The following is a 71,707-nucleotide window of genomic DNA, read 5'->3' as shown; positions in this document are numbered from 1 at the left end:
AAAAGTTCGGGAGTGTGTGCAGAATAAAGCTGAGCTAAGAGATGGACCTGACATTGGGGTTTAGAAGCCAGCAGACAAATGAAGTCCCCGACCTCTTTCAGGTGCTTCGTATGGGTTGTCCTACAGCACCTTTTCCATCCTCGGAACTTTTCAGAAGTCTCTGGCTTCTTCTCAGCACTCAGACCTCAGCCCACATCTTACTTGGCCCCAGACGCGGTCACTGGCATGGATAACCCTATCTAAAGGCACCTCTTCTTCACTGTGATCACATCATCCTGGAATTCTATCCTCAGCGCAGCGGTCAGCCCTAAAATGGTGTGTGCATGCACGCTACAGACATTTTATCTTCTGTGCTCCCAACTAGAATTCAAGCTCCAAAAGACCTGGACTGCCTCCTTCCTGTTCATCTTTGTGTACCAATACCCCCAATACCTCTCATGTCCTAGTAACTGGATAAATACATGTCAAATGAAAAAAAGAATGAACTGATGGATGAACTGAGGATCACACCAGGATCACACCCTGAGCCTGCAGGGAGAAAAAGGAGAAAGCCCTGCCAGAACAGGGCACAGGAGTGCAGCACTCTGCCAGGGAGTAAATTAGGAGCGATCTGGGCGGTGGCCTATCAAGTGGGGGAGGGGCTGAGAGGGGTCTCTATGGGGGAATATGTTATCACCGATGGGGGTTAGCTTTGCCAATATAGGCTAGTGATAAAAACCAGACCTACTTTTACTTGCTTTCACTATTTTTTTAATTTAAATTCAATTAATTTACATTTAGTGCATTATTAATTTCAGAGGTAGAGCTCAGTGGTTCATCAGTTGTATACAATACCCAGTGCTCATTACGTCACATGCCCTCCTTCATGCCCATCCCCCAGTCACCCCATCCCCCACCCCTCTCCCCTCCAGCAACCCTCAGTTTGTTCCCTGGAGTTAAGAGTCTCTTAGGGTTTGTCTCCCTCTCTCATTATGTCTTGTTTTATTTTCCTCTCCCTTCCTCTATGCTCCACTCTTTTGTTTCTTAAATTCCACATTAGTGAGATCATAGGATAATTGCTTTTCTTTGATTCTTACCTCACTCAGCATAATACTTTCTAGTGCCATCCATGTCGTTGCAAATGGCAAGATTTCATCCTTTCTGATGTCTGAGTAGTATTCCATCATATATATATAAACCACATCTTCTTTATCCATTCATCTGTCGATGGACATCTGGGCTCTTTCACTATTGTTTTTAAACTCTGTACAGACAATGTGCCCATCAGTGACGGCACCCAGGGCAGATGGCTCCCTCTGCCCTGTCCTTGGCACCACTGGATTCCAAAGCAAATCCTCTTCCAGATGTGGAGAAAGAAATATTAAATGTTGGCAGGTAGAGGAACACCATTATTTAGCCACTCTCTATTAGCTATTCAGATATTCTTTCAATAAACATGTGTTGATCCACCTGCTATGAGGTCAGTGTCATGTGAGGTAAAAGAAAAACAAGGTGACACAGGCAGAGTGCTGGGTTTTGCCTGGTTGGGGACTCTGGCCAAAAGTGACCAGGACATGGAATGGAATGGTAAGACTCAGGCTCACACTTAAAATCTACTTGGGAGATGTGACGATGCTATCTTTCTATTTATGAAGTTAAATCCACAAGGTGTATCTCAGCTGGACTCTGAAAGTCACATAGATCACTGCAGCAAGAAGAGGAAAATATTTCTAGTAAAAATGAATAGAGATGTGAAAACTTATGGTCTGTTGGGATTCCCAGATAGTGTGTCTGGCACTCTTGTGGCTTGAAATGTGGCTAAGTTACATGGAGGTGTAGAGAAAAGACAGGAGAGTAAAGTCAGGCCAAACTTGCAAAAGGCCTTGAATGCTGCATTCAGAAACAAACAAACAAACAAACAACAACAACAAAAAACAAAATGCAAACTTCCTTTCCATCAATGGTCAGCCAGCAAGGTATGCAAGCAGGGAGTGGATCCCCTGTGAAGATCACAGCCAGCACAGGTAAGGTGAACACCATGCAAATGGCAGCCAGCCATGGAATTGGAGCTCCTGACACATTCAACTGTTTTCTGCTTTCTGCTTTCTGCTATCTGTTCCCATCCCTTCTTTACTGACATTTATGTAAACCTCAAAAACCTACTCATGGGGGCTCCTGGGTGGCTCAGTCAGTTGAGTGTCCTGCTCTTGGTTTCAGCTCAGATCATGATCTCAGGGTCCTGGGATCCAGCCCCACATCAGGTCTGGCTCTGTGCTGAGCACAGAGTCTGCTTGAAGATTTTTTCCCTCTGTCTCTTCCCCTCACTCTTACTAGCGCACACACTCTCTCTCTCTCTCTCTCTCTCTCTCTCTCAAATAAATAAATAAATCTTTTTAAAAAGTTCATGTTTATTAATGACAGCCTAGAGTACATCACAGAAGTGTAGCATTTAAAAACTAGAGGTTGTTTGAGTGATGAGATTGCCAAGGAAAAACAAATTCCTCCACATTTGAAACCCTCTCAATTCTACTAGCTCCATGGCTTTGAAACAAGAACTCAAGGGTTTTCAACTCCAAGTATTTCTCATAGGAAGAGGACCTAAGCTTGAGGTATTCCAAATATTAACTTTTGCTTCGTATGCCATGAATATGTTAGGGTCTTTGGCAGGAAAGGTCCCTTGCCTCTAGTGTAGTGACAGTGAAATACATAATGTGCTATGATTATGCATATATTAAAATGATGCACATGCAGGCGCAGGGAGCGGAGCAGAGTAAAATGGAGGACAGGTTCAGTGTTGTGTGATAGGGAGAATTTGCTGTCGTGGGAGGTGGCCCTGGGATCAAACCCCAGCTTCAATTTCCTCACCTCCAAGGAGTCAAAGTAAAGATTCAGAGACAAAATACACCATAGACATGTACTCTGTGTCCAAGCAAGATGATATTTATGTTTTGTTCATCAAACCCTATAGCTTGATTGCACGACTCAGCTCCTCTCACCAACATCTTCCAATTCTCTCTTCCACCCCCAACAGGAGCCTATCACCTGCTCACAGTGAACAGCCCACCGTCACTGCCTTGTGGGTTGTCTGTCTGCTTAAACTCAGGTTGTATCATACAACCTAAGGTTTCTACAATAGCAGCGCCCCTGAATCTCAAAGGTTACTTTGGAAGCAAAAATTTGTTTCTAGCTCACACAAAATCCTCAGAGCACCCAGGGGCTTCAGCACTGCAGTCTCCATGCCACTTGTCCCTGCTGTCGATATGGCAAGGGAAAATAGGGACTGGAAGATGCACCGGGAGCTATATTTTGCTGGGCCCCAAAGAAGCCCTGATCTTCCCCCAATCCCACAGAATCTCTCATGAAACCAGTTCCTTGGGCTGCTGTTCTCCATGTCTCCTTTCCTGCATGAAAATCTCTGAAAACAGACTTTCAAGCACCATCTCCTTTTCCCCAGTGATACAGTGTAGTTTGCACACAGCTTACATCCATACCCTCTTGCTGGTCCTGGCCGGGCTCCCCTGGAGACCAAGACAAAGAGGACTTAGCCTCTCCCACTGCAGAATGACTGATCAAGGTCCCGTGTGAAGTGAAAAATGGCTTGCATCTCAAATCACTGCTGAACGCCCCCACTTAAAGCTCCTGGATGGCAGGAGTGACTTTTTGAGAACAAGATTTGTGTATAGATGGCTCTCAGGACAGAGGGAGCGGCTGCGAAGGCATCCTCCAGTTTCCTCGTCGAAGAACATCACAACATGGTCACAGCTTCTCAGAGATCATTTCTCTGGCTCCTACCCAGGATGATTAAAAAAAAAAAAAAAATCTAAGGTACTAATTTCAGCTAAAGCAGCCTGTTAACTTAGAATCTTGGCACATGACAGAAAGAAGAAAAAAGAAAGAAAGAAAAAAGAGGGAGAAAGGAACAGGAAGGGAGGAAGGGAGCGAAAGAAGAATAGACAGGAGAGGGAACAGACCAAACTCCCCTCTTGTTCTCACTTGAGAGAGGTCACAGTGTTCTAGAACACGCCAAGATCTTAAAGGACTCTAGCTGTATGACCTTTTTCAGAGAAGGAAATCTGAGCCTCAGAGAGGTGGAGGTATTTGTCTCAAATCACAGAGCCAATGAATAGATGAACTAAAACTTGGTGCTGCACTCTGAAATCCAGCAGAGTCTCAGCCAACTGGACACAGCCCTGTGTTGTCTAGAGAAACACCAGCTCGGATGAGTATCTCTCCTGGATTTGCACCAGAGATTCTGCCGCCGTCTGTGCAAAGGTACCTGGTCTCTGTGCTGAGAGAACAGTGTTTGTTGGAGCCCCTGGCTGCCCGCCAGAGAAGCAGGTTCTGGAAAGGGTTCAGGGGACCGCAGGCAAAGAGAGGGAGCCTCCCAGCTGGGAGGAGTCTTGGCTCTCCGCTGAGGAGCACGGAGGAATCCTTCACAGGGAACTATTGAGAAATCCCTCCAGGATGGTAAACAACTCCAAGTGCATAATTGCTGGCCAAGGATGAAATACTGATGTGAACAAAAAGTCAATTAAATGCCCCACTTGGTTACTTTCTTTTTTCTTCCTCCTTCGCTCCTGATCTCTCCCTTCCCTCTCCCCCTCCTCCCCCTCCTCCCCCCTCCCCCTCCTCCCCCCTCTTCCCATTTTTCTTCTCCTTCCTCTCCTCTTTCTTTCATAAATCCTGAAATGACTTATCTCTTCAGGTATCTAAGCCCTAACTGTTTAGAAATCCCGGCATCTATCAATTTTGCATGGAGGATATGGGCAGTGCTCACAGCACAGAGACTTTGCCTATGACTGAGGTCTTTGTCAGCCCTTCACTATTTCACTATTTCTTCCACTCACCAATCAGTATACCTGTGCTCCTCAAATTTTTTTTTTAAGTGAGGTTGGGGAGGAACAAAGGGAGAGGAAGAGAAAGAATCTTAAAAAAAAAAAAAAAATTATTGGAGCTCAATTTGCCAACCTATAGCATAACACCCAGTGCTCATCCCGCCAAGTGCCCCCCTCAGTGCCCATCACCTAGTCACCCCAGCCCCCCTTCCACCTCCCCTCCCAAGACCCCTTGTTCATTTCCCAGAGTTAGGTGTCTCTCATGTTTTGTCACCCTCACTGATAAGAGAAAGAATCTTAAGCTGGCTCCTCGCCTAGCTCAAAGCCCGACATGAGGCTTGATTTCACAGCTCTGAGATCATGACTTGGCCTAAAATGAAGAGTCGGATGCTTAACTGACTAAGTCATCCAGGCACCCCAAGTGTATGCCATTCCGAACAGGTGCGAGAGCTAAAGCATGGAGCTGGTGGTCAAATAGACCTGGATTAGAATTCCAACTCTGTCTCCGTCTATGTGTCCTTGGGGAAGTTATTGGCTGTCTCTCAGTCTCACTTTCTATAGCTGACCACAAGGACAATGCACAGATTGCAGGGAATAATGAGGGTGAAACATGAGATGCTCCCCATTGCCCAAGTTGTCTGTCTTTTGCTGATCTTCAAAGTTTGCCTTCCTGTTCTCTCTGGTGTCAGTTTCTATATGACAGATGATTCATTTATTCATTCGTTAAATAGAGATAGCATAAACCATGCACTGTGGTAGGCCTGGAAGATTCAGGAATGAACAGGAAACACACAATTTTGGACACAGAGATTCGAACCCAGCACCCTGACTCACACTGTGATTCCACCATCATGGAGCACTGCCTCAACTCCATCAAGCAAAGAGACACTCTCAGGTATCCCTCCTCTGATCCAAATCACAGAATGACCATTGAATCACTCTGTGTATATCAGAATAACTGTGGCTCTTTAAAAAAGAGAGAGAGAGAAATCAGATTCCCAAAGCTCAGGCCCCTCAGTGTGACGCAGAATCTGTTGGAAGTGGAATCTTCTTAGTTAAGTTTTTCTGTTTTTTGAAGATTTTATTTATTGATTTGAGACAGAGATAGTGAGAGAGAGCATGAGCAGGGAGGAGAGGGATGAGTAGACTTCCCACTGAGCAGGGAGCCCAATATGGGGCTCAATCCCAGGATCCTGAGATCATAACCTGAACCCAAGGCAGATGCTTAACTGACAGAGTGACCAAGGTGCCCACTTAGTTCAACTTTTTAAAAAGCTCTCTGGTGCCTTGTATGTATAAGTCATCATTAAGACACTGATGGAGGAGCAGAGATGGAATTTAAGACAACCTTCAGGAATCTACTGAAGAATGGGGGCTGTGCCCACTGGTGGCATGGAGGCAAACCCAGGACCATCTGTCAAGTCTTGGATCAAATATCCCCTGTCCTGTGATACCTTCCCCAAGCCAGATGACTATCACGCCCCCTTTGGACCCTGTCCTCTGTCCACCACTCCAGCAGGGCTTACAAGTGAACTGTGGTCTTCCTCTCATCTCTGTCTCCTCCTCTGGGGTGTGGGCTCCTTCAGGACAGAGACTGTCTGAGCCATTTGTCTCCATTTTTTGTACGTCAGAAGCCTCATGCAATGGGTTGAAAGAATGTCCAGATGAAGGACATACAGCAGGATTTCAGGGTACAGACAGAAAGATCCAAACTGAAAAGAGAAGACAGGATGGGATGGTCTGGCAAGGAAAGAAACTGAGCGAACTGAACACTAGCCTGACTTTATCAGCTCCCATCTCTCAACCTGCCCCAAGGCTGAGAATCAGAAAGAAACCCCAAGCTGGAAGAACTCCTTCAAACCATGAATTCTATCCTCACCTCTCCATTTATAAAACAGTTGCATTCTCTTCCACAGGTCCCTGGGTATGGCTACCCATCACTCTTGAAGAGTTCCTTGATCTCCTTTTATCTTGTGTTCTAGACTTTAGACCCTTCAGAGATCAAGTGACTGCATCCTGGGGGCACATCAGAGCTCTGTCTAAAGCCCTGTAGGAAGCTGAATAATGGCCCCTGAAGATGTCCACACCCTAATCCCCCAGAACCTGTGAATATGGCATCTTACATGGCACAGGGAGTTGGCTGATGGGATCAAGGTAAGAATTTTGAGGTAAAGAGATTATTCTGGGTTATCTGGGTGAGCCCAATGTAATCATAAAGGCCCTTATAAGAGGGAAGCAGGTGTCTGAAGAAGAGCAGTGATGGGGAGCCACTGGCCAAGGAATGAGAACAGCCTCCAGAAGCTATAAAAGACATTAGAAAAGATTGTCCCCTAGAATTTCCACAAGGGACAACTCCTTCCCCATACTTGGACTTTAGCTCACTGAGATGGACTTTGGACTCTTTCATGTTCCAGAAATGCTAGATAATAAATGTGCATTGTCTTAGGTCATTAGTTAAGATTGTGGTAATTTGTTAGTGTCAATAGGAAATGGGTACAAACAAATGCTTGCTGGATCTTCTGGGTTAACGGAAGCCCACTTGTCAGCAAGGCAGACATTCTGGGACCTTATTGTTATAAAAAATGGCCCAAAGATAGCCTATGTGCTTTGGCATCTAGAATGTTTACATCTTCATGGCAGGCTGAGACTCATTAGCTCAAAAGCCCGCTGACCCCTAACTCAAATTTTTACACATCCAGTTATTTTTAACATAACCCAAACAAGCAGATTTTTAGCCAACTGGACACTGCCTGCTTTGTGTGCCCCAGAAAGCCTCACCCAGCAACTGTTAGCCCTTGATAAGAGACAGACTTGTAATTACAAGCCCCCAGATAGCTGTTGCCCTTCAGAGTTCTCTGACTCAGAGACTCCTGGCCATGCTGCTGCGTGACATCTTTTAGACTTCTAAGTCCCGTTCAGACCCCCCTCTCCCCCAAAGTTCTCTGCCCTCCTCCTCTTCTGAATGATAATCCCCTTGCTTGTGTTGTGTGGACTCCCCCCAAGCAACCCTGTCCAAGTGCCACTCAATAAACAATCATTTTCCTCAACCAGCCCCAAATCCCTTGAACAATTTATACCTAGAAACCCTTCTTAGGAGAAATGCTCCCCTGCTTGGGGCTTCTTTTAAATTACTGAACTGTTATAGAAATCAAACTGTAAACTCTAATGTGTCAAATTCTCTATCAGACTATGCATATCTGCACAATTAACTCTCTATGAAGTTAAATGTAGAGCAGTCTTATTTCTAGTTCTATAACTTTTTCCCCACTCAATATCTAGGAAGTTGGTATATGAGAAATAATGATACCCACTCAATCACTTTGCCCATATGACTGATGGACAAATACAAAATAAAACAAACAAACAAAAAACCTAGTATTTCAATGTGCCTCCCACCCTTAATTTGTTCTTTCAGTTACTTTTTTTCTTCTTTTTTCAGTTACTTTTAATAGAGGTTAAGCATATTATCTGCCTTTGTTTATCAAGAACCTCATCTTTTTAGCATTTATTTCAAACAATTTGGTTAGCTAACCTCAACCTGCGATGGTGAATTTGTATCAAACAGAACTGACAAGGCCATGGGTTAATTTTCACCCTGGAAAGATTAGACTGATGCTAAACACTTCCCAGTAGCTTGGGAACAGCATCATCTGGACAGTCAATAGTGTCCTTCTTAGGATGGGAGAACTTGAAAACTGTGTACAGTAGCTCAGATGATGACTATGAATGATTTGTTTGGTTTGAAACTAAGCCAGAAGTTAGACACATGAAAAGTGGGTGTAATTAGGTCTGCTTCATATTAAGTATAATGTTTATTTCCCATCTATAAACTGTCAAATAATGCAGTGATTGGAAACTTGAATTGTCATGCAATGATGACGCATAGAGTTAGCACTTTTATAGAAGTCCTTCTGCATATACTGCCAATGAATCAATAACATAGTTGGGTTGCTTGCAATTAAATGCAGCCTAAGATTGGATTTTTATTCTCCTTTTATGGTATATATATATATTCACAGGTTCTGGGGGATTAGGGTGTGGACATCTTCAGGGGCCATTATTCAGCTTCCCACAGGGCTTTAGACAGAGCTCTGATGTGCCCCCAAGATGCAATCACTTGATCTCTGAAGGGTCTAAAGTCTAGAACACAAGATAAAAGGAGGATCAAGGAACTCTTTTCAAGGATGACGGGTAGCCACACCCAGGGACCTGTGGAAGAGAATGCAACTGTTCTGTAAATGCATCTGTTATATATAGAGAAGAAAGAAACAAAGAGTGTTCAAACTTTTCTTCTTCATTATTTGAATATTTCAGGAGAAGAACAGACCTTTATTATCTGGTAATTGTCTCAAACATTGTGTATATTTGCCTGTGGCTTGGATTTATATGATTGTTTATAGAAAACCTCACTGCCTTCAGATGTGTCGGTTTTGGTGTTCACGTTGGAAGGTAATAGCTGAAGGACGATTTTATTACCAGCAGTTAGTTCTATTCACGGATCCGTTGGACAGGCCCACAAAGGGTGAATTAAAAGAACAATAGATGCACATGTATCAGATGCCTACTCTGTCCCTAGATGTGCTCATAGGCTTTAAAATGTACAGTAATTCCTGGGACCCCTGGGTGGCTCAGTGGTTTAGCACCGCCTTCAGCCCAGGGCCTGATCCTGGAGACCCGGGATTGCGGGATTGAGTCCCACATTGGGCTCCCTGCATGGAGCCTGCGTCTCCCTCTGCCTGTGTCTCTGCCTCTCTCTCTCTCCCTCTCTATGTGACTATTATAAATAAATTTAAAAAAAAATTAAAATATATATATATATATATAAAAGATGTACAGTAATTCCTTAAATAAAATCCTATTCCCATTTAATATACTAGCAAACTGACCCTCTGCAATGGTTAATCACATTTGTCCAGAGTCACCCCCATTACATGTGATTACAGCAAGATTTAGAAACCCAGTATTCTTACTGGGAAGCAGATAAACAGACAAATAGAGGGGAAAAAAATGTAAATCACAGCTGAATTGGATACTTGAAGTGCAAATCAGAACTAGGTACAGTCTTTAATTGTGTGGAAAATGCAAATTGCTGCTAAAGATAGAACTTCCAAATTAAGAAAAGTGGAAATGGAGTCTACCATGCATTCTTTTTTAAATACTGTGTACAGCTTTTAACATGCAATGTTAAATGTCTCAGCAACATTCTCTCATGTGTGACAAATTATCTAAGAGGTCCTCAAGGTCTGCCAGGGTTTGTACACACAAAAGACAAAATTTTCCACACTGACCCCAGTTTACTGTTTGTTCTGAGCAGATCTTTTTTCCTTAGATGGTTTGGTTGGGCTATGTCAAAAAAAGAGTGAAAGCAAAACAGTGTGCATGTCGGCATCCTACTTATGGAATGAATGATTTATGCAAAATCACTTAATCGCCATCACATATGATCAAAAGATTGGGCTGAAAATAGTCAAATGCCTTAGGTCAAAATAGTTGAAATTATATAGCAGGCCCAAGGACTTACAATAATGACACCTTACATTAGTATAATGGACTCTAAGGTTCACGAAAGCTCATACCTATATTAATCTCCCTTTTAAGTATGACCAGAGATCCATTAGGTAGGTGTTCTGTCCATTTCATTGTCAAGGAACAACCAAGTATGGTAACTAGTCTCCAAAGAGGGGCCCCCAACAACCACACCCCCTATTATTCAGCTCCTTATGTATTCCTTTATCATACTGAATCTGGGCTGGCCCTATTGAAACAATAGAATGTGGAAGTAGTTTGATATGTTACCCTTGCAACTTTGGCTTTGGTCTTTTGGAACACCTACTCTTGGGACAGCCGGTTGCCATGCAAGAAGTCCCACCAATGACCCTAAGTCTGCTATGCTGCAAGGAAGTCCAAGGTGGCCACATGGAGAAAGAGAAACAGTGGTACCCAGGCAGCCTCATGTGTTGCAGTCATTCCAATTGAGACATCAGACATGCAGTGAAAGAAGCCTTTGGATGTACAGCCCAGGCCAACTTCAGACAATGTCAGTCCTAGCTACTACCTGACTCTAGCTGAGCACCTGAGCAAGACCTGCCCAACTGTTCCCAGAATACCCCCAGAACCTGGAGAGATAATCAATTGTTGCATCAAACCACTACATTTTGGAGTGATTTTTTGCACATCTGTAGGTGACTGGAACTCCAGGTCTGCTTAGCTTTTATTGCTTTTCCCACCCCAACAAACACATGACTAAATGAGGAATGTAACTTCCCTGGACCACTATCAACTAGATATCTGCTTTATGCAAATGATCCTGTGAGGCACTATCTTCCACTTAGGGTGCAAACTGTCAGGTGGGGAGTTAGATAAGCAATTGAACGGTACCAGGAAGTTGTTCTGAGTGACTATCTGGTTTCTGCTATTAACTATGTGAGTGTGACCACTGACTACTTCTCCATACCCTCACATTTTTCATCCATAAAACAGGAAGATTGGCTTAACTGACTTCTAAGATCACTTTGAGCTGCATCAACAGATATCAATTGGTTTTCTTTTTTCCTCCAGTTTTTGGGTGAATTATCAAAAAGACATAACTTAATTTTAATATACGTACACAGATACATACTCATGAGCTGGAAAAATGTGGAGCCATTACAACATACCAAAATATTGATAATGATGATTTCTGAATAGTCTTACTTGAAGGATCTGGTTGTCATACAATAGACACGCATTCCTTGGGTAACAACCTTGCGTTGTGTTTGTTTTCAAGAGAAATCATAGAAAAAGTGAGCTTCTAGGGCTGCCATAACAAAGTACCACAAACTAGGTGGCTTAAAACAATAAAAATACATTTCTGCTGTTCATACACAGTTCCAAAATTTGTAGGGACTGGCCATGTTCTGTCTGGAGCCTACTGAGGAATCCCTCTTGCTTCTCCATGACTATAAGAAATTTGAGGACAATTTTGGGGGTTTCCTTTTTGCAGCCCTTTTCCTTCCTTGTCTCCATCTGACTGTCATGTTACAAGCACAGGAATCAATGGAATTAGGAGGCCAGCGCACCCCCTTCATCACTGCATCTTTGCTAACTACATCTGCAGCACCCCTTTTCCATATAAGGTCATATTCCTAAGTCCTGAGGTCTGCAAATAATATATCTAAAAATCAATATATATATCTGGGAAATGTCACTAATAAGTGGAATGCAACTCTACAATGAAATTATTTCTCAATTATAAAATTGGAAGATATTAAGTTTGATTTTATTCACTGAAATGGTCTCCTGAAATAGGAAAGCTCATACTTTGTTGGTGAGAGTATAAATTGGTAATCAATTTTGGAACCATAAATTTTAACTTCTTATCAAATATTAAATATATATATATATATATATATATGATTTGCATCAGCATTACAAATTTTTGAAATCAATTCTAATGACAATTATGTAGCTAATATACTCCAAGATAAATATACAGGCGTATCTACTGAAGAAATGTTACAATAACAAATAATTGAAACCAACATGAATATTTCCTTGTGGAAAAGTTGTGAAATTATTGTAAATTATCCTATGGAATAATGATGAACTATGAATCAAAATGAGAGACATCCTAATGCTTGTCAAAATCACTGATTGTGTGTGTAAGGAGCAATAGAACTACAGAAAAAAAACAAAATTATGTTATGTAATTTAAAAAAAAAAGAAAAAGTGAGCTTAAGCCATGACTAGTGGCATCATGACTTGCTTTTGCATTAGTTATGTACACATAACAAATAGCTACAAACTTAGCAGGGTAAACCAACATACACTTAGCACCTCGGTTTCCATGGGGCAGGAGTTTGAACAAGTTGTAGCTCGCTTTGCTTCCTTCTCACCAGGCAGCTCTTAAATGCTTCAGCCAGGCTGCTTTGTCATCTGGAGCTTGGGGCCCTCCTCCAAGCTCACAGGTTGTTGGAATATGAAGTTCTTTGCAAAGGTGAGGCTAAGGGCTTTGGTTTTTTGTTTGTTTGTTTGTTTTTTCTGTTGTTGTTGTTTTGTTTTGTTTTGTTTTTTTGGTTCAATGTTGGTTGGAGGGGCAGGTGGATGGGATGGTAGAGCGCTCTCAGCATTACTGGCCCTACAGTCCCTTGGCACATCAGTGTCACCCCCACCCCCTTCTATGCCTCTCACAACATGGTATAGGTGACTTCTTCAAAGCCAGTGGGAGACTTTCTCATTACTGGCTCTACAGTCCTTTGGCACATCAGTGTCTCCCCACCCTCTTCTATGCCTCTCACAACATGGTATAGGTGACTTCTTCAAAGCCAGTGGGAGACTTTCTCTCCAGTCCACTAAGTTAGTCTCATATATCATATACAGTCACACCCCATTGTCTTTGCCATATGAAGTAACCTAATTAAGAGAATAGATATCCCAACTTATTTGCAAGTCCTGTGAATTTTCAAGGGGTGAGGACCACATAGAATATGTTTAATAAGGGCCAGGAGCACAGACAGCCATTCGTGAATTCCACCTACTATGTTCTGCTGGTATTTGTCTTAGGTTCCTGATCTCTAGTTTTGCCTTCTTCATGCTCTAGCTCTTTCAATGAGCAGATATTTTGGAGAAAGTCTCATTTGCATTAAAAGAGAAAGTAGTCCAGAGGTGAAATATGCTAGCTATGAAGATAGACTACTCAAGGAAAAAAATCTGGCTCTACCATTTACTAGCCGTGTGACATTTAATATCTCTGTGCCTCAGACTGCCCAGCCATAAAAAGTTAATAGTAGTCCCCAGCTCATAGGCTGATGTGAAGATTAAATGAGATAATACCTACCTAGCTTTTGGAAACACTCACCTATTATCCCATTACCCTCTACAGGGGATGATACCAATCTTGAGATCTGAGTTACTTTTCAATATTAGAAGAGTATTTATAGAATTAGGATCTCTTTTATTTTCACATTGTCCACTAGCTGTGTAATACTCATAGAATCTCTACAAAGAAGGCATCATTTATCCTATTTTACAAATAAGTACCTGGAATTCAGAGAAGTTAAGGAAAACACCCAATATCACATAGTTATGGAAAAGGCTGAGCCAAACCCCTAAGTTCAGGTCTTTAGAATCTAAGGCCAGTGCTCTTTCTTTCCAGTGTGCCAACACGAGAAATTGGTATGAGGCTTGTTCTTCATGACACCCTGTTGTAGACCTTGTATCCATGGGAGGAAGCTAAGGAAGAGAAGTTTAGGTACAGGAAGTGTGAATTTTAATAGCCCAGTTTGGAGATGTAACGGGCTGTCTTGGAGAATACTAGATTCTCTATTAGTGTAATATTCAGGATGCATTGGGCACTATGGCATAGCGGAAGAGCCTGGGCACCTCCATGAGTCATTTAGTCCGTAAACATTTGCAGTGCCCTATTTGCTGGGGATCTGGTCAGCAAAAGCATGGAGTTTGGATTGATTATTTGCTGAGAGATTTGTAAGGATTAAATGAGGCAGTATATTGTGAAGTGCTAGAGAAGGTATTCCCAGGAGGCCAGCCAGACCACAAAACTGGGACATGGTAGTGGGTGTTTTCACATCAGATTGACTCCTGGACTGGAGTTAGGATTCCATCCACAAACATTTCTTACCTACTCCATGCCAGGCACTGTGTTAGGTGCCAAGGTGTTGCAATCAAGAGGAAGAACTATCTATACAAAAGATCCACATAAACTATTCGATGAACAGTAGAGATACAATCCCCTATAATATAAATAAGATGGAACAGTGCCTTCATATTTATGAGAACAAGGAAGTCTTTAGGAAGGTGGAATTTGTTTGATATTGATGCATTAACACTATTTTGATAGTCTGATAAGCCAAAAAAGAGACTATTACTTGGTAACAATTGTATCGACTATTATATTCAGCATTTTTTGTGTATCAGCCAATAACACAGTTTCAGTCCCTCTTGTCTCTTATTTAACTGAAATAATTATAATTATCTGGTGGGTTGGTCATATCATCCACATGAAGTACAGAGACTAAAACATTTCTGCAAGTTATCTTAGATTGGATGTCCTAGAAGCAAAGCCTGGGATGAGGCTCCCTATCTTCCTGGGCAAGTCATCTACTGAGAACGGGATTATGAAAGAAATGGGTAAGGTGATGAAGGACACAGGACAAAGTAGGGAAAGAAGCTAAGCAAAGTGTGGTTTCAGGAGAAGTCTGGCATTGGCCTGATACCGCTTGGTGTTCTGGAGCATGAATTGCACAGAGGTCATTCCACCCCAGGACCAGCAGGCTAGAATGCTACCCTCAACCCTATTTGACAAGCCTTCCCATGTGCATTAATCATAGTCACAGGCAACCCCCAAGAAAGCAGGAAAACTGAGTGAGCTCAAGTCCCCAAGCACCTCTAGGTAAGGCAGCTCCTTCAACTCAGGGGAATCCTCCAGAAGCCCTGAGCACCAACTCTTTTGGCAGCTGGAGGTGGGACACTTACTAGGAATGGGATCTGGATGGGGTACTAACAAGAGTAGGTACAGCCCCATAGCTGGAAGTGGACAGGAAGACAAAGGCAGTGGGTGTTTGTAGACTGGTTCAAAACCAGTTTTGGTCTGTTTCCTAAAATCCGAAATGCTTTTAACCACTAACCCATATCCCCATAGAGTTTAGAGGGTTTTTTACCTATTTTATCTCATTGAATTCCCCCCAAAACAGAATCAGCCCACTTATATTGAGAAAGATGTTGAGGTTCTGAGAATTTGAACCCAAGACCACATGCCCAGTAATTGGCAAAGGTGGGATACACACCCAGGACTCCTGGCTCTAAATGCTTTTTCTCTCAGGTGACCTAACGGGAATTTGGAGGAAAGGGAGTAAATATCTTGATATGAGCATGAACTGTAGAACTAAGGACATTTTCCTACATCTAGATATTTCAGCCAAGCAGCTCGAAGTTCTGCTGAGTGTTTGTAGCTGTGGTCCTCACTCCTTGTTTACCATTTGGAGAGCTCCACCCTGCTGTCCTTTGTGAGTCCAAGTACAGGCTTCTTAAATAAATGTCTGCCAGGAAGGAGCCTGCTTCATCATGCGCCTATAACAGGCACATGATCAAGTCCCCAGCCACTCCTGCTTGAAGACCTTCTGGTATAACCTATCTGTGCCCTGGCACATCCTGGGTGTCCATCATTTCTCTTACATGCTCTGCGCTGAGTAATAGACAGATGTTTATGCGTTGCTTCTCCCTCCCCTCAGCCAAGATTGCACGGATCATAAAGTGGCAGAGCAAGGATATCGGAGACTAAGTTCCAGTTGTAACAGATCATCGGCTCTGGCATCCTGGGCAAGCCCTTTGTGGTCTGAGTTTGAGTTTCTTCCTCTGTAAAATCAATATCATGGCATTTCCTACTTCTCATAATTGTCCTGTGGATTAGAGGCAACGTATTTAAAACACTAAGCAAATAGCGGGGTGTGCAATAAATGATAGTTATTTTTCTGTGAAGAGATGCCTGTGCAAGAGACAGAGATACACGGGTGCTTGCTAAGAAAATTTCCACCACTTGGAAAGCAGATGTCAAGGCCACAAAGTGAGTTCCCAATGTGTTTAAAGTCTGTTGCCCGCATCCCCTTCCTCCTTCCCCCAACTCCGTCATCACCACTGTCTTGATTCCTCAGGGCCCTTGTCCGGAATGCCCTTGCTCTGGTTACATCCTTTTCCTTCCATTCCCCAGCATCATGGCAATTCCTCCAAGAAGCTTCCCTGTGGCCCGGGTGTTAATGACCATGCCCTTTGGGAAGATCCTTCTTCTCTTCCTACTCCTGAGTAGTGACATTTCGAGAGATGCCTCTGCCATCTTTCACCTTCTGTTTAGGACTCTCAATGCCACATTCCCCATCTCAGGAACAACTACCACCCTGGAGCGAGTGATATCCCTCTTATTTCTCCAGCAATGAGGGTAGGTCCATTTCTTACATCTGCTTCCTTCTCTCTGTGCTGGGGCTAGCTGACTCTTCCCAGCGACGTTCCCAAATGACACGAGAAAGTACAGAACATATGTCTGGCCAGTCCAAGGACAGTTAGCGTCATTCCCTTGCCTTCCTACCCCCTCCAAGCATCTTATTTAAATCCAGAAGAATTAGTGACTCTTAGTGCCTACTATGTTTTGTTTTTCACTCCTGAGGGCTTAACACCATGCTAAGCACACAGTAGGGCTCAAAGAAAAAAAGACATAGAGTGAACACTTGAACTCTCGGTGGTGATCTTGGATCCCACCTCTTTGAGTAGCAGTCACCCTACCCTGCGCATTGGACTCCTCTGCCCTACATCTCCCTTCAGTTGAGTAATAGTCTCCAGGATTGAAAGAACAAGCCCCCCTGTGCTCAGAGGCACATGGTCATTTTTGCTAAATGAGCACATTTTTAGGTTGTGAGCTGATAACTAAATAGTGGCAATGGGATTTCAGCGCTACCTGATTACTGGACGGAGGGGGCAGGGAGGGGCTGTCCCAACTCGGAAGCATCAAATCCAATAGCGGAGGCTTTGCTCTCAGCTGCTCCCAGCTGCCTCTCTGGAACACCCCGCCTGGAGGCTCCCAGGCTGCCCCTGGACCTGGGCGGATCGGAGCAGGAACTTCACTCCCTGTAGCTGGCATCTCTCTGTTAATAGAATTGATTCGGCATTTGGAGAGGGATCAGGAGCCCATCTGGCTCCAGAGTCACTGCATTTGTGCCCCTAGGAAGGCAAGCCCAGGTCCAAGGCGGGGCCTTCTCTGAATTTGGAAGTGCTCAGATGAGATCGAAATGCCTGGGCTACTGGAGTACAAGTCCTTGTATCTTCTGAAAGACTGGCTGGACTTTTGCCATAAAGGGAGTAACAGAGAACCACTAGGACTCCTGACCTCTTCGTCCATGTAGAACTCCATGAACACATCCTCAGTCAAGATCCCGCACCCCAAATCTACAATTATTGACTTTATACCCACTTTATCATTTTTTACACTGGACCACCCCTACCAGGAACTGTGCTAGCCCGAGCCACTAGATCATGTCCCCAGTGCTGGGTCCTTCCTTCCTCCATGCCTGCCCGGCATCTCTGATGCCCTCACTGCATGCTTCAAGCATAGCATCCCCACTGGGGCACAGACCCCCATAGGTATTTTGCAAAAAAAGATGCTTTGGAAACTCTGAAAACTCACATTGGAGTCTCCACACCAAATTCCTGGGCAATCTTGGAAACTCACTTTAAGCTCTTCATGGGTGTGATAAAGCAAGATCCAACAGTGCACTGTGGAGGGAAGCATTCTCCAGATTACAAAGTGCCATGTCAATGGGAAGCCTGCTAGAAATATTGTGGCCACACCCCCTGGGGGGATCTGGTTGGGTAAGGACAACCTTACAGATTTCAGAGGAGGGAGGCGTTCTTCCTGCTCTCTTTGCATGGCCAGGGGTGGGGCCTGGGCCACAGCAAGGTCAGGTCAGGCTGCAGCTGCTGCCTCTAAGGTGACTCACTTCCCTGATCGCACCGCTGAGAAAAGCGCAGGCTCTTTCTTGCCCCTCTCCTTGGGCTCAGTCACACCTCTTGAGGTGGGAGACGTTTGGCACCAGGGAAGGAATGTCAGGTTAAGTCAGGAAGAATTGTCTCTGAGTCTGGGCCTTTCCTTTTGAGTTCAGAAAGAGTAGGGTAGGATAAAACCAAAACACCACAAATCTGTACTTTGGCTCTGAGTGGACTCCGAGCCTTGGCTTGGAGTCAGTGTGACCCTGGCAAGCTCCTTATCCTCTCCATGCCTATTTCTTCCTCCTTGAACTCGCTATAATAATTCCTACTTCCCAGGATTGTTTGGGGGCATTTTCAATGAGTTGTATATAATGTCCATTTCACTCCTCTGCCTTAAAGATAAACTCTTGTTAGGAAACGGGTTTCTTTGGCTATTTTGTATTTGTTTTGTTTTACATAATGATTATGTTTTGCTTTCATAATATGAAAAAAAAAAAATCCAGTGTATTTAATTCTGTAAAGGCCAACTGAGTAAGAACCTACGAGAAAACCACGACTCAGGGGGCTTGTGGGACCACCTCCAACAAAGTGGTCAGCTGTTCAGGTGCAGAAATGAAACTGAAATCAGGCCTCTCTCCCCTCGGTGCAGGTACAAGGGCTTCCTTAGGCGCTACCTCCACTTTGTGCTTTTCTCTTTGCAGTTTTGACCCTTGGGAGTTTAAATTTCCTTTCCATTTCCGGACTACAAATTCAGAGTTGATTTTAAAACACACACATATTTATGTCTCAGTGCATATGGAATATGTGTCTATAAATGGATATCGATCTTTCAGGAAATAGATGAACAAACTCCCAACCTAAGCAAAAGTCTACACCATGAGTCGGCTTTCCACAGAACCTGCAAGATGGGGACACACCCAGTTTGCAATTTCTCTTTTCTAAGTGGGTTTCCAGAGACCCGCTGCCACCTGGGGCAAAGTACACAGCCCCAAGACCGTTCTGAAGGCCAGTGCTTCAATCCCCTTTATTTTAGATTTTGCCCATTGCTGAGATCGGAAATGTACGCAAGCACTCTTTGAGGCAAAGACGTGCGACAAGGGAGCTTCTTGTTAGTATTGACTATTTCTCCAGTCTTAATATTGCTCGGTCCACTCTGAGTTTACAGGGGGTTAAAAAAAATCCATGCTCAGGGACCCGCTGAAGTCGGGAATGGGTGAACCTGCCACCTCTACAATAATAGGGGATCTCGGTGAAGACAAATCTCACAATGCGAGTAAAAAATAAATCTGATGACCACAGAGAAACATTAAAAATTAAAATGAACAATGAAGAAAGGAGAGGGCGAGAGAGAAGCATAATAGCCATGAAAAAAACAATTTCTTTTTAAAGTAACAAAGGAATATAGATTCTGCAATGAGTACAACACAGATGGCTATTTTGAGTCAGGGGCCGGTTAATTATATTCAAAAAAGACAGGGTCTCCAGGACTTTTTTTTTCTTTTTTTTTTGAAGTGAAATATTTTAGTTCCTTCATAGAGAGACATAATTACACAATGTTAACAACCATGAAAAACAATACAAAATGCCCTCGATTTACCAAGTAGAAAAATATAACTAGTATATATGGCAATTGTGAATCTAATACTGTACAGAAGTAATTTATGGATTTTACAAATAAATTATAGCTTAAATGCCCTTTTAAAATTCTTCTTTGTTGTTGTTGTTTTTCTCCCCTAGATGTACACCAGAACTTACAATAGGAAAGGTTCCGAGCCCAGCTTATTGCAAATCAGTGCCAGTCAAATGTCCTGCCCACAAGCTCGAAGAATTTCCTATTTGGCTCGTGAAAATATTCGTGCAGTTTATTGAGGAGTTTGGGGTCGACTTGGGGGTGCGCCCGGCCTTTGGACTCGTGCAAGCAGCGGTCCCGGCCGCCGTCCCGCAGGCAGTAAAAGCCCTTGGTTTTGTTAAAGTAGAAGTTCGAGGCGTTGATCTGCGGCGACAGCTTCAGGAACCTCTCGACCTTCTGGATCTCGGGGAAAGGGTCCCTGATGAGGCGGTCGCCGTCGACGATGTGGATGCGGCGCAGCGGGAAGAAGCGCAGCCAGTTCTGCAGGTGCACGTGGTAGAGGCTGCGGTTGAGCGCCTTGTAGCCCACGTTGAGCCGGCCGTCGCGCACCAGGAACTCCTCGATGGACGGGTAGGGCTTGCGCTTCTGCACGTGGTTGTAGAACACTTGGGTGTAGTCGGACAGCACGCGCTCCGACGGGTCCCGCAGGATGAGCAGCAGCCGGATGCCCGGGTTCATGCTGTGGACGCGCTCAGGCACTTTGGGCGACGTGAAGTACGCGGGGGTCTTCTCCACCGTGAGCTGGTGCGGGGACGAGAAGGGCATCTGGCCCAGGTACCAGCGCAGGCCCTGGCTGTAGTGCTCCTCCCAGTCGAAGAAGTGCACCTCGTTCTCGGCGGCGGCCACGTCGGGGTGCAGGCTGAGCATCTCCAGCAGCGCGCGCGTGCCGCCCTTGCGCACCCCGATGATGATGGTCTGCGGCAGCTGCTGGGCCGAGCCGTTGGGGGCCGCGCCGTCCCGGCCCTCGCCCTGGAGGGTGGCGGCTCGGCCCGGCTCGGCCCCCGGCGCCGCGGGGCGCGAAGGCGCTAGCGGGAGCTGTGCGGCCAGCAGCAGGGCGCCCAGGAGCAGCGCGGCCGGGCGGGACACCATGGTGGCTTCGCGGCCTCCCGCTCAGGGGCGCATGGGGCGCGGGCCGCCGGTTACTAGGAAACAAAGGGGGAGAGATGTTAGCCCCCAGTACACACCGGGCCTGGCGGAGCCGACAACCCCGGAGTCCCGGGCAGGGAGGGAGGGCAGTCCCCTCCCTGGGGCTCCCTCGCTCGGACACCCTGTGCAGGGCCGCTCAGGAAAGGTTTCGGGCTTTGCAGAACTCCCTGTGGCGACTCCCGGGATGTGCCGTTTTGCTCAGGTGGCCCCGGTGCACAGAGGAATGGGGGCGGTTGTGTTCCACTAAAAGTTAGCATTTATGGATGCTGCACTCGGAATTTCATATAATTTTCATGCAACATCAAATACTATTTTCTTTTGATTTTTTTCCCCCAACGATTATATCTATTCAGCTCTCTGCACACACACACACACACACGCACAAAGGGCAGATTGGCCCTGCCCGTCAGAGTTTGCCAACCTCGGCTGTAAAGGAAAGGGTCGGAGAGGTCTTTTGGACCTCCGCAAACATCACGGAAATATCTACTACCTGCCAGCCCCAGGCAGAGGAGCTGGTGATGGGGAAGCAGACATTGTTCCTGCCCACCTCCCACCAGGGGCTCCTGATCTAACAGGACTGATCATTCTGTAATGATTAGTCCCTATTCTTTACCCCTCCGTGCATCCAATTCTCGTTTCGGCCTCACTGTGGGGGGAGTGTGCTCCCCAGCAATCTGATTTGGGTTTGGCCAAGGGCCTGGGAGTGGGAATGACAACGTGCCAGTCCCCAGCCTAGGCCTCGAGAAGCTTTGTGTGTTTGCATTTGCCCTCTTGCACTTCTGCCTTGACCGTGAGCAAGATGTGCCCTGGCCAGCCTTGGGCTCCATAGGAAGAGGAGAGACACGTACGGCAGAGCACCACACAAGCCACGGTGTGCAACACAGCCATCCTGGCTCCATTGTGGCTGTAAGCCACTGAGTTTGGGGGTGGTCAGTATTGCAGAATAAATGTGGCAAAGGTTCTTTGATATAACCTGACTGTAGGCATCAGTGCTATATCTGCTGTGATTATACTTTAGGTGGGGTAGTATGAGGGCACACATTCCCTCATTTTGCCTAAAACAACTTGGGGTGGCTTCATGGTAGAGAAAATGTTTTAAGTGAGCCTAGAAGGACAAACAGGTGAGGTGGCTTTCCCATGTGCAAAGCTGCACCGCTCATGAAGTCTGCTCAGCTGATTGGCGCCGTGACCCTACAGAGCAAGGTAGGAAGCAGGACAGCTATGGATAGGAGTCTTGCCTATGGACACACAAATTTAGTCCAATTCAGAATTCATAGCCCAAATCCAAAACTCTGAATGCAGGGCTCTTTCCACAAACTGCCTCCTTTATATCTTCTCTTCTTTCCCAACCTGAAATTTATAACATTTAGGCATCAAAGTCCCACAAGGACACAGCCACTGCTGGGCCAGATGGCAGGGGGTTCCCAAAGACAGAGGAGTCACGCCCACATTTCAGGGAACTGATTAACAACTACAATCATCAAGAAGTGTTTGACCGTCTCCTGGAAAGAGGACATTGAAAGTTACTTATAAGTCATCTCTGTCTGAGCACAGTTAGGGAAGAGTTAGTGACAGGCTGCCTTGGGAACAGGGGGCTTGATAGAGCCAGCAAAAATGTTCTCCATCAAGAGCGCCCATAGTCTTCTTTATGCAAGGTTTAAAATTCACTATATTAGTTTAAACTTGTCCAGAATGCATAAATAAATTTTTGTGGTTTTCCATTTTTTATAATCAAACCAATTGCTCTACCTCCCTCAGATATCAACTGTATTAGTTGCTTTGAAAAAATGTATATTAAAATGTATTAACCCAAAAAGGCAACTAAAAACTGGAATTTTTTAGAGAATTACAGAATACTGGAGAAGCGACTTGCACAAGCAGCTAATATAACTTTTTAGGAAAAATACATAGAAAAAGAGAAAAAAAATGTTTAAGGATGGATGACCGATCAGCTGTGGTCCAAAGTTGTCTACTGATTGAACAAGCTCAATTTCATAGAACTCTTCCTTACTCACTTGAATGCTTTAGTATGTTTTAGTAAAATTTCATTTCTTTCTCCGTGTGGGTTCGACCTATAAAGGCAAATGGATGCCACTGTGATTCTCTTTACGTATTTGGGATGTGTACGTACACCTGCACAAATGCATACTTGTGTATGTTTGTGCCTGTGTGTATGCTCCTGTATGGGTGTGTGCACATGTGCAAGGAGTAAGGTGGGTGAAGTGCAGGAGAGAATGACTACTTTATACTACATCGTTTTATTCTTCTTCTTCTTCCTTCTTTTTAGAAAGGAGGAGAGTGACAGAGGTGAGGGAGGCAGAGGGAGAGGGAGAAAGAATCTTAAGCAGGCTCCGTACTAAGTGGAGGCTCGATCTCATGACCCTGAGATCATGACCTGAGCTGAAATCAAGAGTTGGATGCTTAACTGACTGAGCCACCCAGGCACCCCTCGATCACACTACTCTTAGTGATGGCTATTGCTGATCCCATTTCATAGCTCTGATTCTAGACTCAAGAAGCAATCACAGATCCCAATCCTTCAATACCTATGACACAGTCAGAGGCCAGATCTGAAATCCAGCTGCTCTAACTATTCATGCTTCTCTATTATGAGGCATCCTGCTTGGTATAGCGCACATCTGAGCTTTTTTTTTCCCCTAAAGGGGAATTATCAACAGACAGCAGAAAAGAACCTAAATATATATATATATATATATATATATATATATATATATATATATACTTTTTACAAAAAACAACACCAAAAAAAATACACAGGCAATTAGTAGTTTAAAAGCTCCTCACTTCTCTTTAATACTTTCTAAAGATGTATTTACTTATGTCTAAAGCCTACATTCCAAAACTATTTGAGGTATATAGAAAAAAAAAAAAAACCTTAGCTAAAGTCTCATACACTCATACCATATATATATATATATATATATATAGAGAGAGAGAGAGAGAGAGAGAGAAGCATTTATATGTATGAGTTATATATATATAAATATACGTATATATACATATGTATAGCATGTATACATATGGAACTTTAGCTAAGTTTTACATATATATACAAATAAAACATGCATATGTATATATACACACATATACAGATATCTATCTATAAAATACATATTACGCACACACAGTGGTCACTGCCAGCCAACTTCCTCCCATGGTAATCTGATAATTTGAACTCAGTGGCACAGCCAAAATTTCTGGGCCTTTTACTAACACTCTCAGGAAAGAGATGACTCTCAGGCTCAGGTGAGCCCGTGAGCCAGGACACCATGGCCATACGGATCCTGACACGAGAGCACATGAGAGCCGTGGCCACCAGGCCCGAGACAGCTTGCCTAAGGTCACATAGAAAATCTAGGCCTAAACCCTGTGGCTCTGAAATTCCAGTTCTGTCCTCATCTGTCTGCCATTACTGCTGTTTCCCTAGCATGGGGCCTTCACAGGAAATGAGGACAATGTTTAGGGGGTCCTAAAGAAGGCAGGCCCTCAAAAACCTAGCGAGCCGTGTCAAAGTCCCAGACCAGCGAGTCCAGAATCCGCTCACACAAAGGGTAGGGACTTCAGAATAGCACAGGGTCAGATTCATTTGTTTCTTCTATTCAGGAGGGAAGTCAACAGGGATTTGCCAGGCTGTGGGGTCAGAAATCCTGTCTCTGGTCAAAGCAACTCGACCCTTCTTGGTTTCGGTTTTCTTACCTGTATAATGGTAACAAGTGCACCACCTCAAATGGTTTCCTTGAGACTGGACTGAGGTGACCTGTATCTAGAGGCATTCATCAATAGAAATATTAATGTGAGCCACATAAGCACTTTTTTCATTTATCAGACAAATATCAAAATTGATGGAACTTATGCTACCTATCTGACATTTTAACTGAGTTATAAGATTAACTTTCCATTTTTACCAATACTTTCTCCTCTCCGTAACGCCAAGCACAGCCCTTGCCCCATAATAGTCATGCAGCTGGTGAGTTATATAAATAAAAGTACAACATGGAGTTTTACTACATTCCCAGAAAAATCCCAGCATTTCTAGGCAATCAAGAGATGCTCATGAAGGCCACAGTCACCCCTCCTAAAGGTGGCAGTAACCACCATTTATTTCAATGTCTCTGACACTTAGCCATATCTCGCCCTGTGACAAAGCATCTATTATTATAGCTTTTATTATAAGTGTTCAAATGACCCAGGAGTCACATTAAGAAAAAGAAATACTTTTATCTTAACCTAAATATCCAAAACAGTATCTCATCAACACATAATCCCTATATGAAATTAAGGAGATGTTTTGCTTTTTTTTTTTTTCCACCACGTCCCCAGAATCCAGTGCGTATCCATTTACTCCTACAGCGCATCTCAAGGCCATATGGGGCTGGTTGCAGCTGAAATGGGAGCGCAGGGGTACACAGAGCTCAGCAGAGTTGCAATTCTTAATTTAAGTGGAGAAAGTGCTCTCTGAGTAGTCAGATCCCTTCACCCCACTCACAAATTAGGAGGAAGCCAAGTTGAAATTGTAGGCAGGATAAGGAGAAACTGATCATCCTCTCTCCAGGAGCGAACCAGGTAATATTGAACAAATGGAACCTTCTGGAAGTTTGAAGCCCTGAGCTGGCACAGGCAGTGAAAGAATGCTCAACTGTACCTGGAGCCCAGGCCTCCTGCTTTGCCAAAAGCAATGATGGCAGCTCCCATCTGCAGCACTTGTTACTGAGCAGACACTAGGCTGGCAACTTCGCACACTGGGCCCCTGTGATGCTCACTGCCAAGTCTTCAAGAGAACTGATCTCCCTGCAAGAAAGTGAGGCTCAGAGACATTCAGGGGCTTGTCCAGAAAGGTAGAGGCTGAGCTAGGAAACTCCACCTGAGCAGACAAAGTCAGGGATGTCGCTGCCCCTTTCACTCCTTGGTGATGCCTGGAGTTAGGGTACATGTAGTTGCTGGGCCTGACGATATGCTTCTCTGGTCCTGTCAAACATTCATACCTGGTAACGATCTTTTGATGAGGGACAGGGTTTCTTGGAAGGATGAGCAAAACAAACCCTCCTCTTCCCTTTGTAGGTGGATTAAAAGGTCCCAACGAGAGATCTAACCCCTCTCCGTTCACTCCACCATTTATTTATCAAAGATGCTGTTTTCTTGGTCCTGCAGTGATAAACCAAGCTCTGATTTGCAAAAAATGTAAAAAGGCAAAAGTCTTCCCCATCAGTAACATTAGGCTTCCTTGGGCCCCACCACGCAGGTGTTCACTGCATGCCAGGCATGGGGTGATACGACATAGGGACAGCCCACAGGATTTTTCAGATGGAGGTTCCCTTGCACTTGAAATTAAATCCAAATTCCTTTCCAGGCCCAGGGATCCCCCAGGATGGGAGCTGCCTATCCCTCTGGCCTCAATCTGCTTCTTCAAGCCAAGCTCCCACTCCACTGACCTTTCTGTTCCTTTGAACACCTCCCAGCTCTGGGCTCCGGCATTTATTTGTTGCTCCCTCTCTTTTAAGCATCCTGAGCTTAGGCTTTCTGGGGCTGGCTCTTTCTTGTCATTCAGATTTTATTTCAAACACTGGCTTTCCCTACAACACGGGCCCATCCGCTCTCTTTTAACCATATTCTTTCCCATCATCCTGTTTTATATTCCTCATGTACTATCCAGAACTATATTTGCTTGTTTGCGATGCCAATATCAGAACCTCCCAAATGGTGTCCTGACTCCTCTCTGCTGCATCCCCTGGGGCCTGGTATGATTTCTGTGCACAGTGGGTGCTAGCGATCCTATCTGCTGAATGAACACGTTGATGTAGCAGAAGGTTAAGCAAATGGCCCAAGGTACTGAGGAAGGCTCTTAATTCAATAGAAGAACATTCTGAACAGTTTGTCTATGAAAAAGGCTGTATTGGATGGTAGTGAGTTCTTCATCCCGAGAGAGTCAGGCAGAAACCAGATGTTGAAAGGGGGTCTCAAGATTTCTAATGGTGACTGGACAAGATCACCTGAGAGTCTAGAAAATATTTTAATTAAAAAAGGAGGGGAAGCAGTGAAATAACCCTTCAAAATATTTTAATTTTCTCCTTAAGTCTTCTTATTACATAATTCACATCATGACCTAGATTTCAAATGTAATTAACTACAATATATTCCCTCAGTCCCACCACTGCAACACATTCATGGATAAAGAGAAATAACTAGAATATTCCACGAGAGGTAAATTTAATGCATCAGAAATAGTGCTGCCTATAATCCCTCTGTCTATGAACACCTTTCCAGCCCCTCAACAAATACTAGTGGCACAGCTGGCACAGACCAGTAGCTCCTCTTGGATGGTAAGGAGGCTCAAAATGCTGAACCACAAGTCTCATAAGGGATATAATGAAAGGGTTGGAAAGGAAGAGATTACTAACTGGGTGCTCAGGGTGTTCCAGGCAGTGAGCATGAGTACATAAATGAACTCAGAATTCTAATACTCGCAACAAAACTAAGAGGTGGTTATTCTCATTTTATCTTCCTTTTTTAAAGCAACAGAAAGGTACAGTAGTGGGGAAAAAAAAAGAGCTTTTGCAATTGGGCAGATTCAGGATGGTATCCTTATAGCTCTCTGAACTCAAATAAGTGTCTTCCTTGTCTGAAGGGCAGCCCTTTTGAGAAGGGCTCAAAATACCCTTCTGTAAAATGGGCAAAACCTACTTCCATATGGAGGCCATCAACATTAAGTTGGCATTAAGTTGGTAAGGACATTTACCCTTGCCAAATATATAGCACAGGGCTTGGCACACAGCAGGCATTCAACAAATGTGAATGGCCTGCCTTTCTCCCCATGACAGATACGGGATCAAGCTATTAAAGTTCAACGACCTTCCCAAGGTCACAGACCTAGGAAGTGAGAGAAGGAACATTCCATGGGCCATCTCTAAAGCCTGCTGCGCTTCTTTTCCTTTGAGTGGTGGTATCTCCCTGTGGGCAGCAGGGGAAATGCATTCCAGGCAGAGGGGAGAGCTTATCCACGAAGATGAGAAGAGTAGAAAGGATGAGAGAGATTATACTGCCAGACAAGAACAAGCATCCAAGGGTGCTGAGTGATTTAATTTTCTGGAATGTACTGAAACCTCAGTAAGAACAACAGAACTGTTGTTTCCATACCCAACCAAACTTTTGAGCAATCAACAGTGTAAGTTTTTTTGTTCATCTTTAGGAGTCAAAAACATCTTCACTTTCACCTTTAAACAACCACTGAAGAGCACAGCGTGGTGGTGTCAAATTTCCATCCTTGGCAGGTCAGCTTGGAAACCAAGAAGGAGGAAATAGATTCAGCTTGTGCCTGTCAGTCTATGAAAGGACAGTGATATCTCAAGACTTACATAAATATTTATTTTCTTGAAATTGCCTGCACATGACACTCTTCAACAAATGTTGACACCCGCTTTTGTTTGGATTTACTTATGGTAATTGCTGTGAGGCCTACCTCACATGGGGTGGAAAGGGTTCAGGGCAGAAAAGACCCAAGGTCAGTCCACATAATGTAAATAAGTTTCCCTGGGTCACATTGACTGTCTGGGGAAAGGAGGTGTAATTGGTCCATTTTCCCCTTGAGAACGAAGAGGACTTTTCGAACGCTATTTCCTCCAGCCTTACTATGCTGCCTGGTGTCCACAGCAGTGCTGGGAGTTCTCCCTATTTATAAAAGCCTACCTGGATAACGAACAGAACTCTGGAGAACTGAAGGAAGGAGGTATCTGGGCAAGCCAGGGAGGGCAGCACAGCATGACAGGGATTTGGGGCCAGAATATTTCTATCACAGTCTTGTTCCTGAGCCTCTGAGAACTCCACAAAACCGTGAGGGTGAAAAATGCAACGTGTCCCATAGGAAGTCTGAAGCCAGTTCCCATAAGATTCTTCTCCAAGGAGATGAGAGATTAGGGCCAAAGGACCTGAATGAATAGTTGCTGGTGGGGGGTGAGTACAGTGTCCTTCCCAGGAGCTCAGGATGCCCCTTTGTAATTGCCTAGCACAGTGCTTTCCAAGCTCAGACGTGCACACCGGTCCCCTGGAGATATAGTTCAAAATGCAGATTCTGATCCAGGAGGTCTGGAGAGAGGCCCAAGAGTCTATGTTTCTAACAAGCTCCCTGGGGGAGCTGGCCTGGCCACCCTAAGCCCTTAGAATGGTAAGGACCCCGTGAGTTCCAAATGCCCGGGGTCCATTCAGGTTCAGATACTGATCGCCATGGCCTTGGGCCGGGGGCGGCCAATGTTCCTTTGGTTTTTGTTTCTTCCTATTGTTGGGGCAGTTTGTTTTTAATTCCAGGACTGGAAACTATTCATGGTAGACAAAATAGAGAGGGACCAGCCTGGCTACAGAGGTGGAATTAGCTGCAGAGGGGGTTAGAGGGAACATGCTGAAATTATCAGAGGATTTAGAGCCAAAAACGCTGGTTCAAACCACAGCTCTATAATTTCAAATCCACAAGACAGCATTGAAACTTGGAGCCTTAGATCCAATGCACTGGCTCTATATACCAATTGCAAGGATTAACTAAAACGCTCTACGTGGATGCTGAAGATATTGCCATATTGCCTGGCCCATGGCAAGCCCTCAAATCATGGTAGCTATTTTTGTCCCTAAAAAAATAAAAGAAAGAAAGGCTGTGGGGTATAAATGGGATCTGGGGATGATAATTAGTCAAACACATTTGTTCATGATCCAAAGTACTGCAGTGACTCAACCAAAGAGGAGCTCAAGGAAGAGAGGACAGTGACATGCAGAAAGGTTCCTGGCTGTCTGTCTGGGAAGGGGCCATGCGGTGGGTCCTCCCTCAACACCCCCTGCACCTGCACGAGCGAGGAGTGGCCAGGTGTGTGCAGCGGTGAGGCCCCAGCGAGAGAAGAGGAGGAGGAGCTGCTCAACGTGTTTAATCTGCCTGGCTGTGCACAGAAGGCAGCAGTGACCTAAATAAATCCTTCATTAGAAGCAGAAACACGCTGGCACAGGCAGTACATGGCGCAGCTCTGTGACAGGAGGGCGGACGGGGCCTCTCTTATTACTCAGCGCAGCTGAGTGGAAAGGGGGCCGTGCTGGTAGGCAGAAGGCAGGGAGGCCCACTGCCTTGACGTACCTGGGGGTGCGCAGCTTCAGTCTCTGCTCCAGGTGGGCTCACCCCCACCCCCAACAGGGGTCATGGGACTGTGGGAGCTTCTGAGCCCAGGCAGTCATCACCCCCCCCCCAACAGGTGATGAGCAGCCACAAATCCCTAGCATGTCCCCCAGAAATAGCCAGCAAAGACACACAGGGTATCAGAAGCCCAAGGGCCATGTGCCATCATCTTCTCTGGTCTTTTTCCCTGCAGGATGGGTAAGGTAGGAGGAGCATGGGAACCTCAAGGTCAAGAATGCAGAGGCTAAACCAACTTGGAGATCCAGGTTTCCTGTTTCCTACCCCAGCAGAAATGAGACACATGGAAATCTGTGCATCTCTTGTGTTAGGGCAGAGGACATTAGGATAATCTGGGGCTAGAAATAAATGTGAGCAAACCAAAGGAAATTCTTCCCCTACGCAAAGTGGAGGGAGGGTTTACCTCATTTCTTAAGCCAGTTTGTATGGACTGAGTGTCTGTGTTCCTTCAAAATTCATATGTTGAAGCCTTAATCCACAATGGGATGGTATTTGGAGGCAGGGATTCCAGGAGATAACTAGGTTTAGATGAGGTCATAAGGGAAGGACTCACAACGGGATTAGTGACGGGATAAGAAGAAGAGGGACCAGGGCGTTCTCTCTGCCATGCGAGGACACTGCCTGCAAGCCAGGAAGAGAGCTCTCAGCAGGAGCTGAATCTGAGGGCATCTTGATCTCAGACTTCCCAGACACTACCACAACTGGGGGGGCTTGGCGGGTGGTGGTGGGGGGGGATGTATGTTGTTTTAGCCACGTAGTCAATGGTATTCATTACAGCTGCCCAGGCCAACTAATCCACAGCTCTTACAGGGAAAAGCAAAGACAAGAGGTTTCCCTGGGACTGCTGCGTATTTCTTGGGGTAACAGGTGACATCTGGGGACAAAGCTGGCTGGCTGGTGGGGACTGCAGCAAGCATGGATCTGCCTTAAGGACCCAGCTTCTGTCAACTGCCCAGATGTTGGAGACGAAGGACCAGCGCCTGATCTTTGAAGTTTTCAAGATCCAGCTATGGGTATTTATGTGAAAACTCCTGATTTTCATGAGTGTCATAGACAGGTATTAGTTGCCACATAAGGTGAAGGTGGGGGAAAAAAGACTGACAGGTAAGCCTGCAGACACTGATGACGCCTGAGGTCCAGAATCTGCCCAGAGGTGATTGTTTTTGCAAGGCACCCACAATGTTTCTAAAATTGTTCTCAGTTATGGGGGATATAGAAACGATCCAGCCGTTGTCCTCAGAGCACCCTGTAAAGTAAAAGACACACACAGAAGGAGAGTCATCACCATGGTCAGTGTGACCATAGATCTGGCCACAGCTATGAGACAGCCCAGAGGTGACACTGAGCTGGATGGAGGAAGAGCAGGGAAGCCCCTATATGATCCCTTGGAGAGGACAGTGGATGTCCTGGCATCATCTGGGAGGAGACTTGGGGTCTGCTCCTACGCTGGGGCTGGTTGGGAGGTACGGTCTGTGGGACACAGTGGCAGGTGTAAAGCCGCACCAGCCTGCAGGTGTGGCATCTGGAGATGCTTCGGGCTCAGGGATTTAGAAAGACAGGAGGGAAAAGAGCCACGGAAGGAAGCACCAGGTCCTGAGCCTAACTCTCAGTGACATCACTTACGCGCTCCAAGTTGGGGAGAGTGAAGGGAAAATCTTGGAAACCGCTGCTCATGTTTGGCCCAAGATTTTGTCTTTCCTTTTGAGTTATGCCTGTTCTTGGTTTAACACGATCATTTAAAAACAGACACTGAAGTGAGCACTTGGCATTGACAGGCACCGTGAAACGCACCAGCGGATCAGTGAGGAAGAAGCGTGCCTTGCCTGTGAAGAGCTGAGGGGAGATGGCACATAGGGACAATTAAAGCGGGCTGCCATCGCTGGTTTTGATTTTGCATCACCCGTGTTTCATCCCGTCCTGAATTAAATAGTTGCTGTTCACGTGATGGCCCTGAATAAAACAACAGCACAGGTTTTTTTTTTTTTTTTTCCTCTACTGCACACACACATGCACATGCGACTATGATGTTTTTCTATCCCTCACTTGACAAACGTGAAAAACATCATTCAAGTTGAATATTCCTTTATTCGGAAGCTCCAAGTTCTACAAAATGAGTAAGTGTCTCATCTGCCTCTGACTGGAGCTTTACTTTCTCTATACAGAGTTTACTTGGCCAGGGAGGACCTGTCTAATTATCTCGCTCCTGAAGGGCTGTGTAATCTACCCAGAAGCACACCTAGACCTCACACTTGACACAACCTGCTCTGGGATCTCTTGTCACCTTGTTGTATCATCAGATTAACTATTATGCTACATGTGAAGTTAAAGCATCACCAGCCCGCTCACTTATTCTTTCTGAATGTTGATGCAAAATGATTTGCATTTTATACTTTTAAAATATTACTCATTTCTTATGACAAAGTATTTGAAACAACCTGGCATTAGGGGAAGACATTCGGGAATCATGATGAATTATAAGAGCTCAGATGGGGGAGGCTGGTGGTTAAGGGGGTGGGTTTGAATTCTGGTTTATCCCTTTCTCCCCCTTGGAGATCAAGAGCAAGTTATGTGACTCTGTGGGCCTCGTTCTGTCACCTGAAATGTAGGGCTGGTAACAGCATCAACCTTGTAGATCGTCATGAAGATTAAATGGAACTTAACACATGAAGTGCTAATAAGAAAACCCTCACCAAACGTCATCATTGCCACTGATCTCCGGCTTCCAACATTCTCGCTGAGAAAGGTCCTACTCAGGCAGTCAATATCGCTCGCACAGATCATTCCGGGCACATAAAATGCATCTCTGCAAAATCTTCTTTGCTTGAAAGGGCCAATTAGGGGCACCTGGGTGGCTCAGTGATTGAGCATCTGCTTTTGGCTGAGGGCGTGATCCCGGGGTCCTGGGATCGAGTCCCACCCACATCGGGCTCCTTACGGGGAGCCTGCTTCTCTCTCTGCCTATGTCTCTGCCTCTCTCTCTCTATGTCTCTCATGAATAAATAAATAAAATCTTAAAAAAAAAAAAAAGAGCCCATTATACACACAAGTGAACAGGATGCTGAGCTGTGGCTTCTGGAGGTAAGGTTCTGCCCCAAGTTCTTCCCTGATTTCTGTGTGACCTTGGTAAGGACGCAGAATTACTGTAAGTCTTGTTTACAACAGGAAACACTCAGGTCATAAATTCGAAGATCCTCTGCCCTCTTGTATCTACCTAAAATGTGAGGGCTTTAGAGAATCAAGAAACATAACTGTTTGTCATGGCAAGACACTATTATGCAAAACTCCAAACAAAATGATTACTATGAAAGTAAACCACATAGTTTCATCACTTGTGCTGGCATCAGTCTAACACTTCAAAGGTTAAAGGTGCCAACATATATTAAATTTCTACACTGCTGAGGTCTTTTGGATAATGGGAAACAATAGAGCTTCTAGCAGGAAAAGACGGTTCCCCTGAGTAGGATCTCCCTAACTGCACCTGCTTCCTTGGCTCTATTCAGATCATATTCAGTGTTCTTTCGATGAATATTAATTGAACCTAAGACCTGATTAAAAGGTGGATCAATTAGATTTGGGGATAATCTATGAAGGATGCTTGGCCTTTACTGGAACCAAACAAGATGACTAGCATTATATGGGACATTTCTCAGTGACAATAAAATACACAATTATAAGAAGCCCTTCAGCCTGGGGTTGGAGCAGAGGGGTTGCATGTAGTGTGCTAAGATTTCCCTTTACTGTACCCTAAAGGGTCAACTTAAAAACCTTCCCGGCTGTAGGGAGGGAGTTCACCCCAGGGTTTTTTCTTGCTTAGAGTGAGATATGTAAGTTTGGGAGTGAGCAGAATTGCTTAGGACAACAGAAGAGGGATGAGAGCCTGCCACAGGAGTCCAGCTACTTGGTTCTTACCACATATAATACTCAGAATCTCTCTAAATAAAGGAAGAAGAAACCTATGAAGAATATTAGCATGCTGAGAAAACCAAAGCATCTGTCCATCCAGGATACCCATAAATCAGAGCCAAGATCTAAATAGACTTGCTATGTACCAGGCACTGGAATTGGAGACAAAATTGACATCCTGTCCCTTCCCTCAAATGCCTCACGCACCACTGCAGGGGTCAGGTGGAAACTGGGGGGAAGGACGCACAAAGAGTGTGGCAAATGCATTGGGGTTAGGTCTTTAAGGGAGCTCCTGCCAGGCTGCTTGTTAGCAGGGCAGAAAAACTCAGTCAACAGAATAATGTCCATACATGCATCACACTTAAGACCATCTGGCCACATTCATGTGTCATGAGATAAGAACTATATAGCAGGGACACCTGGGTAGCTCAGTGGTTGAGCGTCTGCCTGTGGCTCAGGTCGTGATCCCGGGGTCTCGGGATCGAGTCTCGCATCGGGCTCCCCACAGGGAGCCTGCTTCTCCCTCTGCCTGTGTCTCTGCCTCTCTCTGTGTGTCTCTCATGAATAAATAAATAGAATAATTTTAAAAAGAACTGTAGCAGACTGACATTTAGAAATAGTTTATTTTTGTGTTTCAAGATCAATGAAAAATGATGTGAGAATGCATTACCATGTTCCATTGACTGCACTTCTTTCTCCAACTCCTGGTGAACCAGAAGGAAAAAACAAAGGCATTATTAGCTGGGGAGGGAGTGAAGGAGAAACAGGAGTCTGCATGGGATTTTCTATATTACTCCTTCTTGGAGCTATGTCAGTTGAGTTTGCAGGGACCCTAGTAAGGTTCTCTCATGTGGGACCCCAGCCAATCCCTCCCAAAAGGAATCTATTGGCCAAAATCTGTATGAGTGTGCATGTGTGATTGCGAGTACTTATGTGTTCATGTTTGTATGCATGTGTGTATGCACCTATGTGACAGCTCCAATGATGAACTGAGTTTTCAAGACTTCCTGATCTCTAACATCCCTCAAGGCCATTAACGCATTAATGAAGCCAACACGAACGTTGAGGCCCTGCAATCTGCCAGCCCATAGGATGTTTCTAAGACAAGGAGTTTCCAGGGGTGCCAAAAGAACAAAAGTGACTGAGGCTACATTGCCTTTTAACCTTGACAACCACTTTCATCCCCCCCACCAACTGGTCTGAACATGCAGGAGGGTCTTGTCTCCAGATTGGTACCAAGCCTAAACCAGCAGGCTCATTAGTGTCCAGTATGTCATGGGAAAGGAGTAGGATTGACAAGGAAAAATGGTTCCAATTAAATGAGGCTTTGAGGATCATACTGAGATTTCTGGTTTTGGCTTTCCATAATTCATCTTCAAATGCTGAGAGTCACAGAGACAAAGACATTGAATAATGTGAGTTACCAAAATGGATTAGAAAACTGGATTTCAAGGGGACTTCCTCTTATGAATACTATCTTCCTTCTTCCTTTCCCCAGACACTGCCCAGGAGTCTAGGCCCAGGGCACAGACACCAGGCCTCCTGAATGCTGGCCCTCTCCCTAGCATTGACCAGGGACACCGGAAGAAGATGGGTCCCCTCTCATCCCCCAGGGGTCCCACTGTCTAGGAGGAGAGATATGGAAACAAATACTTCTAGCTCAATGAGGTTATGAAATAGACACTATTTTAGCAGCTTAAAAATTAGCCAAGAAGAGGGTAGTTTGGGACATGCTTCATGGAAGAGACCCCTGAGTAACATTCTGAGGTCTGGTGGTTGGACAAAAATCAAGTTCAATGCTTTAAATCAAAATCTGACATAAAGCCTATGGACAAGGACATATGGAAATGAGTGAATGGTGACAAAAGATCTAAGCAAGTGAGTTCAGATCTACTGAGATTGTCTTAGTTATTCGCCCATGGAAAAATCACTTTCCTCTCTGGGCCCCCACCAAAGAAAGGGAATGCTTTTTCTATCATCCTGAGTGGCTATAAGAATTAAATAAGGTATTATAGGAAAAAAAAAAAAAAAAACCTTAGCCCATCTGACACAGGATAGGTCAATCCTTAATACATAGGACCTCAATAATATTTGCTCAATCAACAGTAGCTTGATGACCTTGGCTTGAAGAGAAGAACAGAAGGACACTGATAGCCATAATTTAGGTTTTATAACAACTAGTCTGCTTAAATAAATAATTGTCATAAGAAAGAACAACAACATTCCACCAATTGACAAATCAGAAAAAGAGCATTCTTTGGTGAAAGCAGAAAATTCTATTGTGTAGATAGCTATGCAGAGAGATGCAAATGATTAGAAAAAGCCAGAATTCAAAGCATAAAGTGGCCCTTAATGTAATGTTTTTAAAGGACAACGATTATGAGATAATTAGCCTTTGTGCCATCTTTAGCAGAGGACCATAAAGCACTACTCAAGTGAGAAAAGGCAGCAGGTGAAGGCACTTGTGAACACATGGGAAAGTTGAAATCAGCAGGTCCTGTGGCCTGTGTAACCAGGATCCTAACAAGCGGCTCGATGCCAACCCACAGCCCTTCTGCTGCTTCTTCAGGAATCTGTGTGGTGAAGGATGAGTGGCTGGTGATCATAAGCCTGCAAGGCAGGCCCTACCATCAAGACTGAAGGTGTAAAGATGTCCCTGGAACAGGACTGGATGAGGCTGGGGTCCTTCTGGGATGTGCTGGGGTCATGGCTGAGATAGGCAGGGTCCTGGGTAGCAGTGACTCTACCCAGCAAACATTTTCTCGGACACCCTAATTCCCTGGTGGGGGACATAGGATAGTCACCGATCTAAGCTCCAGAGAAAGGAACTGCAACACCAGCCTCCTCTCAGAAACTATTTCTATTTCTCATAATGGCACTTTAACTTCCCAGCCCCACCACTGGAGGAGACCGTCCCACCCCTTCTCACCATGCGGGTCCCCCTATCCCTCAGCAATCCTGCACCGACATCCCAGACCCGGCATGAGGGGGTGCACAGCTCTAGAAGCAGTGGTGTGTCCTGCTCTCCGGGGAAGCTTTTCCTGAGGGATGCAGCTGGGCCGGCAAGTAATTACACCAGTGTCACCTGTGTGGGAAGGCACTCTCCAGGACGACTGAAAAGGCAGGGCCCTGGTCAGGCCACGCTAGGCTAAGTGAGATAAACACCCCCTCCTCAAGCAGCACTTCCTCCCTTAGCTGTTTGTCCCATGTGGGTTGGTGGCAGGCCTCTGCTCAGTGAAGTCTCGCAGAGACCTAGAAAGACAGAGCACCTGCTGTCTCAAATAGCGCATGTCACCGAGTCAGAGGGGAAAAGCAAATGCACAAGGCGTGAGCCGGCTCTCAAAGCTCTGGGCCAGATGTGACACACGTCACTTCACTCTGTGCACAGCAAGTCACACGGCCATGCTGACCTTCAAACAGAGCACAACTCTAGGGTGGTCCACAGGGCTACCAGGAGCATATTCATCACGCAGTGGGGGCAGTGGATCGGGACAACACCCTAGTCAAGCCTGAGAGAATGATAGTCTGAGCCTGGGGAGAACGACAGAAGGAACAACTCCCACCACACAGGGTGGAATGTCCACAATCTTGACTGATCTGAGGGGACGCGGGGTGGCTGTGCTGTGGTCTGAAGGTGAGGGGTCCTGTAAAACAGGTAACAGCAAGGGAGAGGCTTGAAAGATGGGAACCGGAGTGCCATGCTGCAGGAGGTGAATTTGTATTACTTTTATTATAAAAAAACAAAACAACAAAAGGAAATCTAGCCTTCTTTGATCATCCACTGAGCACATTAAATACTCTGTAGGAATCACCACATTTCATCCCCACAACTCCGAAACACAGGGTATCCTTAATCATTTCTTGGGTGCCAACGTCTGCCAGGCAGGTTCAGGTTTGATCCAGCTTTGGGGGCTCTGGACAACATCTCCAGCCTCCTACAATTTAATCTACTGAAACAGATTAAACATTAAATAGGTAAGTGTATAAAAATGCATAATTAAAAGTCATGAAGACTACGTGAAGTTTAGAGATTATTACCTTGCCCCAGGCGATGCTGCCATGAATCAACGTGGCTAGCCCCACATCTCTCCCTGTGTTTAAGGGTCCTGCACTGAAATGCTAATGCCCTAAGTCATGGGGATCCAGGACATTAGGTTCTAAACATCAGGGGTTAGGGCAGGGACCTGATGAGGTTTTGCAAAATTTGCTTGGGTCATGGGGAGGGATTAACGTAGAGAACTACTGCAGATTGCAAAAGATGGTAAAAGTTACAAAGCTGGGAAAGAAAATAAAAGTGAAAGGAGAAGAATAGATTTGTATTTCAGCTGAAGACAGCTCAGTCATGAAACTGAGCAGGACCAATCGTCTGCTGCAAGGACTGCAAGGTACGAACAGGAGTGTAATAGTTGCTCAAAGGCAAGAGAGACCATTTCGGGGTTACTGTATTCAATTAATTGCTCTCTTCCACCATTTCAAATGACTGTGTGCCACTGTCTCCTCTTCTGTAATTCTGACCTGTGGGCTTGTGAGCAAATTTTTGGCAAATGGATCCTACTGGGGATTTTTTTTTTTTTAAGATTGTATTTATTTATTTGAGAGAGTGCACAAGCGCGGAGGGAGGTGTGGGTAGGGGCAGAGGGAGAGGGAGAAGCAGGCTCCCCACTGAGCAAGGAGCCCAAGCTGGTGCTTGATCCCAGAACCCTGAGATTAGGACCTTAGCAGAAGGCAGGTGCTTGACTGAGCCACCCAGCCGTCCCCCTACGTGGGAGTCTTGCACAGGCTTTTCAGAAAGATTTCCTTCCCCGATTAAAAGGAGAGAGTCCCCCCACCTTGCTCACTTCCTAAGTTAGAGCAGGATGATGAGGGGGGGCACTGCCACCTGGGAACACCACGGCCCTCTCACCCCTTGGAGGGGGATCAGCCAGGAGGAGGAAGCAGGCTGGAAAGGGATACACGGCTAGATCCTCAAGAACCTCCCTGCTTTTCAAATAAAATCAGCCTTACCGGCACAAAAAGGTAACAGGTGCTATGAAGTACTGCATTATGGACGTTTAGCCTGTACTAGCTCAAACAGGTGTTTTCCGTGTATTACATCATGTGATTCTCACCACAAAAGCCCGTGAGGAAGTACAAATCCAGTGAACAGGTAAGGCAACTAAGGTTTGCAAAAACAAAATCATTCCTCCAAAGTCATATAATAAGCTCCCTTCTGGAGCAAGGGGGATCCTCTTGTGGCCAGAGTCACCACGATCTCCAGAGGATGCTCTCCCCTTGAGAAAGACTGAGGAGGATGGGCCCATCCCCAGGGAAATGGTCGGTTCCTATGCTGTGTGCAGACAGGGCTTAGAGATCAAAAGCATGAAACCACTTCACGGGGAGTAACAGGGCAGGAGAGCCGCAGCCCTGAAACCCTCTTTAGAAGAGCTGATGCTTAACAAATGCAGATTTAAAACCAAACCAAGAGCAACAAACCCCCTTGCAGTTGAGAGGACCATGAAAGGCACCATGGCCAGTCCCTCCACAAGATGGCACTGGGTCCCTTTGTCTTTTGTCTTTATCTGTGACTTTGTGCTGTCACAGAAGGGAGAGAGGCCTGAGCTTCACTTTTTATATCCCATTCCCTGTTCTCACCCAGCATCTGGCCAAGACAGCTTTGTGTCCTTCCCTCAAGGGCATGGGCATTCAGTTGGGGTCCTGAGAAGCCCTGGGGAAGGGTGGGGAGATGGCATGTACTTAAATGACACCATGGGGATTTAGACGAAGTCTCCTGAAGACTGCCTCGTTACAACACGTCCTGGCCTTCCCTGTTCTTCGAACTCTCCTGGTTATTATTATTTTTTTATTTAAATTCAATTACCCCAGATAAAGTACATATTTAGTTTCAGAGGTAGTGTTCAGTGATTCAGCAGTTGCGTATAACACCCAATGCTCATCCCATCACGTGCCCTCCTTAATGTCCATCACCCAGTTTACTCCATCCCTTACCCACCTCCCCTCCAGTGAGCCTCAGTGTGTTTCCCAGTGTTAAAAGTCTCTATGGTTTTTGTTTTTGTTTTTGTTTTTGTTTTTGTTTTAAATAGTTTCCCTGCCCTGGCTTGTCTAGTTCCTTTTCTTCCCTTCTCTCTTGCTTGGGATCCCCCTCCTCTCTCTACCACGCCTGCCCTAACAGCCCCTTCTATACCTTCTCTCCGTGCCCGTTTTTCATCTCTTGGCTCAGAAAATGAAATAAGTGTTGCTTAAATTATATAAATTAAGTTTAGAGAAATAAAGAGCAAAAGTCTCAGATGCTCTCCCATGAATATGATGCATGAGATCAATCCTGGTCTCTGACCTGACCCTGGTGCAATCTAGAGCTTACGGCTGGCTTCTGACATCCCAATAACGGCCTTTCTTTCTATGTTAACCCTGATTCAGGCACTGTGGCAATGCTTGCCATACTCATTTGGTTTAATGTGCACTAAACGATCATCTGCAACAATTTAAATTTATGCCCATTTTGCAGATGTGGAGATGGAGGCTCATTAGCGATGAGAAGTAATTCGCCCCCTGCGGTGTGGCTGAGAAGCGGCAACGTGGATTCTAACCAGATCTCAAGTTGCACAAGCCTGTGTGTTAACTGATGTGTCATTTTGCCCCCTTTCTGGTCCAGGCTGTGTAGAAGCACATGGCTAGTGAGCATCTCGGGTTAAATGCAGATTTAGTAATGTTCTCTGCAACAGAAACTAATGATCTGGGCATGAGCAATATCTCAGTACCTAAGAAAGCCTAAAACTGCTTTGGAAAGTCCACATGCAACAGAAGCCTTGTTAATTTAGTTCCCCCACCAGGTTATTACCTAAAATGGAAATGCAACATTTTCACTGCCATCCTCAGAGCAACCTACTCCAGTGGTCTTAGGGGAGCTCTCTGACTCAATTTATCACCTGAGGTCATCTACTTGGAGGAGCAAGTCTGGAATGCCCCGGAACAGTTTTATTAGCTTTGGATTCAGCGGATGAGGGAGCGTTTGCAGGTGTGGGTTTTCAAAGCACAAAGTTTCCTTCAGTGGCCTCAATGGAGCCCTTGTGTGGGCCTCGTCGTTGCAATCACAGCCCTACAGGAACGTGCTCGGAGCAGTATTTGTGTGGAATAAGGCACTGCATTGGCGGACTAGATGCTACCCTGGTGACCCCACGGGGTGGAAATACTGTCTTCCAGAGGGTGTTGGGAATAATCCGGCGCACACTGTCACCCCTTGGGAGAGAATCTGTCTCACTTACGAAGTGCACTGTGAGATCTCATTGGACTCACAGTTCTTTTGCTTCTTTGAGCAAACAAATAAGCTTTTGCCTTGCTTTGATCAGTTGCTTAGCTCACCAGAGAAAACAACCCTTCCTTTTTCTCCTTGGACCACACCCTGGTCCAAGGTCAAGATGACATCACCATCAAGATTACTGTGCCCTCCCTGTTCCAGCTTCCTAGAGTTCCAGGACTTTCACCAAAGTAATCACTCAGAACCGTCGCCACAAGAATAGGAATGTTTAAATACAAAAATAAAATGCAGGGCCTTCAGTTAGATTTGAATTTCATACAACAAGGAATAATCCCTTAATATTTAGAATCTGGGATACACCTGTGCTAAAACATTACACGTCGGTTCTCTGAAGTTCAAATTTAACTGGATGTCCTGTATTTTTAGCTGTAAAATCTGGCAATGCCACACAAGAACATACGTGTTCTTGAGCATTAGGCTAAGCATTGCATATTGGCAATCTCCTATCATTCTCATTAGAACGTGGGCAAAACTGAAGCCCAGAAAATGGTCTGTATCTCAGGATGACACAGTCCCTAAGGGCGAGATGAGAAATTCAAACAGATGTGACTTCAAAAGCCTTGCTCTCCCCACCACAGGAAGAACTCCAAAATCTAATCCCAGAAATCTGTCCCTGTCACCTTCTCCCTCCTTCCTATCCAGGACGCTGGGGGAAAAAAAAAAAAATCTGGTGTAAGACGTAATTTAAATAAAGTGCCAGCGAGTTTTCTGGAGGAGGCAGCCAGCCCGCGTTCGCTCCTCGCCACTCGAGTATTTATTTTTCTGAGCACAGCGAGGCGAGCATGCTTTTCATTTCAGCTGCATCTGCAATCACCTTTCTCCTGCTGTATTTAACTGCTGATACAGGACTCTGATTTACTAAACTAAGGAGTGGAGACATTTACATAAAACAGCTTACTGCAGGGTGTACCTAATCGGCAGGAATTCTAGGGGAAATTCAACAAGACACAAAATGCATCTCGGAAAGTGCTGAAATGGAAGTTCTACACGAATGAAAGGAGATGCGAATGTTTTAAATCTAAATATATTTCTTCGTTTATATAAAACTACGGGCTCCTCTGGTCCTCCAGGGACTTAAGGAGTTCCACCTTGAGCCATCTGCTCACTGCAGGTGGAGGAGAATCGCGGCTGTGGATCTGGGGTCTCCCGTCCTCCTCCTGAGGATCTGAGAAAAGTTGCCCAGACTTATCACACTAAACAGAAATAAGGAATTATTAGAGGTTTCATTCTTTTCTCTTCCCCCCGCCCCATTTTTTAAAAATTCTTTTAAAATCTCTTTCATTCTTTGCATGCCAGAGTGCTTTTGCACAGCCAGGAGCTGTTCAGCGAAGTGGGAGGGGGGGGTGCAAAGATGCCAGTTATTCACCTGGATTGACGACACAGGGAATCCCTAATGCGGATCAATGAGGCCTCAGTGAGGGTTTGGGGGGAGGTCTATACAAATGTTGACTCTGTTTTATCATCCTTTTTTGGCTCTTCTCTCCATGCCTCTCTCTTTCCTTAAATATTTCTTCCCTCATGAAACCTTCCCTAAGTTCCCCCAGAAAGAAACGTTGCCTGTTGTTTCTTTTCTGAGTAACCACTTGGAAGGAGGCACACTGTTCTAGAAGCTGGTGGGAGAAACACTGGTGCTGGTCCAGATGTCTGCTCCCCTGGGGCAGGGATTCTGATGGAGAGTCAGAGAAGGTAAGCAAGTCAGCCGAGGAAGGAACAAGTAGCAAGATAAACATTACTGCCACAAATCCTACTATGAGACAAAGTATTGCATTGAAAGAAATAAACACAGTGATTGGAGGGAGGTATTCTCCAGGGAAGGTCTGTCCACAGGCAGAGGCCCAAGCACAGGGCCTTTACACCCCACCTGTATGCAAAAACATGCTAGTTTATCTGACTGCCATACTAACTGTAAATTCCCTGTAAGGAGAAGAACTATTTTTTTTTTTTTTTTTCCTGTATAACTGCCACCCTGGTGACAACAGTCAATATCCAAAAGCCTGGGGCAGTTTGGGGGAGGGTGTATCAGGGTTTCATTTTTTTTTTTTTTTTTTAAGATTTATTTATTTATTCATTCAGAGAGAGCGAAGAGAGAGGCAGAGACACAGGCAGAGGGAGAAGCAGGCTCCATGCAGGGAGCCCGATATGGGACTCGATCCTGGGTCTCCAAGATCACACCCCAGGCTGCAGGCGGCGCCAAACCGCTGTGCCACCGGGGCTGCCCTGTATCAGGGTTTCAAAGGGCGTAAGTACGGTTCACACATAGAACCAATTTTTAAAATACTTCATGAATAAATAAAATAAAATACTCTCATGAATAAATAAATACAGTCATTTCATGAGAGACACACTGAGAGAAGGGCAGAGAGACATAGGCAGAGGGAGAAGCAGGCTCTCTGCGGGGAGCCCGATATGAGACTGGATCCTGATCTGGGAACTCCTGGATCATGCCCTGAGCTCTTAGCCAAGGGCAGACAGGACAGGACGCTCAACCGCTGAGCCACCCAGGCATCCCAATAAATATAGTCCTAAAAAATAAAAAAAGAAGGAGCCGAATATCACAAACTCAGCAGTAAAGACGGCCTTCCCACGCTACTTGCTCACCTTAGTTACCTACTCAGTTGTCATCATTTATTAATGTCTCCTATGCTGGTCTACAATTTCCTTGAGGACTGGTCCTTGATGGTTTCACTCATGAATGTATTCCAGCACTTAATCCAGTGTCTGGCACAAGGTGGACACTCAATAAATGGGCTCAGTAATCAATTTCATTAAAATTAAGAGAACAGTCTGCTCTCAGGAGTTTACCCACAATAGCAACTCCGAGAATATAATCAAGGGTTCAACCTCCAACACGCAGAAATCTTTCATGTCAGACAATGACATTGTGCTTTGAATATGTTGAGTCAGAGACTGAACTGAGATCCCTGGCTACCTGCCTAAGGTACGCTGGATTCTCAGATGGATTTTCCCCTGATTTACTCTTAGCACATCACTACCTAATGTAGGACAGATCATACTTCTTTAGTTTGCTTTTGTCTGTCCCGTCCTCTAGAAGGCAAGTACAAGGGCAAGGATTTCCATCTGTTATCCCCTACTGATGACCGGCGAGTAGCAGGATCCTTGGTCCATGGTTGGAACTCAGTACGCACATGTTAAAGGTCTGATCGTTGTAACTGTCTCCTAAAACAGGGGACAGAAACAACACAAGCAAACACTCCATAAACACAAAGGTCAACTCACTGGATTGCCATCTACACAGCACACCCTATACACCATTGCCCCAACATTCCAGGTAACTAATATTACTGAGTCTCATATTCCCACCAATTTCTCTTCTAACCCCAGAAACCAGAGGCCATATACCGGAGGCCTGTGGGACAGATATAAGGTCTACCTACTGAAGAGTTCTGCTTGGCCCACATATGACTTTAAAATATTGACTTAGCTGCTGGCACTTAAAACTCAGTAGGTTCTATCTAAAACTGTGAACTTACAGCCCATTTAGGAGGAAAAAAAAAAAAAAAAGGAAAATAAGATGTGGCAGGGCTTGGCGGGAGGTCCAACTGGCAACCCTAGGTTGGGTCTGAGCTCCAGTGGCCCTCCCCCACACTTCTGGCCCAGGCCCAGGTCCTGAGGCCCCTTTCACTCAGGCTGTGACAGGCCTGGCCTCCGAATGCATTTCGGTGTGCGACCCCTGCTGGAAAGTTACCAAAAAGCAGGCAACATGGAGAAAAAAAGTAAAGATGCCACTGGGATCTATTTCTGTTATGTTCAAGCCATTCCTCGGAAGAATAATGTATTCATTTTTCTAGAACTCTGGTGGTACCACATAACTATTGACAAACTATGGCCCAGTAAATATTATTCTAACGGCCTGAAAATGCTATGAGCTTAATTCCCTGTGGGTAGAGGAGGCTGAGAAAGCTTCACGCCGGAGGCAGGCCTGAAGATGGATTGGGAGAGGCTGTCCATCAGCTGCCTACAATTCTGGCTAACTCAAAGAGAAAAAGGAATTTACTTGAAGACTAAGGATTACCTCTAGGAATTGATTAGAAGTTGAAAAGCCAGGCTTGTTAAAAGAGAAGGAATGAAGGGAACCTTAGTGTCAGGGAACATGTCAGGATCGTGCCATGGGAACAGCACCCCGGGGAAATCCTGAGATATTCATGCTGCTGCTGACGCCACTTGATTCACGACTCTGGGTGGTAAATGAACACTTAGCTGTCCTTGTGTCCTTTAGCTAGTCTCTCAAGACGCCAGGTCCCAGGTGAGATCATCCTACGGACCTCAGCTCAGGGCCCGGGGAGACAATAAGGAGAGAGAGAAAGCTCCACCTTCCCCTGAAAAGTCCCTCCATGAGCACCTACCAAAATGCTGAAGTCCACTACAGATGAGGAGGACTTTAGGTAATGAGGCGAGGGATAGGCAATGCAAACAGTGCAGCGGAGCAGAACAAGAACAGACAGACCAGAACTCCAATCTGGAATCCTTTGTACCTTCAGAGAATCAGTTAACTTTCCTTCTGATCTGCAGATTCCAGATCTTTAAAATAGAAATCATGCCATCTGCCCATGCACAGCACAGGGTTGCTGTGAAGATTCCATTCAAGCATTCATTCACTCATTTCAAAAAATACTTATGGAGCCTTTATTAAGTGGCCAGGCACTTAGCTAGGTCCTGGGGGCAAATCTGGACCACCGAAAATGGGAGCCAGCGCTTTATGCTGATGACAGTTTTAGACAAGGGAGATTCAGGTCATCTCCTGGAACTGATCACGCATCACTTTTCCCCAACTGATACGCTCATCTGCAACTATCTTCCTTTTCTGATTAATCAGCATCAAGGCCCTTCCTCCATATAGATACAGTTATATAGATATAGATATATAGACATGACTTACGACATATAAAATCCATGAAGTTAAAAAGAAAAAAAAAACTCAAAAATTCAACTCTGATTCTGAAAAACAGGAACCTAACCATTCTGAGAAGCACTGAGGCCTGGCACTAATGGATTTCAGGTGATCACAAGGAGATACTGGCCCATTATATGAAATCCTCTCCATTTAAAGTTGAGCATATGCAATTCACGCAGACATACACAAATTGTAATTAAAATTAACATTAAAATAGACCAAACGAACTTTGCAGGAAAAGCACGTTAAGTAGCCCTGAACATTTTCCACCAGAGTTTTAGAATTGCCGAAATGCTCTTCACATACATTTTCTCACTTTCTCATAATAACCTTTCAGTCTATTTTTCAGAGGAAGAATCTTGAGAGATCTTCTCCCTGAGAGAGGGAAAGATAATTTGCTTCAGGTCTCGGGCAAGAAGCTGGCTCCAAATCCAGCTAGCAGGCTCGCCAGCCTCCCCACTTAGGGCAGTTTCAGAAGGAAACACTGGGTCATTGGTGGAATTGAAGGAAGATAGATCAAAGCCGTGGGGAACAACTCAATGCCCCCCTGAAAAGTTCCTGCATTTCCTACATAGCAGCTAGAACATTACCACTACCCAGCTTCGCCTTCACCCCCTCCAAGACTAAGACTGTCTCTCCGAACAAGGACTGAGCCCTGACTCATCAGGACTTCTCCATCATCTCCATCAGCACATCAATATATTTTAGTGTTGCTCTCCCCAATCTCTAGCCTCAACAGAGAGAACAGAGACTCAGTACTCACGGTGGGTATGTGCTACCCTGGGTAGATGCCCTGGCAGAGGGAAAGGCAGTCCATGTTTCCAGCCCCTCCAGTCACCACCAAATGGTGATTCCAGGTAAGAAAAGCTTCCACATTGCTTTCCCTTCAAAGAGTTCTTTCAAGGCCTTTCCAGCAAAGGAGTTTCCTCTTTTGACAACAAAAGCACAAGCCTCAACTGTCTTGCGGAGTCCCAGTAAAGGGTTCTGAACATCTACGCTGTGCAAAGCACCTCTTTAAGCTGGAGGATTCATCACTTCATACCAGGGTTCCCAATGACAGAACTAAGACCCCTGGGCTTTTCCAGATCCCAAATCCAAGTTTTAGGTACCACTTTCTCACCAGTTTGCCAAAGGAAAAAAAAAAAAAATCCCATCTTAAAGCTGCAGTGCATCCTACACCAGGCTGCCTCTCCAACCCTCACTCAATGCTACTGTCCTAATTAACTCCTGGGACTTAGGAGTGAGTGCGCAGTCACGAAGTTGTTGATCCCCCCCCCCCCCCACACACACACACTCGGCTGAGAGTTAGAGGGACCCACGGAAGCCCCGAAAGGCTCCTTAAGATACTGATCTTTTTCTTCCCAGCGCTGGAGAAAACCTTATGTAACACAATGGTCCATTTGAACACGTTCCTTCTTCAATTTTATGGGAGTAAAAGAACGTAAGCCCTGGAAATAAAAAGGGTAACACGGGGATGCGGATTTGCAGCCGAAGCGTCCACCTCCTGGAATTTCACGAGGTCAGGCTTATTCGAGGTCAGGCTTATTCTAACTGCGCCCAATCTTTACTGAAAACGCCGAAAGCAAGAATAATTCCAAGCGCCAAAGGATGGGCTTTAGAAATACAGGCAGGCAGAAGTTAGGTTAAGTTCTCCCTCCCCCCACCCCGCTCCTTTTTAAGAAGGAATTCCTGGAATTAACCCTTGAGTGGAAGCTGATCATTGCATTTCAATCTTTTAAAGTGCGATTGGGCTGCAGAGCGAGAACGCACGGGTTGGGACCCAAAGGATCCTGCGTGCGCCCGGGCTGCAGCCACAGAAGCCGGCCAAGGAAAGAGCCCGGGACACTAGGGACCCCTCGGGGGACCGGCTGCCCAGGCGAGCGGCGGGCGGCGCAGCCGAGGGCGGTGCCGGGTTTCGAGAGCGATGACCGAGGGAGGAGGACCCGGTACACTCCACCCGCAATCCCTTGGTCATCCCTTGGTCATCCCCTGCAGCTGCTCCCAGCTAGCAGGGTGCCGCTGCTGGGAGCGCAGCGCGGAGAGTGGATTTGGAGTCGCCTCCCCAGAATCTCCCCAAAGCATCTTCTCGCAAGTAGTGGATAAAAATAGCCCTCGGATAATGCTGGGGGAGGAGCGAGACGCGCGCGAGGCGAGGCACCGCGAGGCAACGTCTGGTCCTGCACGGTGGAGGGTGGAGGAGGGATGCAGCCCCGCTCCCGAGCCAGCGGCCTGGGTGCGCGGGGAAGCGCGGGCGCCCGGCGGCGGAGGAGGTGACTTGGGAGGCGCAGAGCGCCGGCACTGAACCACCGAGCCAAGCGCACCCCACACCCGCGTCCTGCATTCCGCTTCTCCATCCTATTCCCCGGCTCTGGAAGCCGGCCCTCCGGCTCCCGGGACAGGCTGGGGCCAGAAGGGGGAGCAGCGCGCGGTCCGCGTCCGGCTGGGAGAGCGCACCTGGAGACGGCAGGCGTGCGAGTGCCCGCTGGGGTCGAGAGGGGTCGACTCGCTCCCTCCGCGGGTGGGCGCCACGCCTCCCCCGACCCTCACCTGCCGCCACCACCCAAGGTGCTCCAAATAGAAAGACGCAGGGGAAAAAAAAATAGGTAAAAAGTAAAATGAAAAGCAGGACGGTGTAGAACTGCCATTCGGAAAAGAGGCGACCTACTGCCCGTAGCCTTCATCTCTCCTCCCGAGCATCCCCGCCCCTCGGGAGGTGTCCCACGTTCTCCTCCACTCTGGCCAAATGCAAAGGCAAACCAGACCTCGGTTTTCCCACCCGGGATGCTCTCTCGACTCACTGACTTTTGCTGACTGTATCCTTGGCCCCGGTTCCCAGCCGGAGCGGTACCCGGGCTCTGCTGCGCGCGGCGCTCCGGCTGCCCTGCACCGTCCTGGGGAGATGCGGCGGGCACGAGCGAGCCCCCTGACCCGGCTGGGAGAGGATCCAATGCACAAAGTCACAGACCCGAATGTCTGTCCATTAAAAAAAAAAAAAAGAAAAAAGAAAGAAAGAAAAAAAAAAAAAAACAGTCCCTCAAGATTTGCAGAGCTTATTAGGCAAGGCAGAAGGTGAGAAGGATGGGAAACCCCGGGTCTCTCCTTCCTCGTTCCCCCTACATCCACTCCACTTGCTCCAGCCCCGACTCACCTTGGGCTCTGCGCTCGCTCTAAGTCCCAGACGCCAGGTGAGGGCCCCCCGCCGCCCCCCGTCTCGCCACTCCCCAGGCTGGCTGGCCCCCGCCCCAAGCGCGCTGCACTCACCTGAGCCGCGCGGCTGTCGAGCCGGTCCGGCGCCCGAAGTCGGCTCTCGGGCTGAGCCATGGGCAGGGCCGCGGAGCACCGGCGGCCGGCGGACGAGCTTCGGGGCGCCTCGGGGCGGCCGGCCGAGGCAGGGGCGCGGGCACCCGCGGAGACCCGGCGGTGGCGGCGTCTGGTGGCTGCCAGCGCGCCGGGGACTGTGCAGGCGGGAGGCTAGGCGAGCAGTCCCGCGGAGGGGAGGGGCGGGAGGAGGAGCAGGAGCAGGAGGAGGGGACGGAGGAGGCCGGGCCCCGAGGGAGAGCGCGCAGGGCAGCGGAGGATCGCGAGCGCCCACTGCTGCCCGGCGCGCTCCGCTGCGCCCCGAGTCCCGCCGGCGCGGGTGCGGGCGCCGGGCTCTCGCCTCCCGCCGACAGGTAGCGGACGAGCGCATCCCTCCCCGCGGCGCCGCTGCTGGGGGGGCGGGGGCCCGCGCGGCCGGGAGCGTGGGGCGGGCCGTGGGCTGGGGGACGCCTTGGCGGCGAGGCTGGGACGTCGGGTCCCCTGCGGACCCCTGCTGGGGAAGGCTAGGCCCGTGCGCCAGCCCCCCCCGCCCCCCGCGCCCCCCGCGCTCCCCGGCCCCGCGCGGTCCCGGGTCTGCGCCCCTGCCCGCGCGGCCTCACCCGGGTTCCTTCCCCGCAGGTGGCCCACCTTAGGCGCGCGTGCCCCCTGCGCCGCCCTGGAGGCCAACGGAGCGGCCCCCGGAGCGCACACGGCCGCCCGGCCCGGACCCCGAGCGCCCCGGCTCGCCACCGAACACGCCCTGCCCTTCAGCTTCGCGCCCCGGGGTGGATGCGGATTTACCGGGAGAGCGCGGAGGGTTCGCCTCTGGTGTTTGCTAGACCCCGGGGTGGCAAACGTCAGCTCTGAAATGAAGCAGGGGGTGCCCCCCACCCCGATCCTGTAGCTGGAGGTTTTGGGGGGAGAACTCGACCAGCCTCCAAGTAGTTCGACTTCAGATTTCAGATGTCCAGGGGCCTGGGGTTGGGATCTCCCTGCAGAAGCCCGACTGCCCGCCGCCCGCTGCCTGCTGCCCCGTCTACCGAGCCGAAGGAAGCTGCCCTCCTAGGCAGGCCAGCAGACATGAGGAAATGAGCAAGGAAAGAGAAAAAAAAATTGCCAAATGAAAAACAAAGTACTTTAGGTGAGATTTCAGTAGATCTTCCATATCTTAAATATTATTGGAAGATAAATATTTGGAAGAATTCGACTTTGTCATTTAACTTTTTAAAAAGGAAATCTGCCATTAATCTTGGTATAAAAATACTTTGCCATTTATGGGATGGTTGCCATAGGAAGTCGACCCCTTTGCTCACGTGTTGTTACCTACTGCCCTTTTAGAAAGCTCAGCAATGACCAGCATTTTCTGGCTGTCTGATAAAACCAATAGCATCTGGGAGGCCAAGACCAAGACTCGTGTTGGAAAATAAGCTTTTAGGGGTTTTTGTAACCCTGTCTTCTTCTCTGAGCCAGACTAATATTGATATGTGTATTTTAGATATATATGAATATATATATGAATTTTTAAGTCACATTAAAGCCCCATTTTGAAAAGTCTCCGCATTTAAATTTATATTAGCTTAAAATAAGTGATTTTACTCCCCCACCACTACCTCCCCCTCATTCTTTGAAGCTGCATAAAATCGTGTAGGAGGTTGTGCAGGTCAAATGGTAGCCTGAGATAAACGCTTGCCAATTACTGGTATCCTTAAGCTCCTACCAGAAGCTAAGCCCAGTGCAGATCATGGGTTCTTCAAAATAGGAAGCAGCTTTGATGTTGTAAGTTTGTGTGATTACTTTTTCTTGAGAGTTCAAAGTGCTTCTGTTGCATGGACTCAGACCATGCCACAGACCACTGTTCATTTGCCAGATGCAAAGGGAGGCTGGCAGTGATTCCGTTAGCTGGGAGCCAAAAACAGGTTAACTGAGCTGCTTAGTTCCCTACTATGAGTCCTGAAAAGAAACTAGAACTTAGGCCCCAGCCCGGAGTCTCTGCTCTAAGCTTCGCTTGCAGGAAGCAGCTCCAAGTAGATGGGGCAAAGGATTAAGAATTTGAGGACTGCACTTTTAGCTGTCATTTTTTTTTTTTTAATTTTAGCAATGTTCATTGATCAATGATCAACGTTCTTATGTTTAGACGGTAAGAAAGTATCATTTGGCTCTTTCGTTCTTAGTTAGCTTTATGTCTCTGCCAAGACATTTGTCATTTCTCTTCAACAGCCTCCTCTGACCTTTTCTGGGCATGAGTTAGGTTTCCTAACTGGGCATTTATATGCCACCAGAACTCAGCTCTGCTGTAACGACATGGATATTGTATTGACAGCATCAGCTTAAAGATTTGTCTTCCCCACTACATTAGAAACACTTTGAGGGTGCAGCACGATCATGATGAGAGCCATACATGATGTCTCCCCAGAGCCTTGCATGATGTCTGAAACATGGTATACTCCTAAAAAAAAAAAAAAAGTTTGTAACAATTTCCAAGGACTGCTGAATTTGGCCAGATGTGTTTCCATTTCAGAGCTGTCAGTGTACGAATGGAGGCTCACAGGAGACATGGTGGTGGTCCACTTGAAGAATGGCTGCTGTTCATACATATGTGGCCTAAGACTCTCTTACTCGGTGTCATCACTTGGAAAACGAGAGGGTTTTAATAGATGATCTGTATGCTGCTGATATCATAAGATACCAGAGTCTTGTTGAGCACCTAGTATGTGTTCAACACTATGCCAGTACTGAGCAAGAAGTGGACAATGAAGACACCAGCACTGCCCTAGAGAAGCAGAGAATCTAATCTCAAGGAGAACCTAGACTGACCCCCACAACCCATCTTTACCGAAACTCATTGGCATCAGTTAAGTTACAAACTATGTTCTGCAGAAGAGGAAGGCTGAGACAATAAAATGGAAACAAAAGCAAATGAGCTATGAGTTCAACCAACAATCAGTAATACCAGCTCGGCTGCATTCAAGGCTTTTGGGCCAGGTCCTTGCCAAATGGATTATAGGATATATACATTTTGTCCTTGTACCAACCCTCTTAGAAATTATTATTCTTTTTAATAAAGATTTTATTTTTTTATTTGAAAGGCAGAATGAGTGAAACAGAGAGAGAGCAGAAGCAGGAGAGAGAAAGAGAGAGAGAGGGAGAAGTAGACTTCCCACTGAGCAGGGAGCCTGATGCAGGGCTTGATCCCAGGACTTGGAGATCTTGACCTGAGCCAAACACACACAGACGCTTAAACACCTGAGCCACCCAGGTATCTATATGATTTCCTCATTTTGTGAAAATAAAGGCACAAGAAGTTTATTTTATTTATATTATTATTATTATTATTATTATTATTTATTATTATTTTAGGCACAAGAAGTTTAAAGTCATGTTATGAGTGAGTGGGAGTAATTAGGACACTAGGGGTAGAGGTGATTTATCCAAGGCAGCTACCATTCTAGTAAGAACTAGACTCCTAGTCCAGTGCTCTCTGTAATTAAATGGTGTTTGCTTATATTTGCTTTTGTTATTTGTTTGTTTTCTTTCCCCAAATATGTCATGGATGAGGGAGTTTATGAGAAGAGGAGAGAGACAAAGAGAGAGCTGCTTCTCCTGAAGATATTCAGGATCCACAGTACCTCTACCTGCCTGGGCTCACTATGATTTTATCTGTAACTCCTGCCTGTGGGGCTACCTACCCTGTACAGTCTTTCCTCTCATAATGACAGTTTGAATCTTTCAGGTTAATAGCATGAATATTAAGGAGTCCAATGGGATTCTTTATAAGCAGAGGAAATTGGGATCAGGTTAAAAATCCAATTTTAATAAACTTTCCAAGTCCTGATTTAGATGGTGCACTAATGGCTCTTACTGCTGAATCATCTGAAAAGTCAGATGTATTTTTAAAAAGTCCTTGTTGTATGGGAAGCTTGATAGGTGTTGTCTAATTGTACATTGTGCATTCCTGCCTTTATAGAAAAGATCGTGTGCAAAACTGATGAGAACAGATATGCAATGCCACCATCCAGAGAGCTGGCTGGGCAAGAGGTGGGGGGGGGGGTGCGGGCATTGGGTTGGAAAGATGATTTTCACTCATTTGACCAAAACAAAGAGAGCATGATTACGCTGTGTGAAAATGGTATCCTCAAATAACTCCAGCTAATTTGATTGTGCTCAGGTCTAGAATTGTTTCCATTTCTTTTGATTTGCTAATTAGCTGGAGCAGCCAGCTTGGGAGAGAGAGAATGAGGGTCAAATCCAGAAAAAATGTAGGATCAAGACTCCTTCTGACTCACCACCCCCATCTCCTGCCTCTCCCCTCCCCCAGCCTGTCCAGCTCCCAACTTTACCTACATCCTTAAAAACAATCCACCCATCTATGATGAGTAGATTATGTTATGCTTTTTTGAAAACAGGATGCTTATCCCCTTTATGACACTAGATTTATTCTCTGCATGTGTGTTGCAGGGTTGAGTTATAACTTTGACCTCTGTGGGACCTCGGCTTCAAAATTAATTAATGAACTAAAAATTAAATTTCATGACTGCATCGACATAAAGACCAATATATTATTCTCATTTATTTCCATATGTGTTGAGGCTTGAAAGGTCTAAAAGAAGTTAAAACATTTTTGAGAGGCCCTGAAAGTACCTTGGGGTCCTGTGACTGGCTCTGTGCAGATGGCGATATTGTATAGAATGAATGCCTAATTGATTCAGATAAAGTAGGTATGATAAATGCAATTTTCTGCAGTCCATTTGTTGTGTTGAATAAACAGTCCTAGATAACATATTGCTTTTATTTCTGATCCCGTGTCAAACCTTGCCCCAAATCACACACATCTGTGCTGCAAAAATTGCAATATTGCAAGCCTGAAATGGCCCCCTCTTTCAAATTATCAGGCCCTGCTGCGTGCTGGAATGCCTTCAGGGCAGTGGGAAATTGTGACACTCCCTTTGATTTTAGGTTTGCTGGGACCAAAGCTGACCGATGCTTTGATGAGCAGGTCTTGCTGATTTTCTCTTTTAGGCCTTATTCAAGGATGCTGGAAAGTTCAACTCTCAGGAAAAAAAAAATTAAAAAATTAAGATCTTTGCCTTTCTCTCCAGCCTCACCAATTGAATTGAAACATCGACTGGGTGCTGGCTATGTCCTTCCCATAGAGCAGCCCTGTGGTAGGTATATTTATGGAGAAGTATAAAATTTGATCCCTTACCTGAAGGAGCTCACAGACACGCATGAACAGAAAAATTACAATTCAGTCAGATGATTCTCATGAGCTCCTGATTCTCTGAACACTAGGGAGATCCAGGGAGCATTTGGACTGTGACTATCATACTCTCACATCCTCCCCACTGTCAGTGTCAAGCAGCATACCTTTCTTAGCAGCTCTCTCCCCTGGGAGTACCCCCTGAAGTTTTCCAGCACGGCCCAATTGTCCCTAAAAACTGACAGGGTTGCCTTCTCTTTTCTAAGCCTTGTTTTGATTCCAGATTTAAAACCCAGCCAAAGCAAGCATCTCTTGAAAGATGCTAGAGTTCCAAATTTTTGGAATACTGTGCTTATGAAGGGGTTTACAATGACACTCCTAAAAGCCCCTCCTTTATGGTAGTAGTATTTCCTAGCATGCTTTGAAGCTCAGACAACTTAACTCTTAAATTAAAATATATATAGGCTTTCATATTTTAAGTGATCAAGTTAGCATATCTCAATCTATTGTGGCACTATTTGTTGTAAACTACTATAAAATTGACTGACTTGTACAAAGTTAGGAAAATCCATCAAACAGTATGGGAAACAAGGAAGAGGTATGTAGAGGTAAATAAAAATCATGGCATTTGCTGATTAGCTTTAGGCTAGGCAATTTGAATGCATTCTCTTTTTATCCCTATTTTTCATATGAATGCAGAGAAGTTAAATAACTTCCTGAGGGTCTCAGAGCTAGCAATGCTGGATTTAGAACCAGGTCAAAATCAAGTCCTTCTATGCTTTCTTTCCGTCTCATGATATAATTTTCTCTTTCTTCTTTTTACTGCATGTGTTAGCTTTATGCAACTAGAAAGAGGTCTCCAGTGTATTTTGTATTTTATCTCCGAATGAAGAAGCAGAGATCTGAGTTCCTCTTCATGCCTTGAAAATGTACTTACATTCTAGAAATTTAACTATCCATAAGGTATTTAAATCCAATATTCATGGTATTGTTATAATTGCATTTAGTAAACTAATTGACAAAATGAAATGCTAAGCTTAAAAAGCTCAGTTCTCAGTATAATTGTTTTTCTCTCCCCACATTCAGTCAGCCCTTAAAAACAAAAGCTGCTATGGAGATGCTGCTCCCAGCATAGTTGATCTCACCTTGGGGCCCTGAATTTCTGGTGGTGCCTCCAACCTCAGCACTGGTGTCCCTGCTCATTCATTTCAGCATCACTGAGTTCTATAGCTCTGACTCTCTGCCAGCCCTGGAGATCAGAAGTGAGCTGGACACAGTCGTCATGCAGTTGGAAATCAGAATTTGTCTTGGGTATCCTATGATGGCTCTAATGCCCTTCCCAGCTCTTGTTCTTTATGTACCCTTGGCCTGCCTTTATGAATTCCCTTCTTTCTAGAAGTGGCAGTGTTTGGCAGGAACACTCTACCTGCCTAGGGAGACAGATGGGCTTACTTACTGGCAAACTTGGGGAGAAAACCTGTAGATGCTTCATCAGCTCTGCCCTTCTTCCTCTCAGGAGCAAGCTGCTTGCAGAGAGCATCCAACCTGCTAGGCTTCACTGCTCCTTAGGTGTCCTCCCAGCTGGAGAGATCTGCTCTGGTCTAGGGTTGTCTCTCCCTCCCCAGGTAAGTGTGTCCCATTCTGGTGTTGACCTTTTGGCTCTCACATTCTCCAGCCTCACTTCTATTGGTGAGACCAGACTTACTGGGCTCTCATTCATCCTAGTCTTTGTTGCATGGGCAGGGAAGAGGGGTGCCATTTCTGAGGTCAGTTTAAAACCCCAAAACTGATTAATGCCCTTGATTCCTTTCTTTCCTGGCTGCTGATTCATGTACCCCTTGCCAGAAATCAGAGCTCATTATGTCCTGTCCTGTTCTCTAATTATTACCATGGCCATGGTCTTTCCTGGGGTGGTTGTAAATCTATTGTGTTCATAGTCTATCTTTTAGCCCTGTTCATACTTAGAAAAAGAATGTGAAGTGAACCTCCCCAGAATTCAGTAGATATCACAAATCCCAAGAGGGCAGGTTCCAGAGTCATGTTGCTGGGGTTCTGAAATATTAGCTCTGTGATTTCACCCAAGTTACTTAGCTTCCATTTCTTCCTTGCTAAAGGGGGGGAAATGAAGACACTCTTCTCTTGTTAACTGTAAACCACTTGCCACATAGTACACACTGAAGCCATGTGCATTGTTATTACAAAAAGGAACTAAGTCAGATGTCGTCCTTTCTTTCTTAGAAAGAAGAAATACAGCAAACCCCATCTCCTTTCCTAAGCACCTGAATGACCTCTGGATTACGGGGCCTTAAAGGGAACAATTCTTCTTGTGAACAGACAACATCTGCCCTAAGACTCATTGTTGCTTGAAAAATCACAGGGGCACAAAGAAGGCCAGTTCTAAAGAGCAAAGCTTTGGGTTCAGGCAAAGCTGAGTACAAACCTCTGCCAGTCCAGTCCATTTGTGTGTCTGCTCTGAACTCATTTCTTTCTTTATAAAACAAACAAATGTGGGGTGACTGGGTGGCTCAGTTGGTTAAGCATCAGACTCTTGGTTTCTGCTCAGGTCGTGATCTCACGGCTCTGGGATCCAGCCTGGCAGGGGCTCTGCACTCAGTAGGGAGCCTGCTTGAGGACTCTCCCTCTCCCCCCACCCCCGCCCCATAACTCTCTCTCTCTCTTTCCAATGAATAAATAAATAAATCTTTAAAAAAAATAAAACAAACAAATGTAATGGTACTTATGCAGAATGCAGTACGTTGAGATGTAGGTAAGATGACACAGCTACTGTGCAGCACATTGCAGGTCAATGTTTTCTGAGTGGCTGCATATGGAAAATATTAATTCTGTCCCTGATTTCAGATGGTGCTATTATCCAGAGTGTTAATATTGTCTGATCTGACTTGCATTCACCTGAAAAGCAAGTGATGTTGAACTGGCAAAACACAGCAAGAAGTGAGCCCCATGGAAAATCAAACATCTAGCTTATTTCCTTTGGAATAATTGAGAATGGGAGCTGTTTCTTGTGCGGAGCACATCATTCTACCTCTGATTAGGCCAGCTCTAGTGCCCTCACAGGTGGGACATGCCATTCATGCGGGGGCATGTAGAAATTCTCCACGCTTTTTCTTCCATCATGCACCCAAATGGAGACAGAACAATGACCTCCAAAGATGTCTGTATCCTAATACCTAGAAGGTTAATATGTTTACTTGTTTTGTGTCATGAGTTCCCTGGTGCCAAGGCCAAAATTCAAGAGGCAAAGTTCTGACTCCCAAGACCTCAGAATGTGACTATATTTCGAGTTAGAGGCTTTATGGAAGTAATTAAGTGAAAATTAGGTCACTAGTATGGGCCCTAATCCAAGGTCTGGTGTCTTTATAAGAAGAGGACATCAGGGCATAGACTTGCACAGAGGAACAACTTTGTGAAGTCATGTGGAGAGGGAAGTCATCTACAAGCTAAGGAGAAACGCCCTCAGAGGAAATCCGCCCTACCAACATCTCGATCTTAGGCTTCTAAGATCCAGAATAATGAGGAAATACAGCTCTGTCATTTAGGCCACCCACTTCGTGGTACTGTGTGAGGGTGGCCCTAGACAACTAACACAGTCTCATAAAGTACTTGGTGTTGCTTTGTAAGAAAGCATTGAATTGCTCATCGTTCATACAAATAAGAACATTGCCTTCCTAAAGGCATATTACCCCAGTGCCCTGTTTCTGTTGCCTACCTGCTACCTCTTTATTCCAATGCAAATTGTTAGTACATCTTTTTCAAAATATTTAAAAACAATTATATTTGCCACATGTACATCAAATAATGCTAATATCTCCATGGAAGTGATAGCAGATGGGTGTATTAACTATATACTGCTGCATAACAAATTACCTTGAAAGTCAATGACTTAACACAACACACGTTTATTATCTCATGGTGCCTGTAGGTCAGGAATCCGAGCATGGCTCACCTGGATCCTCTGGCTTAGAGTAACTCAGGCTCTAGGCAAGGCGTATGATTGTCAGGGCTGTAGTCATGGGAAGGCTTGGTGATTGAGGATCGCTCACTTACTTAGCTGTTGGAAGGATCTGGTTCCTTGCAACTGTTGGACTGAGGGCCAGTCCTCTCTGGCCATTCCAGGAACCTCCCTCAGTTCCTGGCCACATGGTGTCTCCATGGGGGTGCTCATAACATGGCATTTGGCTTCCTTGTAGTGAACAAGTAAGACACCAAAAGAAGGCATTTCAAATGGAAGGCATTATCTTTTTATAACCTAATCTTGGAAGTGACACATTGCCACATTTGTCACATTCTATTTGTTGGAAGCAAGTCAGTAGGTCCAGCCCACACTGAAGAGGTTGAGGTCACTGGAAAGCATGAACTTCAGGAGACAGAGACCACAGAGACCAGTTTGGAAGCAGGCAATGACGTCAGGGTCATGACAGCAGCATGACCAACAATAACAGTCAGGTGCCATCCATCCTGAGATCATCCAATTCCATAAATATAAAATGTAAAAAAGAAAAAATCCTGAAGTCAAAGAAATGCAATGTGTTATTTCTTAAGATCCTGGGAACATCACCTTAAAGTTGTGTTTTATAACATTTTCTCCCTGTAACTTCCACATGACTTTTCGAATTACATGTTATAATAGAAAATAAAGAAAGTAAACACGGAATTAAATTCTGAGGCACTTATTGATTAATAAGCCATTCATTCAGTCAGGAGGTGGATACTGCTATGTCCTAGGAACATGTACGAACCTTCAAAATATTTGATGTGTTCAAAGAAATAAGATCATTTTAACTTGACCATGAGAGACTTTCTGCTTCGAGCTGTCTGGTCAAGGAAGGAAAACTTCACAAAGAGGTGGGACCTGGGCTGGAGTCCCAGAATCACGGGCTTGCTTTCAACAGAAGAGTTTGAAAAGGCAAAATTCTCTACTGAGTTTACTGCAAAAGTGAGGAGTGAAAGAAGCATTTGCAGGTACAGAGTGATACACAAGAGAGGACAGTATTACTTTTATACTTCCACCTCTATTCAGGGGTTCAGCTACATTTTATTTTATTTTATTTTATTTTACTTTATTTTTAAAGATTTTATTTATTTATTCGTGAGAGACACAGAGAGAGAGGGTCAGAGACATAGGCAGAGGGAGAAGCAGGTTCCATGCAGGGAGCCTGACATGGGACTCGATCCCGAGTCTCCAGGATCACGTCCTGGGCCAAAGGCAGTGCTAAATGCTGAGCCACCCAGGCTTCCCTCAGCTACATTTTAAAGTACACTTTTGCATTTATTTTAGCAAAAGTAATGTTTGTTCATTATAGCTAATTTGGAAAATCACAGGAAACTAGAAATAAGGAAAAAACAAAACAAGACAATAATTCCACTAGTCACCCAAAGGCAATTCCTGGATTAAGACTGGGTAAATGATAAGGGAAATAAAGAATGAAATTGAAACTGCCAGTCTGTTGTACTTAGAGTTTTTAAGTTTAACTTTTTTAAGCATAACAGTTGTTGTACATTTGGATTCCCAGTTTCTTAGAAACAGGTACAAGTAGGGGCAAGGTGTTTGATTTAAAAAATTCAATTAATGTATAAACACTTCAGTATTTTCCTGGTGAAGGAAAAAACATTCTTGTTTTATTGTGCATGGAATTCTAAAGAAGGGCATGTAGACCTATAGCCAAATTATTATTTGTTTTCTGAGGGGCAGTAGGAGAGGGAGAGAGAGAGAATCTTAAGCAGGCTTCATGCCCAGTGTGGAGCTGAAGGCAGGGCTTGATCTCACAGTTCTGAGATCATGACCTGAGCTGAAATCTAGAGTCAGGCGCCTACCTGACTGAGCCACCCAGGTGCCCCTAGCCCAATTCTTGAATCAGAAATAAAGAAGTGGCTTAAGACACATGGATAGCCTTTCCTTTACCACTCAGGTCAAGGCAAAGAACACTGAGGTAATTCCACAAGACCTCAATGCCTCCTCTTCATCATCATTCCCTTTGTCCTCCCCCAAGGTCACAACATTCCTGACTTTCAAAACTGGAAGCTAATGTTACAAACTTTGGAGCTTTGTCTAAATGCAGTCCTACATTATTCTGTGTTTCAATCTTTTGTTCAGTGTTGTTTTTGAGATTCATCCATATACTGTATGCATATACTGAATGTTCTTAGTCATCCTACTGTTGACGGTATTGGGGTCGTTTCCAATTTAGGACTTTGTAGATTATGCTTCTGTGAGCACTCTTGTGCATGGTTTTTGTTTTTGTTTTTGTTTTTGGTGCACAGGTGCAAATATTTATATTTGCTCTACATTTGGGAGTGGAATTGCTTTATTGCAGGACTTGCAAGTGTTTGACTTGAGTGGGTTAACATCAAACTGTTTTCCAAAGAGGTTGGGCCAACTCCTTCCCCACCAGGAGTGTGTGAGTTTCTTCTCCAGCATTTTGAACCATCGGTCTATTTAATTTTAGGCATTCAATTGAGCATGTAGTGGTGTGTCATTCTGGTTTTAATTTGGATTTTTGTGATGACGAATGAGATCAATCACATTTTCCTGCACTTAATGACATTTGGCTATCCCCTTTTATGAAGTGCCAATTCATGTCTTTTGTCCATTTCCCCCCCCACTGGATTGTTTACCTTTTTGTTATTGACTTAGAGAAGATCTTTACATATTTGGGGCAAGCTATTGGGCTTCAGTTTTCTTATCTAGAAAATAGGAAGAATAATAATACCTATCTCACATGATACTGTTGCCAGGATCATATGAGTGAATCTATGTAAAAATTTAGAACCATATGTGGCACACAGCATGTGTTCAATGAATGTTTATTATTGTTGTTATCCAAGACCACTGCTAACAGGCTGTGGGTACAGAACTCCAAAGAGGCCTTCCTCCTTCTGTGAAAGTTGAAATAAAATAGAATTACTTATGTCAAGGTGCTTAAAATGGAGCCAGGAAATCATTACGGACATGGGCCTTATGCATGTTCTCAATGGATGGAACCATGAACTTTTGAACTGGGCCCACCTGCAAGTAACCCAGGGATTGTGCACAAAAACCTGCAAGTTGCCAGAGTAATAGCCTTTTACTTAGTGAGTGAGAACCTTAACAACCAATAACGGGTAGCCAAGATTAGTTTTCTGCCACCAACATCAATCCAAATTCCTTGTAAACAATGTATACAAGCATTCCTTTTTGCCTTTAAAAACCCTTGACTTTTGTTCCCTAGTGGACAAGACTTGTGTTGCTTCCCAAATCTCTACTCCCCAAGTTGTGATTCTGAGACCCCAAATAAATGCTTTTGTCTTATTTCAGATGTGCCTCTTTTCTTAGCGGTCACTTCTGTTTATGTGACTTTGTCTTGCGTGGCCAGAGGGATTGGCATCACCACCTCCACCCCTCGCTGTGCCCACCCAGGACCCCAAGGGTAACTTTGGAAGTGAAACGCTGCTGTAATTTTACTACCATCAGCACACTGTTTTTAAAATATTAAAATTGCGCTTTTCCTCCAAGGAGAACAAGGTAGTTTTCAAATTGAAAATTACTGAAGAAGCATCTCACAGCCCCTGCACATTGCAGTTGGTGTTTGGCGTATTAATTCCAAAAGTTTTAGCAGAATGGTTTTGCACCAGGAGGTTAAAAAAACAAAACCTTCCCGAACACAGAAATAAAATGTATTAAACATTAAAGGACGTGCAATGTGAGCAATGAAGTATTTTGGGCCAAGCGCCCATTCCTGTCTCATCCAACTTCCCTTGGTTCACCAGCCACACTTAGGAAAAAAGGGACCATTTTTCTCTTCTACCATACTGGGAATTGCTTTGCTCCCAGTGGCCAAGGCAATAAGAATTTCTTATAAACAAACAAATAAACACACTGTAATCAGCCTGCTTTGCTCCCTCCATCTGTGAAATTTTCATAGATAGATTAAATAAATTCTTTTCTTTTTCAGGAGGGAAGCGTGAGGAGGACCATAATTTAGGCCTTTACAACCCAAAATGACATGCAGTCTTTCATTTATTATTCCTCATGGAGAATGGCTACTAATATCTTCCTTCTAGGTCCCTTAATTAAATTCAGCATCTTATATTTTTCTCTTGATTCACTCCCTTTCGTCCCTGGATTAACCTACTTCTCCACAGTTGTAATTTCTCAACTGTTAAATTTCATTTACCTTATTTAAATTTCTGTAGAGTTCACTCCCCGAGTGGAAAGTTTGTTTTTGCACTTTTCTTCCCAGGCAAGAAAACCATCTTGCTCACAGAGCTAACTGATTTCTGAATATTCACACTGAAATACGGAGGGCATGAGATGTGATGAGCACTGGGTGATATACACAACTGACGAATTGTTGAACTCTACATCTGAAACTAATAATGTACTGTATGTTGGCTAATTGAATTTCAATTAAAAAAATGAAATGGATTACACCATATAAAAGTGTGAACATAGCAAGATTTTAGAAAGAGAGGAGGATTAGCCCAATACAGTCAAGAGTGATCCCCCTCTTCCTTGAAGCCCTTCTAAATAGTTTCATCTTCCACAAAATCTTGTCCTCTTAATGCCCAAAGAATGAGTCTGAGGACACTAGGAAACTGGTACTTTTGCTCATCATTTGGTTCCTTTTCTCTGCAGCACATACATGCCAATTTTTGTGTGACTCACAGCGACCCCTGTGGCAAGGCTTGGTAGTGACACGCTGATTGCTGCCAAGGAAAATGAGCGGGTTAGCCTCACTGGAGCCCAAGTTTTCAAAGGCATCACAAGTTTCCACTAGCATTTTGGTTCTTCTGTCCCAAGTCCCAGAATAAGAAGGCACTTAGAGCCACAGGAAGCGAGCTGTGGCCTCCTGCATATGACATGAGCAAGAAATAAATGTATGAGGCTTGGGGGTTGTTGGTTACTTTCAGTCTCTCATTGAAATTATTTACTTGTCATCAAGGTACAGTCCTTGAAGATAGGGAATACATTTTGTTTGTTGGGCATTTGCACATTTTGGTCCTTGGCAGTCAGTAGGAACTAATGAGTGTTTGTTGAAGAACTGCGTGACCTAAGGAAGATCTCCAGTGATAAGCCTCTGTCCTCTGTTATGGCAGCTGTGCCCAGTGGGAAATGTTTCTAACTATGAACAGACATCTGACTCTCCAGTAATTCCACTATGGACATTGGTTCTATCTCTTGGGCTCATATGACCCTCCCTCCTGCCCAATATCTTGTCCATAAGACTAGTGTTTTAAAACAATGCTCCTATTGGCTTCACGAGCTTGCCTTTGCAGATTAAATATTCCCAGTCATCATCCCTGTTGTTATCTTCCATTGTTGTTATCTTCAACCTCCTTAACCTTTGGGGGACTCTCCTTGGCAGATATACTAATTTACCCATGTTCCTTCTAAAATGTGGGATCTAGAATTAGCACTAGCCTTCATGGGTGGCCACAGCAGTGCAAGTGAGAAAGGGTCATCTCCTCTGGACTAATCCTCCATCTGGACTAATTACACTGAGTCTAACACAGCCTTTGCTATTCTTGGCAGCCACATCACACTGCTGACTCATACTGAGTCAACCATATCCCTTAAGCTTTATTCATAGGCCTTTATTACCAAAATTTGCTTCAACTCGTGCAGTAGGTTAAGGGAACCCCAATATAGCTCCTAATACTTTTCCTTGTTAAGTTCTCTGCCTCATTTCATCTGGTCCATGGTTCCTGTCTATTTGGGAAAAGGAAGGCTTTATTCTTGGGGATGGAAATTCAGTTACTAGCCAAGGTAGGAGAAACAGCCTTGTCCCATCAACTCTGGCATACCTAGTGAACTCTGTACTCTGGTTCAGGAGCCTGTATATCAGGCTACATCACATACTGTGGTATCTTTGTTTAATTTCTCAAGGAGAACAGTAGAGTAGTATTGAGATTCAGCACCAACTAGCAGGTCTATTTATGTATGTCAGATGCTAAGTTGGTTCCCATAACCTTCATCTCTTAGTATTCAAGCCTTTGCATAATTCCTTCTGCTTGAGTGTGATGTGCCTTCTAACTTGCCTCAAACCACTAGAATATGGCAAAGGTGATGGGATGTAGGTGATTGCATGCACACAATTATATTACATGAGATTATAACATTGTCTTGCTAGGATGCTCTCTTTCTGGCTATGAAGAAGCCATGCATGTTGTGAGCTGCCCTGAGGGGAAAGCCACATGGCAAGGATATGAGAGTAGCTTCAAATTGATAATCAGCAAGACACTGAGGTTCCCTCTATTACAGCCTGCAAGAAATAGAATGCCTCCAACAATCACATGAGCCTAGAAGAGGATTTTTTTTTCCCCAGTCAAACCTTGAAGTGAGGCTGCAGCCCTGGCCAATACCTTGATTGTAGCTTCCAGATGAGACTGTGAAACAGAGAACCAATAAAAGCCGGGACTGGACTCTTGATCCCCAGAAACAATGATATAATAAATGTGTATTGTTTCCAGCTGTTAAGCTTGTTGTCCATTGTTACTCAGCAATATGTAGCTAATACACCGGGCAATTAGGTGGTGGAAACCAAATTCAGTTGGAAGCCAATTCACCGTGAAACCCAGAAAACACAAGCTCATTGTCTCTTTTTTGTGAGCTGGATTGACTTACAGAGACTTTCATGATTCCCCTGTACTATTCCACTAGGATATAAAAAGCCTTCTTAATATCCAACTTCAGAAGTAGAGTTGTGTTATGTTTTGTTTTGTTTCGGTTTGGTTTTTGGTTTTTGTTAGTATTTGCCCAGAATGATCTTCTACTCATCCATCTCATTCAGTGGTCCTGGCTCTCCTCTTCTACCTTCTGCATCTTTTGGTTCTGCACCTAGGTCTCAATATTTGTTTCCTACCATCTTGTTCTCCTAGCTTTGATTCTCCATTGGAGCAGAGTTTCCAGGTTTGGTCTCACCTTTACTCTCATTGAGAGGCATTTCCATCTTGGCTCTGTTATGTCTTCTGGGTCTGGCACTCTCAGACCTCCTGTCAAAGTAGAAACATGCAATACTCTAGGCCTCTTACTGGTGAAAAGCCTCCAGCAAATGGTGAGGCCTTCAACACACAGTAAATATGATGATGGTAATGTCAATAAGGTCACCTCAAACCTTTTTGTATTTCCACTGGGGCTTTATCCTCTTTGAATTTGAACCTTATTATCATCATCATCACCCTCATGTTAAAATTCTGTTGCTTCCATACATGTGCTAATGGCCCTTTGGTGAATGACCAGGGCAATGGTTTGTAGATCATAAGAAAGCAATAGCTTGAATCCTGCTAGCCATTTCTGATGGCTCACAGACTGGACGCTGGGGCCTGAGGGAGAAGTTGATGACTCAGCCTTTTATTTGTACCAGGCACACTATTTTTACTGTGGCTGAGCTTGCCAGAGATGGAAACAGCCCCTAGATTCCCTTAGCACTAATGTACCTTCAATACTATGTATATACGTACAGAGAACCCAGGAGCTCAGGTACCACTCACCTAGTCTAGTTCTTTAAAAGCAATGGATCTTTGAGCTTAGGCACATGTGCCTTCCTCATAGACTTGACCTTTCAGGTTCAGGTTCAATTTTTTTTTTTGTATTATTACTGCTGAGGCAAAATATATATGATGAGCAACTTGAGTCAGGCCCACAAATGGGCCTAGAATTATAGAAAGGTCAGAAAGGAGACTGAGTTAACCACTAATTCACACCGCTAAGTTCACCAACAGAAAAGTAGATACTCAGGAAGATTAGGTACCTGTATCAAATTCAGGCAGTTAATTAACAAGTGTCCGACTTGATTTCAGACAAGGTAGCCATGGTGTTCTTTGAAAGGCCATAAAGAAAAGCCAATTACTTCCAATTACTTGGAGAAGAGGTGAATTGGAACATAGAAGGCTGGACCTAAGAGGGCAGGCACCAGATCCAGGGAAGGTCATCCTCCATCTCCTTGTCTAGACTTTGAGGAGTCCAGATATCAGACAGAGATGAAAATAGCATTTGTGAACTCAAGGATTCCAGGGTCTAAGAAGAACACACATCACAGGGATCATGTCCTTCCCCCAGGGTTCTGTGTGGACAGAGCAGTCCTCTTAGACAGAGTTTTGATATTATAGGACAGTTTATTTTCTTGTTTCTGTGCCTGAGCATTTAGTAAAGGGCTTATTGATTTTCATTATTCTTAATTTCAGCCTGGCCTCAGCTGTACAGTGGGGAGTTAACAGAAAGGTCTTTTGTGTCTGGGCCAGTGTTTGAGAAAGATTACTACCCTCTGAAGCCAGCAGGATGGTGATAGCAGGAATCAGAGAGGGGTGCAAAGTAAAGGAGAATCTAAAAAATGAGGTCAGAGCCTCACAATCAGCTGCTACTTCCTCCAAGATATCCTCTTTCAAGCATCAACACTGGAGAGACTGGTTTTTATTTTTTTTTGCTTACAATCCACTTAGGGCCTAGATTAAAGGATCCTGGGGATCTCCACAACTTACCATCCAGCCCCACAGTTCTTTCTCTGTATCCCCGTAGCTTTTAACGAAACATAGATGCCTATACTTGAAATCTGCCTTGTTTCAGGGTTTGCTGTAAGTTAAGTCTGTCCATCCCACCAGATTTTACTCTTTTCAAGGCAAGGGAAAGTGTTTATCTATTTTATTTCACCCTCCTGTAGTCCCCACTCCCAGTAGCTAAAATAATGACTTGAAAGTAGCAGATGATCAAGAAATATGCATTCTGTTAAGAAGCAATAGCAGTATGTTGAGGTTAGGCCTGTAGTCTCTGAAGTCAAATGATCTGGATTTGAAATGTGGCTCCACTGAGTGCTTACCTTGTGACTTCCACCAGGATACTTGGCTTTTCTGTTGCCTTGTTTCTTAATCTGTAAAAGGTGATGTTTGTTGTATTTACTTATTGGGTTACTGTGAATATTAAGAGAGTTATTTCATGAAAAGTGCTTAGAACTTTATATTATCTGGCATTTACCCAAAGCCTTCTTAAAGGTAGATCCTTTGAGTCCTGTGGTCCTAACTCTGTGCATGATGCTCTGTGTCTCACCAGAGCGTGGCACGTGGCAGGGGAGAGTGGGAAGCTCCAGTCTGGCTCTGTCAACACTCCCCAGGCCTCACCCTGGCACCACACTCAGCACAACCTTCCCTGTATCTTGGCTATCCTCCCCCAGCATGTATGGATGTGTCCCAAGGCCCTGGTGGTTTTGCCTCAGTTTCCTTGCTTTAACTCTGCCATGGGTCTCCCAAGGCTATACTGTAGAAACATCACCTCTATACAGATATCCATTCTCTTTGATCTCCTACTTTGCTTCTATTTGTTCTATTTGTTAGAACTGGAACTATATAGTCAAGTCTTTTTGTTGACCACACTGACAATTCCAGACTTTATTTTCTGATATATTGTGGGAGAGAAAGTCTAGGTCTCTGGTTCCTCAGGGTTTGTAATTCTGTACAGAGGATCCTCTGTTCTGAGGGTTTATTGATTGGGAGGGGGTTTCCTTTGAGGAATTATGTGTTGAGCACCTGGGGACGTTGTGTTCCTTCTATGTCAGTAGTTCAAAAAATCTAATCCAGGACCAGAAGAGCTTCAGCTGCACCTAAGAATTTTTTAGATATACCAATTCTCAGATGTCAATCCAGACCTTCTGAATAAGAAACTCTGGGGGTGGGAACAGCAATGTGTATTTTTAGAAGCCCTCCAGGAGATACTGGTGCATGAAAAATCAAGAACGCTTACTCTGGACCTTCAAACCACTCCTTTTTGAGATGAAACTACAGATGATCAGAAAAATCCCTGCTAGGTGTGTATTCCATACCTTTATCAAGTAAGAGACTTCACAGTGATATTTCTTAAACTTCCATGGTGACAAGGACCATATGACAGAACATGTTAAAAATCATTCTCAGGTTCCACTCCTGTCCCCCTGAATTGGACCTTCTGAAGCAAGAACCTGGGAGGTTAAATTTTTAACTACAATTGCAGATGAATCTTATCAGTGAAGCTTAGGAAACTCTTCTCGGAGGTGAGAGAGGAGGCTCCAAGCTGGTGTGGCCTTTTTCTGTCTAGCATGTCAGAGATGAGTATGAGGGGGGTGGAGAGTTGTCAGAAGGAAAGATTACTATCAAATTATTCATTTTGTTTGGCCCCATAAACTGGACAAAACATGGTTCTGTGGGTCTACACAGGAGCTACATAAAATGTCTTTCCAGGAATCTTCATTTGTCCTTATAACTGCTTCCAGACACATATAGTCACATGACGTTCCTTCCCTGGTATTCAGAGCCTCTGAATGACACAGAAGTGAGTGTGCCCTTGCTCCTGGTAAGCAGCCTAGTTTCTGCTCCTTGAAGACCTCAAGTATTCACCTGCTTATACCTTTTTGTTCTTGCTGCCATTCTTCCTACTTAACGCTCCTCATCCCCTCTCCACAGATAGTCCTGTGTTGCAAAAAATAGTGGTTTTCTATTGCTCTAAAGATGAAGTCCAAAGTCCTACATGTGGCCTGACCCTGCTTATTTGGCCTAAGCAGAGACTGCCTTACAAACATCAAAGACTGACTCATGACAACATAGGCAAAGGGTTATTGGAGGATTCTTAGGGCTCATAGAACAACAAGGAGGACCAAATGTGGAGATGGGTAATAATCAGGAAGAGTTGACCATCAAGGACTACAGCAGAGGTCAAACACAGGCATGGGCTGGTCTGCTCAGACTGTCATGGCAATGAAAATAGACCTCTGTACCCTTACGATGGCATTGCTCCCTCAAGAGCCAAACCCTACCATTGACTGTCCATTTGCTGAGCCCAATCTATATCCCAGCCTCCTGATGATCAAGCCAGGACTAGAAAAGCTGTGGTTGCTTTTTCTTCTCTAGGGACAGCCAGGTTCTTCTCCTTAAGACTCTAGAAAATAGAGGTTTCCCAAATGGGAGCCTGCAGATAGCAGACAGGAGAGGTCAGTTGTGAGAGAAGCTAAAACTGATAAGTGTCTACATACCAGTTTTCCTACTTCTGACAAGACAAATATTTGGAAAAAAAGAAAAGTTTATGGGATGCCTGGGTGGCTCAGCAGTTGAGCGTCTGCCTTCGGCCCAGGGTGTGATCCTGGAGACCCGGGATCGAGTCCCACATCGGGCTCCCTGCATGGAACCTGCTTCTCCCTTTGCCTATGTCTCTGCCTGCCTCTCTTTCTGTGTCTCTCATGAGTGAATAAATAAAATAAGATCTTAAAAAAAAAGTTTATACAAGACTCAGACTTTCTTAAAATTAATGGCAGCAAATGACCTCTTTTCTTGTCTTATCTTCTCTCCTCTCTTCCCTCCTTTCTCTTTCTCCCCTCACCCTACTGTCTTTTTACAAGAAGTGATGTTCTACTGCTCAGTATTAGGGAAGTTCTAGACCTTTGGAGGAAGAGTTGGAAAAGTAATATTTCAAATCATAAGAAAAGGAAATGGGAAGTTGTATTTGTGGAAGTTGCTTAATTAAAACTGCCAAGGGTTTATATTGTTTTGGGATCAATTTGGGGTGCTTCTCTTCATCTACAGCAAACCAATATTTGTCTAAAGTAGGTCTTTCCTTAGAGTTTGAAGGTACTCATAACATAGAATCTAAACATTACCTCCTGGATATTCCTCTGTGAGAAAATTATCCAAAATATTTTGGGGGAAGGTTTCTACCGAAAGATGCTCATTCAGCTTTATTTATAATAGCCTTCAAATTGGAAACAATCTAAATGGGATGAATATCTGTACGGTATGTTCACTTTATGGTATGCTATGCTTACAAAGCATTTAAAATGTGTTTGTTAAAAAGTGAAGTGAAAAATCAGTGCATAATATATAATCTCAATTATATGGAAGAGCTTTTAAAAAAACCAAAAAACTACCAAGTAAGAAGACACAGGAATTAGACACACAACATTATGACAAAGATTGCCTTTAGATGATAGTGTTATTGGTAATCAATTTTAAACACATTTCTGTTTTTCATCTTTTGTAAATTTTTAAGTCCCCCAAATTTTACTTAGAGCATTCATGTATTTATTTACACCCAAATAAAACAAACTCTGTTCACAACAACAATAAATGTGCTTGCATTTTGCACATGGGATTTTTAGTGATGGCCCCCCTCTTGTGGAGATCACCAGTGGCATAGGTCCCAGTAACCAAATCCAATAGGCACGTTCTGCCTTCATTTTACTAAGCCCTCCAGTAATAATGCACAGAATCAGTCTTTCTTGAAACTCTGCCTACTATTTACTTTTATTTTTTTGAATATTGTCTTTATTTTAGAGGGAGATGGCGTGCACAAGCAGGGAAAGGGCAGCGGGCAAGAATCCCAAGCAGACTTGGCACTAAGTGCAGAGCCTAATGGAGTAGGGGTGGGGAGCTCAATCCTATGACCCCAAGATCATGACCTGAGCTGAAATTAAGAATCTGATGCTTAGCTTAACTGACTAAGCTACCCAGGCACCCTATTTTCTGAAATACCACTTTCTTCTGGGAGCCTGCTTGCTTCTCCATGCCATTCTTGACTTCTTTGCCTCTTCCTCAGTATTTCTTGATTGTTCCTCCTCCTCTACTGAAACTCTAAATGTTAGAATTCCCTTCCATGAATGCCTCCCTTTGTTACTGAAGCAATCCTATACACTCCCTCTCTATTAAGGCACCTTGTTGGTTTATGTATCCAACCCTCCTTCTCTTGTGACTACCAGAGTATTTACTTGACATTTAAATTAAAATATCTCTCAGAGATTTAAAGCTTATGTCCAAAATAGAATTCTTTATCTACTACTTTATGTCATAAAGACAGAATGAGGACCCATGTGTCAATTGATAGACTCAACAACAGTGAAATGC

At 44.9% G+C, this 71,707-nt stretch overlaps 1 protein-coding gene and 1 long non-coding RNA gene across 6 annotated transcripts; one reads left to right on the top strand and one right to left on the bottom strand.

Moving 5' to 3' along the window:
• Nucleotides 1–12,042: 12,042 nt before the first annotated feature.
• On the bottom strand, nucleotides 12,043–50,068 carry HS3ST1 (heparan sulfate-glucosamine 3-sulfotransferase 1). 5 transcript variants are annotated; one of them, XM_072737772.1, is made up of 3 exons: nucleotides 49,627–50,068; nucleotides 49,164–49,338; nucleotides 12,043–21,053 (listed from the first exon to the last, which is right to left on the bottom strand). In XM_072737772.1, exons 1-3 carry the CDS (start codon nucleotides 50,051–50,053, stop codon nucleotides 20,603–20,605), a joined length of 1,053 nt encoding a protein of 350 aa, XP_072593873.1. In that variant the 5' UTR covers nucleotides 50,054–50,068; the 3' UTR covers nucleotides 12,043–20,602. The 5 variants fall into 5 exon arrangements, with proteins under 5 accessions (XP_072593873.1, XP_072593874.1, XP_072593875.1 ...); XM_072737773.1 differs by lacking the exon at nucleotides 49,164–49,338 and adding an exon at nucleotides 24,775–24,841; XM_072737774.1 differs by lacking the exon at nucleotides 49,164–49,338 and having other exon boundaries at nucleotides 49,627–49,811.
• Nucleotides 49,969–62,147, top strand: LOC112919845 (uncharacterized). Its single transcript, XR_011997174.1, has 7 exons — nucleotides 49,969–50,036; nucleotides 50,302–50,803; nucleotides 52,181–52,918; nucleotides 54,759–54,824; nucleotides 55,695–55,822; nucleotides 56,376–56,484; nucleotides 57,098–62,147. It is a non-coding gene; the product is annotated as an uncharacterized lncRNA (long non-coding RNA).
• The last annotated feature ends 9,560 nt before the right edge of the window (nucleotides 62,148–71,707 follow it).

The sequence above is a fragment of the Vulpes vulpes genome, chromosome 14 (assembly GCF_048418805.1).
Source record: "Vulpes vulpes isolate BD-2025 chromosome 14, VulVul3, whole genome shotgun sequence".
Classification (NCBI taxonomy): domain Eukaryota; kingdom Metazoa; phylum Chordata; class Mammalia; order Carnivora; family Canidae; genus Vulpes; species Vulpes vulpes.
The sequence above is the reverse complement of the archived record's forward strand: the minus strand, read 5'-3'. Positions and strand labels throughout refer to the sequence as shown.

What these genes read in the sequence shown, in the direction of transcription:
- HS3ST1 (XM_072737772.1), bottom strand. Translation starts at nt 50,053, where the DNA reads ATGCGCTCGTCCGCTACCTGTCGGCGGGAGGCGAGAGCCCGGCGCCCG. An exon ending in TCGACAGCCGCGCGGCTCAG is followed by an intron (nt 49,339 to 49,626) that starts GTGAGTGCAGCG and finishes TTTAATGGACAG; the next exon opens with ACATTCGGGTCTGTGACTTT. An exon ending in GATACAGTCAGCAAAAGTCA is followed by an intron (nt 21,054 to 49,163) that starts GTGAGTCGAGAG and finishes TTTGTTTCCTAG; the next exon opens with TAACCGGCGGCCCGCGCCCC.